This window comes from Ciconia boyciana, chromosome 4 (genome assembly GCF_034638445.1).
Source record: "Ciconia boyciana chromosome 4, ASM3463844v1, whole genome shotgun sequence".
Classification (NCBI taxonomy): Eukaryota; Metazoa; Chordata; class Aves; order Ciconiiformes; family Ciconiidae; genus Ciconia; species Ciconia boyciana.
The window spans coordinates 78754012-78826100 of record NC_132937.1 but is presented as its reverse complement, the minus strand read 5'-3'; the positions used below and the strand labels follow the sequence as shown (position 1 = coordinate 78826100).

Genomic DNA, 72089 nt, shown 5'->3' with positions numbered 1-72089 from the left:
AACATAAAACAGATAATAAGTATTCACATTGTGCTATGATGTCTGCATATTCATACAGGCTAAGGAAATGCTCCAGGTCTGTATATATTTGCAAGTCAGAGATGCTTAAAAACTATCTTGGTTTTAAAAATACCAGTTTTTCAGAATGAAAACCTCTGCAGAAATGTCTCCATTCTGGAAAAAATCCATTTAGAAATTAATGGGTAAGGTGATGGTTTCATAAGGTGAAACTGTCAAATTTCATTTTGGAAAGCAGCATTTAACTTTTTTCTGTTTCAAAAGCATATAGTATAATTTTTAAATTTTGTATAATAAAAACCCTAAAAGCTGGAAATACACATCGGTTTGCAAACCATTCAGAATCTTCACTCACTCGCTTTTTTTAAAGCTGTATAAGGTATTGCTGAAAGGACTTACAGAGAGTTTTTGCAGGCAGAGTAGATCATCAGGGTTTCTTTTAGGACCTTCTGCTCAAGTGAATGATGCTCCAAATTTAAGTGTTGAGATCTGCAAATGTGAGAAACATAATATCATTTTATTCTAACTCTCTTTGTAATAGTGGGCTTTATTTTTTCTATGTTCACTTTGAACAATGAGCTTCTAAAATCTGTAAATTATCTACATATAATAATGTTGCAATATTTTCCATGATTTATTTTAACGTAAGAGGTAAGACTTGGGAAATTCTGCAAGCCAGCCTTCTGTGTGATTTGTTGGTTAGTTTCTCCCTAAAGCCTTTTTCTGAAGGCAGATAGCCAGACTAGTACCACCATATTTATTTTCTATTCTGATTTACGTATGGACAGTAGTATTGGATCTCATTCTTTAGTGTTATCTCTGGGGCACACAGGACTAAATGCTGTCTCTTCAAATCTGTCCTGTGGTGCAGCTTCTTAATCAGAGCTGACTGGTAGCTTTTCCATGCCTATATACATGGTAGGTGGAAAATAACTGAACTTACATGCTTTTAAAGGTAGAATGGTTGTTGGTAGACTTTTCTCCTTTGAAATTAGATGAGATGTTGCTGCAGTGAAAACATTCTTTCACTGTTTATTTTCTGGATGATGCATTAAAATATTGTTATTTCAAATAAAATATTCACATTTTATTTGAAAAAGCACAGAAGCAGTAAAAAAAGATAAAGTTGAGCATAATTTTGCATGTTACAGCAATTGTTTTAAGTGAGATAACTGTGTTTTGTACCCTTATTAACTGGCTTAGTTTGAATAAGCAATCCGACTGGCCAGGGAAGATTATGAACTCAATAAATAAAGAAAATTCAGACTGTGTATATATATTCCACTTTCTTTGCCAGGAAACAAATTAGCTTGAAGCATGCAATAGAATAAACAAAATAAATACACTTGGCTTTCACAGTACGATCTGCGAGTGTTGCAGAAGTTACACAGAGCTTTCAGATTCTGCCAGTGGTCTCCTGACGTTTTACACATAAAAGAAATGAACACAGCGAGCAGTTTCTGTAGGATAGGGAAGTATCTAGCAATCAATAGTATAGTAGATTATCAACAAATATAACAAGATGGCTTGATTGGAAGTAGGTCAATATATATATCCAGTTTAATATTTTCAAGTTGTCCTACACAATGACTGTATAAAAATCAATCACTTTTTTCTCCAGGATTTAGCAAAATTACCATCTGGTTTGCTAGTTACATCAATAAAATCGTACAGGTGCTGTTACTGAAACAGAATGAAGATAAGTAGCAAGATAATTCCTGTAATAATGCCTAGACAAATTCTGGTTGGTGAAAAATCAATCTCTAGCAAATGAATTACGCCATCCTATTTAATTTGGAAAGTTTACATTCTGAATTTTCAGCCCCTCTGTTAATTATGGTGTTTGTATCATTTTTAAATCAGTTGTTCTATGAAGAGAAGAACTGATAGGTCTGGTCTTCTGCGGATGAAAGAACTGATGCTGAACAAACATGGGAGTTATCTCACATGGTGTGGACTGTGCTGCTGTTTTCACAGTGAAGCTTGTCCTACTCACTGCCTTTGAAACATGTAGAAGCTGAAAAAACTCTCAGGCAGACAGATCAGACTAATCAGGAAACCAAACTGCAGATATGACATATTTAACCATCAAATTTGAATATTTTAACTTTCTAATAGGTAGGCAGCATCAATTTTTGGATCAGTTAACTTTTTGACGAAGCTGTATCTGAGAACTGGCAGATTTTACCCTCTTCATAAATTAGTTTTCATTACAACAATATTTGCCTTTTTTAGACTTATTTTAATTAAAGGGATAAAAATTTCTGTTTCCAAAACAAGTGCAGACTTTGTGTGTAACTTCAGACAGAGTATCCAGCACATTTCTGCTATGCAGCATTGAGGGGGGAGGACCTTGTGGTATTTTCCGCGCAGCAATGCTACCAGTGTTAGGCAGTTGTCGTAGTTTCTCCAGGGTGGTACGAGCAGAGGCTACATCATTACAGGATGGGCATCTATAGGGAGACATCTAAATTCCTCCTTAGCCATTCACATGAAGACTTTCTATAGCACTACCTGCATAGAACAACTTGTAAAGATTTAGCCAGTCTTGAGTTTGAGAAAAACTGCATACTAAAAGGTATGAGAGACCAGAATCTATTAAACGTAAGCTACCTGTTTTGGTGGTGAAGGGACTGACACGCCCATCTTAAGCCTGTTCGAAAATCTTAACCACAAGATCTACAGGTAAGATTGCCATCGGTGTAATTATCATCTAAAGTAGGCTTATCCCCCTTTGTTAAGCTAGGACCTATTTTGGTACATATGATTGTGCACATACTTAAAAAGTTCTTTACAGTACCCAGACTCGGTAAGGAAAAAACTGCTGAAGTAGTAGTGAAAAATAGATTCAAAGCCCTACACAGTGGTTTCACTGTACTGGCTAGGGATTCTTTAACTTCAGTAGCTGAAGATGGACAAAAGCCCAGTTCACTCTATCAAGAAAAAGAAAAATCGATCCTCTGTTGACACAAATACATACATCCTTACAAAAAGCAGGCAGTTTTCAAAATAACAGTTTTTTGTAGTAATTTCTGAACAACTATTACATACGTGGGTTTGAAAGACATGCTTGCAGCAGCTATACGAGTCATACAATTTTTTCCCATTTTAGGATCCAGTCTTCACCCACAGCACCTACTAAATGAAAGAGTGCCTTAATGCATTAGATCTGCCTTCTCTCAAGTCAGATTTTTCATTAGTTCAAGAAGGGGAAAGGAGTGTCTTGAGCAGTTGTGTATTCAAGGGTGTCAATAAAAAGGCTGAAAGAATCATTTGGAACTTGGAAAAAAATACAATAGGCCAAACTTTACTGTCAGTTACACAAATACAACTCCCAGGATCATACCATCTTTGCCAGAAATGCAGTCAGAAGTAAAAATGCATCAACATTGTCTATTCTTGAACCTGCATCACTGTGCCTGAAAGCAGAATTTGGTTAAATACATATAAATACATCTGCCAGTCACCAATAGGCTAAGACAAACTCCCCTTCCATCATGGTTTAAGCTAAAATGCCTGGCCGTGGGCCGGAGATCCTGACACACAGGTGCGTTTTGCATTATGACTGCTTGAGAAAGGTAATCTTTATCTTCTCGGAGCTTGGTAATGGTAATCTTTATCTTCTCAGAGCAGCAGAAATCCTTGCACTGTGCAAATTCAGAAGACACTTCTATTGAGCTTTTGAGGAGCTTTCCAAACCGTTGGCTCTTTCTCCTTGACTAGGCCAGGATTTATTTTTTAATTTAATCATTACCACGATACCAAGAATGATAACACAGCAGGCCTTTTAACTTATCTGGCTCCTAACAGATTAAACTCGTTACTTATCTCTAACGCTCAGAGATCCCTCTCTCAAGAAACCAACAATTGCCAGCCTTAAACTCCAAAATTGTTTCTTTTTGCCAAAACAGTGTACCAAAATTGCATCAGGGCACAGTCAGGCCTGGCTGCTCTGCAAAGGAAGGTGAGCCGGGAGCCGAGTGTGACAGCAAGTCAGATGGGAGCAGTGGCCTTGCCAGCAACGATGCAGGGTCAGGATCTGGGCCAGAGATGAGGGCCACACTCAGACACAGTCCAGTGATGCCCCGGCAAGGCCATAGTGCTGGGGCAGCTGTAAGGCTGAGCCAGGACGCCCAGCCGGTGGGTCTGGGTCAGGGCCAGACTGGGGGAGGTCCAGGACTGGGCACAGACCAGCTGTTGCACAGCTGTGGCACCAGCAGTAAAGCCACGGGTGGAAACGGCCCCTGGGGGAAAGGAGGGGCAAGTCCTTGCTTCCAGCGTTCTTCATGGCACCAGTGAAGGAACCCACCTGGACTCAGCCAGCTGAACTCCTTCACTCTGCCAACTAAACACCAGAAGGGGCTCACTCCCACAGCCCTGACAAATCAGACTTTGTGCCAAAATCTGGAGATGTAACACACGTGCATAGACACACACTGTACTTCAATCAGCTCCAGAGAACACTGACAGAATTACTTTAGCTACTCTGGGCTTTGGTATCAGAAATATTTTGTAATTCTATTCTGAAGACCAAAAATTAACCATTTTAGAAAAATTGTTAGGCCTTTCCAATTAAGCTGGTTAGCTTACTATAAATGGCCAAAATTGCAAACTCTTGAAACTAGTGACCAAAACATTTTTCTATATATTTAAAAACTAATCCTAGTATCACTTCATTCTTTTGAGCTGACAAACCTAATCATTCATTGTGACAATATTCGTTTGTCTTGGTGTGCTTACAGGATGTAGGGTCACCATTTTACTGTGTTACAATATCACACTGACATACCTGAGAAATTTGGTAGAGGGGATCCATCTTGCCCAGTTACAAGCTTTTATCTCACCCTTTTTGTTGGATCTTTCATACCAAGTTTTAAAGTGTGTTGCATGCCTAGGATGTAGCAAGTTCAAAGCAACAGCTGTAACTGCTACAGTAGATGAAGAGTAAGTGTAAAAGCAATTAGTTGTCTTTTAACATTTTTTTCTTTTTTTCAGGACAGAAAAAGTTGACTGCTTCCATTTAAACGTGCTGTAATTTAGGAAGGAGGTACAGGGAGAGATTTCCATGACAACAGTAAGAAATACAAGACTCTAGGGAGCTAGAAGCCTTTGACTTGTTTGTGCATAGGCTTCATGCATCTGTTTGAGTGCTTTGCTGACAAAGAATGTTTTCCTGACCAAAGCCCTTCCAATTTTAATCCTACTGTGTGCTGTGTTGATGAATAAAAAGGAATTAGGTTTGTATATTGATTAGGAAAGTCTCAGGTCTGTAGCTATAACTCGTACAGTACCTGTTCATGTAGTAGCTTTGTGTGGAATTTCATGGGGTTTTGGGGGTGTGTTTCTTGGTTTTTTTTACAGAGCCGTTTGCTAGGATCTAAACTTTGATTCAACGTATCACTGCTGAATGAATTGAATTAATCAGAGACCTTGCTAGGAATTTAAGTTTGGTTTTTTTTTATTTAGAGAGTACTTTAGGACATAGAAACATTGCATGCAGTATTTTTTTCACACTTTATAGTCTGTGTACATCTTGATACATTATTATGAGATATAAATACATGTAGAGTGTATTCAGTCTCTTTAATGAACCTTTAATTTGTTTCGGTTGTCCTGAGAATTATTTGGTAGTTAGGATTTCATTTACTACTCTGAGTTATGCTGCAGAGCTCAGTTTTTGCTAATCCATAACAAGAGCTATTTTAGGAGGCCTGGGCAATAGGAACATGGCTGAATCACTAATAGTGATAGTATAGCAGTGATGTAAGATAGATAGTATAGCAGTGATGTAAGTTCCCATCTAGCATAACACTGGAACAGGCTTCCTAGAGAGGTGGTCGATACCCCAAGCTTGTCAGTGTTTTAGAGGCATTTGGACAATGCCCTTCATAACATGCGTTCACTTTTGGTCGGCCCAGAATTGGTTGGGCAGTTGGACTAGATGATCGTTGTAGGTCCCTTCCAACTGAAATAGTCTATTCTATTCTGTTCTATTCTATTCTATGTAAAAGCACTATAAAATGTGTTTATTAATCAGTTAGTAATTGCTATGAATAACAACCACATCTCTACCAAAAAAGACACTATTTTAACAATGTTGTTAATATCTAGTTTAATTATTCAGCCCAATTTCAGACTATAAGAGCAATTTTTTTGTATCTTATAGTTGTGTTTTAGCATTTGAGTAACTATCTAGACAATGTGACCTAGAATAAAATCATATACCATTTGTTACCTTTTTTGTTTTGTTTTGTTTTTGGAGATGTAATAAGGTCTGAAATGGTAGATAGCTTGTTTAGAAGCTCAGCAGGCTGGGTCCTAGGGCCATGCAAAGAACAGTAAGTGATGTTAGCTATAGGAAAGAGAAATTATTTTTATTAAGCTAGTTTAAAATCTTTATTTGCAGTACTACTGCATTGATTTTAATAAAGAAAGAAATGTTTTGTTACATAGAAATTGCCATACTGTATGAAGACAAAACTTAAATCTTTTAAAATCTTCTTTGCAATAGTGGCACAAATCAAAGGACCTTGGGGAAGCACTCCAAAGTACAAGGGTAGGGAATAATCCAGTCATGCTGAAATCATCTTAATCAATTAAAAACACTTTAAAATCTCAAATTCTGAACATGGATTTATAATTCTTCTTTCCATAATTGTTGGTATGCATTTGTTATTTATACTATTATAAACCTAGATGTTGACATTATCTATATAAACTGCAAAGTATATCTTGTATCCTAAACACTGTTTTTTAACAATAGTTTCAAATAATATTACTTATAAGTAACGCTACCTTGCAGAAATATCCCTTGGCTAATTTTACAATGTGTCCACAAAATTATTTTAACTGATTTAAAATTTTCTGCCTTCATTTTATTAAACTGAATGTTTTTTTGTTCTTGAGTGGCAGGTGAATTTTAGCACGATGGGACTATATTAACATTATCTGTGTTTTAAACTGGAACACACCATGCTTTCCTCAATTTATAGCCATCTGAATTTTTGGGAGAGGAGATTTAATTTGCAGTTCTGTGTTGTTATCGGTGTTTTTTACAGCTTGTTGTGCTGTAATTTCAGAGTTTTGGGGATGCATCTGAATAACTGTACTTGAACAAATCACTTTTAGGGTATATATACAATAATTCTCATGCTTCTAAGAAATATTTGCTCTGCTGTGAAGTACACATAATACCTCATTTGCTCAGAAATATCCAGAAATAACCAAACATACAACATTCCCAACTGTGCTGGTTTTGGCTGGGATAGAGTTAATTTTCATTATAGTAGCAAGTATGGGTCTGTGTTTTGGATTTGTGCTGAAAACGGTGTTGATAATACAGAGATATTTTAATTGTTGCTAAGTAGTGCTTATACTAAATCAAGGACTTTTCAGCTTCCCATGCTCTGCCAGGTGCACAAGAAGCTGGGAGGGGACACAGCCAGGACAGCTGACCCAAACTGGCCAAAGGGCTATTCCATACCACATGATGTCATGCTCAGCATATAAAGCTGAGGGAAGAAGAAGGAAGGGGGGGACATTCGGAGTTACTGTGTTTGTCTTCCCAAATAACCATTAGGTGTGATGGAGCCCTGCTTTCCTGGCCTGCCGATGGGAAGTAGGGAATAAATTCCTTGCTTTGCTTTGCTTGCATGCACAGCTTTTGCTTTACCTATTAAACTGTCTTTACCTCAACCCACCAGTTTTCTCACTTTTACTCTTCAGATTGTCTCCCCCATCCCACTGCGGGGGAGTGAGCAAGCAGCTGTGCGGTGCTTAGTTGCTGGCTAGGGCTAAACCACAACACTACCATATAACAGTAACTCCAGCTGAAGCTACCATTCATGCACACTGTAGGAACACCAAACATCTGGAAAAAAAAGAAAATTCTTGAAAACTACTGGACAAAATTTCTGGACAGAAAATGGGATGTGTCCAAGAAAACACACAGGCATGAAAGCTACCATTCATGCACACTGTAGGAACACCAAACATCTGGAAAAAAAGAAAATTCTTGAAAACTACTGGACAAAATTTCTGGACAGAAAATGGGATGTGTCCAAGAAAACACACAGGCATGAAAGCTACCATTCATGCACACTGTAGGAACACCAAACATCTGGAAAAAAAAGAAAATTCTTGAAAACTACTGGACAAAATTTCTGGACAGAAAATGGGATGTGTCCAAGAAAACACACAGGCATGAAAGCTACCATTCATGCACACTGTAGGAACACCAAACATCTGGAAAAAAAGAAAATTCTTGAAAACTACTGGACAAAATTTCTGGACAGAAAATGGGATGTGTCCAAGAAAACACACAGGCATGAAAGCTACCATTCATGCACACTGTAGGAACACCAAACATCTGGAAAACAAAGAAAATTCTTGAAAACTACTGGACAAAATTTCTGGACAGAAAATGGGATGTGTCCAAGAAAACACACAGGCATGAAAGTTTATGGTTTGCAATAGAATTTTCTTACACGAATCACTGTATTGTTTTTCATGTCTGCCTTTCAGTACTCTGTCATAGTTTTCTTTGTATTCCTCTATGAGAGAGGATGAACTTGATAATTGAAAAATTCCTTTCTTGTTATAAAACCTAATAATCTAGAGTTGGAAAAAGAGGTGGTGCTCCTTGATACAGTGGTATTCTGTATGTTCTTACTGGGTGCAGCATCAGTATGTGCAGGTACAGTTTAGCTTCCTGAGAAAAAATCTTGGTCTGAATATGACGAAGATTAAAAATCTTACAAAATTCTAAATGCTCACATGCAGCTCACACAAAAAATCTTTATATTGATGTGTTTATATAGTCTTTTGAATACAACATGAATGATAGCATGGATGTATCAGTGATATGGAGGTGTCTTATGCAACCATTTAAAATTCATTAGAAAGAAACTATTGACTTCATGGACTTTTGGATTATGTCTTTACTGGAGTATAATCATCAATCAGCAAACCAAATCTTCAGGAAGAATTCACTCTTGCTCCCCAGCTGAGGATACAAACTCAAGATGTTTGCACAGTAATAGTAGTCTTCTATTTAGACTGACATTTTTCTGCCAAAACTTTTTTTATTTCCATGGAGTGATGGATTGATGCACCATGGAAAGTATTCACAGAGGCTAATTTTAACCTTTGGTGCCTCATTTCGCCTGTTCCCTTCTATGCCAATCTGTGGGGGTGTGAGCTGGATTCCTTAAGAGGATGATTTTCAATATAAGCCTAACTTGAAGAGCTGTATCCTCTGCTGCTGAGGGATTTAAGCTCTACTGATTGTAGAGGTAGTCTACAAATACTAGCCTATCTTGATCTTCCTGAGTAACTCACATCATTGCCTCAAAGTACCTGAGTTTGGCTTGTCTGTCCACCAGTCTGGCTGCATACATGCCTATCAGCACCCCTTCCTAATGGTTTTAAACCATTAGCTTTTTTTAAGCAAAAAACTTACAGAAGGAAGAACTCTGCAATAGAATAGAATAGAATAGAATAGAATAGAATAGAATAGAATAGAATAGAATAGAATAGAATAGAATAGAATAGATGTCAGTTGGAAGGGACCTACAATGATCATCTAGTCCAACTGCCTGACCAATTCAGGGCTGAACAAAAGTTAAACCATGCTGTTAAGGGCATTCTCAAAATGCCTCTTAAACACTGACAGGCTTGGGGCATCGACCACCTCTCTAGGAAGCCACTTCCAGCGTTTGACCACCCTCTTGGTACAGAAATGCTTCCTAATGTCAAGCCTGAACTTCCAGTGGCGCAGCTTTGAACCATTCCCAGGTGTCTGTCATTGGATACCAGGGAGAAGAGATCAGCACCTCCCTCTCCACTTCCCCTCCTCAGGAAGCTGTAGAGAGCAATGAGGTCGCCCCTCAGCCTCCTTTTCTCCAAAACAGACAAACCCAGAGTCCTCAGCCACTCCTCACAGGACATGCCTTCCAGCCCTTCCACCAGCTTTGCTGCCCTCCTCTGGACGCATTCCAGGACCTTCACATCCTTCTTAAATTGTGGGGCCCAGGGCTGCACACAGTACTCAAGGTGAGGCCGCACCCCTGAATACAGCAGGATAATCCCCCCTTTTGACCGGCTGGCTATGCTGTGTTGGATGCACCCCAGGATGCGGTTTGCCCTCTTGGCTGCCAGGGCACACTGCTGACTCATGTGGAGCCTGCTGTCAGCCAGCACCCCCACATCCCTTTCTGCAGGGCTGCATTTCAGCAACTCTTCTCCCATGTTATACTTGAGTCCAGAGTTACTCTGTCCTAGGTGCAGAATCTGGCATTTGTTCTTGTTAAATTTCATGCCATTGATGATTGCCCAATGCTCCAATCTGTCTAGATCCCTCTGCAAGGCCTCTTGTCCCTCAAGAAAGTCAACAGCACCTCCCAGTTTAGTATCATCAGCAAACTTGCTAATGGTGCATTCAACTCCTGCATCCAGATTGTTGATAAATACATTGAACAGAACTGGCCCCAGAATTGAGCCCTGAGGAACACCACTGGCAACTGGTCACTAGCCAGATGTGGCCCCATTCACTATGACCTGTTGAGCCGTGCCCTTCAGCCAGTTCTTCACCCAGCGCACCGTGAACCTGCTCATCCCACAGTTGGACAACTTGTCCAGAAGGATGCTGTGAGTAAGCATCCTTTTGCATCCAAAAGCATCCTTTTTTGAAGCCTTTGGCATCAAAAAGCTGTACTAAAATCCAGAAAAGCTACATCCACCGCCTTCCTGTCATCCACTAGGTGGGTGACCTAGACGGATATCAAATTAGTTAAACAGGACTTTCCCTTTGTGAACCTGTGTTGACTGTGCCTGATGATTGCATTGTTCTTTAAATGCCTTTCAACAGTACCCAGTAAGATGTTCTCCATAATTTTTCCAGGAACTGAGGTTGGACCAACAGGTCTGTAGTTCCCTGGGTCTTCCCTCATGCCCTTCTTGTAAATTGGAATAACATTGGCTAGCTTCCAGTCAGCGGGGACCTCCCCAGACTCCCAAGACTTTTGGTGGATGATCGAGAGGGGCCCTGCCATAACATCCACTAGCTCCCTCAGTACCCTGGGATGAATCCAGTCAGGCCCCATGGACTTGTGAACATTCAGCTGATACAGCTAGTCCCTTACAATTTCAGTGTCACAAATGGAAAGTCACTGTTCCCACACTCATGGTCCTGTGGCTCAGGGGGCCAGGCAGGCCAAGGTCTGTCAGTCTTATCAAAGACTGAGGCAAAAAACGCATTGAATGCCTCCGCTTTTTCTTCATCCCTATTAGTCAGATGACTGTCTTCAACATTCTTAGATTTCTGTAAGTTCTGCAAAAACTAGCAGCTATGTATGGGAGAGAGCAAACGAAGTCAGCACTTCTGTTGAGCATGAGCTCTACAGTTAGCCATTTATATGGTTTCCTGACTAGCAGTCGGCATGCATGTACTGGCTAAGCTCATAGAAAGCTAGTAACCAGCCACATTATGCCCTGTTGCTTGTCTTGCTTAAAATGGAGGGAGGTGAAAAATAATTACAGGAAGCATGGAAGGGCAGAATGGCCAAAGACCGAGAACTGAACTGATAATGTAAGAGAGGAGGGCAGGAGTTGTAAGAAAATGGATGACCGGGGATTCTTGTTGCTGAGGGGCAGCAGGAATACGGGACACCTTCATAGAAATCACATTTCATTAGGTCCAGTGTTTATTTGTTTTCTTCTTTGGGGGTAAAGTTTATTCTTGGTCGTCTTGGTTGTCCTGTTTCAACAAATAGATATTGGTGTTCATAAACGATCAATTTGTAATACTGGACGACTAAAAAATTTTTGTTGTAGATGGAAGCAGGCTAGGATACCATCATCTAATACTTTCTTTTTTTTTTTTTTTTTTTTCCCCCCCAAGAACTGACTCTGTCTATTATTGGAACAGAGTGTAGTGGTACTTACGCTGACAAGAGCATTGAAAAATGTAAATATATGCTAGTTGAAATATTCTACATGAAGCTGATAATAAGAGATTTTCCTGAGGAATGACTAATCATATTAATAAAAACCCATATTCAAACTTTATGAAAATAATAGTTGAAAACGGGTGAAGCTTCATCACTGTAGACAACGTGCAGCATGTCCTCTCTGGGCTTGTTTTTGTATGGCAGTCTGTGCTGTGTCTTCATCCTACATGCTGTGAGCTTCTCCTCCTGCTTTCTGTATGCACAGAACATAGCACTGTTCTTCTTGCAGGAGGCCATTATTTTTCTTCTTTTCCCTTGCTCTGCCCCTGTCTTTGTTTCCTCTGTAAAGTATATGTCTTTTTGCTTATCTCTCTCTTTAGTACAATATATATTGCCCGATGTTGTGTGTAAATCTTTCTGTCCTACCACGCACCACTCTTTCCCGCTTCTCCACAGTAAAACGTGAAATTGCTTTCTGCCTGCCTCTGAATAGCAAAATCTCCTCCTCAATTCAGACAAGTGACCGGCCCAGAGGTGAACAGACTCTGCATGATTAAACGACTGATTAAAAGGCTAACTAATTTATTCAGTAACAGACAACAAATAAAGGCCAGAAACACAAAATCCGGGCAGGAACACTGCTCCAGGTGAGCAGCTCAGTGGCGGCTGGCGGTGATGAGGCACGCTGGCCGCCATGGCGTTCCTGCCGCGGCTGCCGGAGGCCTGGCAAGGCCTCGTCAACTAGGAGGTGTCCGCCCTTCTCGCACGACTGAGCAGGTCAGCGGCCCTACTGCCGCGGGAGCTCACCTCAGTCCGTACGGCCGCGGTGCGCCGCCAGCCTCCAGAGGTTGTAGCTACACAACCTCCAGCTCCGCCGGGCACCCCCCGGGCGGCAGCGGGGCCGCACGGCCCTCAGGAGGGAGACAGGCCCTGCCGGCCGAGGGCTGAGGAAACGGCAGCAGCACCGCCGGGCCAGGCTGGGCTCCCGCCTCCCGCCTCCCGCCTCCCGCCTCCCGCTCCCCACCGAGGCACCGCCCCCACCCCGCCCCTCCGTGGGCGGCAGGGGCGAGCCCGCTGCCTCGGTTCCCGCCCCCCGGCCGGGATTGGCCGCTGCGTCTTCACCCTGGCCATGTATTGGCCGCCGCTGGCGGCTGTAAAGCCACAGGATTGGCTGTAGTGGCGGTCGCGGGCAGGAAGGCGGTGGCTGCGGGGAGGCGGGCGAGCCGGGCTCGGGAGGGGTGAGTGCGGGCCCCCGCGGGGGCCGGCTTGGCCTGGCCTGGCTCGGCTCGGCCCGGCCCGGCCCGGCTCGGCTGGGCGGCTGCGGCTCCGGCTTAGGCCCGGGTTTCTGCGTGCGGCCTCCAGCAGGGAAGGGCGGGCGGCAGTGGAGCCAGGCCGGGCCGCGCCGAGGCCGTCTTCAGCCCCCGAGGCGGTCGCTTGGGCCGCGGAGCAGAGGCTTCCCCTCAGGGACGGGCTTGCGGGGTACGGCCCGGCCCGGCGCGGGGGCGGCCCCGCTGGTGCTGTGGCCGAGGAGGCGGGCCGCAGCCAGTGGGCCGAGGGAGAGGCTGAGGGGGCACGGCTGCCACCTCCGTCCAGCGCAGCGGGCCATGGTGGCCCGACGTGTGCCTGTGCGTGAGGGGCCGAGGCCGTCGGTGGGCGCGGGGAAGCCGGTGGGGCGCGCCGCTCAAGGCAGGCACGGGCAGGCCTTCAGTTCAAAATTTTTTGTTTGGGTTTTTTTGTGTTTTTTTTCCGTTTGTTTGCTGGGTTTTTTTCCCCCACAACAATGTGACGGTGATTCAGTATCCCGCGGCAGAAGCGGGAGTCTGCTGCGTGGTGCTGAGGCCGGGGAGCTGTCGGTGGTGGCGGGCGTGGGCTCCCCGTCCTGCGCGGCAAGCCTCTGAGAGCAGCCCTGCCAGCTGGGCGGGTTGGGTTCTCGGTGTGCTACCTCAAGACAAAATAGCAATGGGTGTGAGCAGGCTCACTTCTGAAGTAAGCCACTTGACCTTGCTTGAACTCAGTTATGAAGCATTCACACTACCTGTTTGCTGGAGGAGAGGTGGTCTGAGCCGGCTGTGAGCAGAACCACCCCCAAATTCAGGGACAGAAGGAATGTGTCTTGGGCCTGGAATCAGAGGAGACTTCTTAAGGTGCATCAGCTAAAAGCAGGGATTTTCTTACACATGAGCAAAATTGCATTAACCTGTAGTTACACTGCACGGGATGGGTTTTGCATCTGGATGAGAGCCTCCTTGAGGGTGTTCCTGCGTGTGCTTTGATGTTGCACCTTTAGTAGGTTCACTTGAACTGCTTGTCTTCAGCTGAGCTGACTGCAGTGGAACTGAGTTCTCTCACAATATTGTGCACTTGCAGATATGCTTGACTGGATACTGCTGGTGAATTAACACTTGTTATGAAGACTATGTATTGGTTACATAGCATGTGAATCTGCATGGTGCACAAAGGTATAAGAAGTTGGTATTATAACTGGTGCCAAGTATAGGTTGTGTATGAAAGCTTAGAGACTGCTTTTAGGTCCTTTTTCTATACTCTGACATGTTCCAACACCTCATTCTTTCAGTGGGGTTCTTGATTTGCACTTGTCTGTGTACACAGTTAAGTGATTTAGAGGAATGATTTTTGATTAAACTTCTGTTACACTGTGTCTAGAAAAAATAAATTATGTCCTGGAGCAATAAAGAGTGCTGTCAGACTGTTACTGTTCTCTGTTAATGCACAAATCATGAAAAATACGTACTTTATAGATGTAAATTTCATTTAGGAGAAGTATGTGTATTAAATTTGTGTAAGCAAATATATGTAATAAAATAAGTTTATTTGCAGCTGAGTCAGACTTGCACATAATTGATTTCCTGCTCTTTCTCACCCATTAAAGAAAGGAAAATGTCTGGAAAAGTTGTTCAGAAAAATCATTTTGAAGTTGCATTAAAATGCAGGATCAGGAAACTTCTGTGAAATATGCCTATTTTTTAATTTCCTTTGCCAACTCTGAATTGCAATGCCGTATAGGTAGTGTGCAAAAGTTCTTGACTGATCAAAGCCTCATCAAAATAAGACATATTTATGAATTATCGCCTTGTTAAGTTAGCTGCTCCCATTAAGATGTTTACTTTTGCAAAAGGAGTTTAGCATAGCAAATGAAAAATGCTGATATGATGTATTGGGTTAATTCAGGAGATACTGTTATAGGTACTTGTAGCAAAAAGTTAAGCTGGCATTACTACCATTTTTACATAGTAATCTCCCTTGTGGTCCATAGTACTTGTTGAGTTGTGTTTGTTTTGATTCTTGATCTCTTAGGGAGGCTTGAATAAAACAAAAAATGCTACTCTGCTCTACAGCAGTAGAGGCCAGAATCCCATTGTACTCAGGACAACACATTTGTAAGGCAGACAGTCCCTGGCTTATAGTTTGCAGTGTAAGTAGTGTTTGTTTGGCATCTCAGGTACTTGGAGTTGTGGACGTAACTGAAGTTGCAAGCATAAAATTTACAGTTCAATGAAGGTTTATCCTAGTATTTCTGAAAAATATTTTGAACAAACAAAGTATGGGGAGCAAATTTCTTCTAATTCATTTATTCACTGACACGTTAATGATCCCCCTGCATTTTTATGGGTAGGGCTGTCTGACAGAGTCCACTGCAGGTTTTTAGTGAAGTTTCAGCAGTCTTTTATCTATACATTTAGTAGTGTATTTCGACAGGTCCCAAAGGTCTACTTTGCATTCCTTTCAGTTGGCAAATTAATTTAAAAACTTCAGTTAATACCTTGAAACAATGGTTGAGTTACAGAAATGACTCTGAATGTGGGATAAATATAGGTAAACCCAAACCACTGGAGGAGGGGAATGCTAGCTGACCTTGGCATTCTGTTCAGAGCATCTGTGGAGAAATGATATTTTGAATGTCCTTAAAAGACACACTAACCTGAGCTTAGGATGGTACTTTCCACCAGTGTTTGGAACTTCAGCTTCTGTGGTTTTGATAGCCTGAACTTGAACAAAACACGCTTCATGCTGTTTATCACAGGAATATCCTGAAGTGCTTGGAGTAATGCTGTACACATTTAATATAGGGGCACCTATTCGAGTTGTCAAAGTATAATATATAGTAGGTCTTACAAGAACCTTGTTTCTCTTACAGGCCACACCTGGCTGGCTGTTTTTGTGGTATTTGTGGAGCAGGGCTATAATGTATTTATATGGGAAATGGAGGTAATTATTAATGAGCTTTTAGTAATGAGTGGAATACTTTGCAAGGATGACAGAATGGTTGGCCATGTAAATTGCTAAATGCTAAATTGCTAAATGTGTCACAGTGGCAGAAAGTATTTAGAAATTCTGCTGCCAATAGTATTAATCATTCTGAATGGTTTTAAAACAGCTTTCAAATTTGATTAATGTCAAGTGTGATGTTTTGATACTAGGCCCTTATACAGCATTTCGGGTAACTAAGTATGTGACTATGGAAGCAGAGAGAATTCCAGCTGGCACATATATGTGTGTCCTTTCATATGTGCATACAATATTAAAACATGACCTGAAAAGTTTGTGGTTGTTAAGATGCTAAAATCCCCTGTGGTTTTTATGTATTGCTGTAACATGGGCAGTATCTGTCTGCTAGGTGCTAACTGATTTGAGTATGAAATGATGCAACTAGTTGATACTATAGAAAAGTAGAATACAGAGAAAAGGTTCTGATCCTGAGGGTGGATTGTGGATGATTGATCAGGAGATTAGTGATAATCAGTTATACCAAAAGGTCCTACCCCATCATCTTAGTGTTAGAAGTTAAATTTCTGAAGCAATCAAGAGAGAAGTTTCCATAACCCAAATTATTTTAAAACAATAGCAAAACCCACCTTCTATTTTAGTGGCTCTGTAGTTGGCTTTACATCTTAAATAGGTGTGTCTTCAACACATGTTTGGCGAACAAGATATTTGTAGCTTCGTGACAGCTTAAAAAAGAAAAAATTGTAGTGTAAGATTTTGAGCAGTTTTCAGAGTCAGGGATCTGCAACAATATTTTTGAGGCCTAAAAATTGGCTCCTAGGTGATGGATCTGTAATGTGTTTCCAAGATTGTAATAAGGTGTTTTAAGTGGAAGGTGATTGTTTTTAAAAGGAGATGACAAAAATAATCAAGTATTTGTACCACACCCAGTAAAAATGGTCCAATTTCATACAGCATATCAATTGTGTATCCTTTTAGAAATTTTTAAAAAAGAAAAAAATGTGTAATAGAGATGTTGATCAGTAGAGAAACTGTGATTTATTTTCTAAGTTATGTGAAAGCAAGCAAATAGTGATTGGGAGTAACATTGTAGGTTGTATCTTACTCTACACACCAAAGGTTTGGAATAAAACCACACAGATTTTCCCCTCCACCCTAACATAGTTTGTGTGATTGTGATTCCAGCCCTGGGAGCAGAATAAATATCTGAAATTCTGGAGGGCTAGTTTAGGGAAATGATCATGGGGTTGGTAGGGAACTCAAACAGTTATCCTGTCAGACTTTTCTTCTCTCCCAACCCTTCCTCACAGTGATTCTTACACTGGATGTTTGTTGAAGCTCTTTTGCTGGGCCGCATTGCTGATTGATATTCTTCAGCCTCCCCAGGCAATCTGTTTAAGTGATACGGTATTCCTGCCAGTAGCAACATTTACCTTATGTTGTTTCCATGTGTTGTTTCCAAGTGTCAGGGAGATCTTCCTTGCTGCCAGTTGAGTGATCTTTTTTGAAGTATGGTACTTAAAACTATATGCAGAATGCCAGGTCCAATTTTAACATCATTGACCAGGATAGAAGGGTTACTTTTCCTGTCTTGTAGCCTTTACTCTTAATACAGCTCTGTATGTTGCTGTTTGCCAAAACAGAGGGAAGTATTGACTTGTGTGTAACTTGCAGTCCTATAATTCTCCACTGCCCTTCTGCTTAGCTGCACATTGCCAATTATTCCCCCTTTGGTAATTTGTTCAGTTGTTTATTCCTATCTGACAATAATAGCCTGCACTTCTCTTTTTGAGAATGATCTCACTTTCTTCACAGGTACATTAGAATCACTTCACATTCTGTTTCTAAAATTTAAGTCTTGATGGCCCAACTGACTTCAGGTGAGCTCTCCTGTCTGTTGGTTTGATCACAGGCTTTTGTTACCCTTGTATTCAAGATAAAGAATTCTGTTTATGAAAGGAAAAGAAAGTTTAAAGCAGCAAGTTTTTGCTGTTCCTCAGGAAAAAACTTACTTCCAAAAATTATTTTCACTACTTTTGGTAGTGGATAAGGATTCATCACATGTTTTGGGTTAACTTTGCTTTAATAAAGACAGTTATGTAAGATGAAAGACAACAACGCAAAAATACATCTTCGGGCCTGACAGTTTGCTGAACCATATCTCTCCATCATGTCAGAGTTTCAAGTACCTGAACTTCCACCTTGGGATTGTCTTGTTGTGTCCTATTTGCTGTGTTTATCAGGGAGAACATAAGTGACTGCTCTAACTTCTTAAAGTATGTTGAGGTCATCTGCACTGACAAAAAAGTGAACGTTGGCTGCTTGAACTATAGAGAAGTCTTGGCATTTTGTTTAGTACTGGCTTCTGTTTGCTGTCTTTCAGCTCTAGAGAAATGCTTCCTCCTCTGGAAAGTTTGTAATTGGAACTGAAGTAGAAATGCAAAATGTGAAAGTCATAGGCAAAGGAAAAAGAGAGGATGGATATGTGAGGTTTTCGTGCCTTTTTTTTTAGTGGATGAGTCATTTGAATGGGAGGGGGAGAAGGGGACAGACTACCCGTACACCTTTTTATTAAAAATAAGGACTGAATTTCTGGCTATCTTCTGAAAAGCAGTAGGTAAAAATTACTACTTCCATGCCCTTAGTTTAGTACACATCTTTAGAATATGAAAACTTGTGATGTTGGGGAAGGAGAGAAATATGAAGGTTCAGCTGATGATTAGCAACCCATATTAGTGTTCTGTATTAACAGAACATGTTGCTACAGAGGCTACTGGCAAAGTTAGGCTTCTTATTCTTAAAGTTGTAATGCTAACTTTCTAAGGGAGGATGGGACTTGTTCTTAATTGATTAGTACATGACACACACACTGTCCTTATCTTTAAAAGCTTTTAGTACTTCAGTTATTTAGTCTTCCTTCTCTCTTGAGTTGAGATTTAGTGTAGAATTTCTACTGAAGCTATTCGTCAGGATGAAAACTAGAAAAGCAATTATTGTGGTAAGCCAGAGCTGGCAGCTGGTAGGACAGATTTGCATGTCCTACCAAAGTCAGGGTTGAGTCAAAGTCAAGGAAGAAGAAAGTGATGCATGCAAACTATTTACAGTTTTGTGTAAGAAAGTAGAGAGCTGGGCTAAAACTGGAGCAAGTCCATACAAATAAACTGGAAATAATGCAGAAGTTGAGTATAATGTTGGAGCAGCAAGATGATCAGAGGATAGTGAAAAATCGGCACTGGAATGGTTACAGATTAGTGCCCAGAGAAGAGTAGGTCTGTGGCTCAGGGATGCAGGGGCTTTGGCAGCAGAATTTGTGGAGCAATTTCTGCCTCAAGCTGCTTGTGTCTGGCTCGGTTCTACCGCCTCAGCTGTGCTAATGCAACTATCTGCTGAACTTTAAAAAAACAAAGACAGAATTAGACCCTCAAAGAAGGGGATTTAGTAAAGCTGAGTAAGTTCACTCAGTCCAATTTACAGCTTGACAGCCAACTGTTGTAACCACAGCTGAAGCTGCTTCAGAGCAAGCCAGCCTAACCCTGGCTCCTTGGCTGAAGTGAACAGATGGCAGACATCTGTGTAGAGGGATTCTGTGCACATGTGTTGGTTGGAAGAGCCTGAATGAAGGAATAGGAACCACAGAGGTTCTTGATCTCTAGGAGGATGTCTAAGGATAGAAAGGAACTGTATCAAGATGGTGGTTTGTACTAACTCATGCATTCAGACACCTGTACATGGGAGGTGGTGACTGGGCTCCACTTGTAAAAGGAGTTCTGGACTTGAAGCAATTTTGTGTCTCTATTTTTCTTCCTGACTTTAGTAAATACTAATTGCCCTGTGAATATATCTAATGCATTTCATGCAGAGCAACTGCTGAGACTTTCCTGCATATACTTGAATTTACTATTGTTTGTATAGTGCTAGCACCTGTTCTGTTTAAAGTCTATCCAAATTGTGAAAAATTTTGCCAGAGTTGTGAATTGCTGGTTATAGGAGGTCATTATATGCTGGTTATATAACCAGTTATATGCTGGTTATAGGAGGTCATTAACTGAGATTAGGAGTATGCAGACAATGTCCAAAATACTAATTGACTTGCTTTTTTTAGCCTGTTTTAGCATGTTGACTCATGCTTTGATAAATGCAGAAATTGAACTATTTATATTTCTATGCCTAACGGATTGCAATATTTCAGAACCTCAGTTTTGCATTTATGGCACAAAAGGCATACAAAACTGCAAACTTTCGGGGAAATGCAAAACAAACTGTTTAGTATTGAAGTGGAAGGAAGCTGCTATCAGCTTGCTGGTGTTCATCTTCTCTTTTTGTATTTGAGAAGAGACCTAGATCAGTATCAGAATATTTTGTAATTATCTTGCTTTTGAGGGTCTTTCATTTTAAAATGTGTGTGTGGAGGTGGATGCTAATAGTGCTTTGTGTATATATATGTTTTTATTATCTTTTCAGGCAATTCCAAGGCGTGTCTGGAATGTTAACATGGTCTAAAACTTAAGCATTTGTATAGCATTGAGCCAAGACAAATTGTATTCATCAGTAAGGAGAGGAAGAAAAAGACGTAAAGCCTGCTGCAAATTTATCTTCAGAGCTCTTCTGTTGAAATAGAAAGTTTTTTTCTGAAGCAGCATTTTAGACTTTGTCCTCTAAATTGTTGATTACTAACCATTTACATTTTAAGTACAAATAATATGTTTCACAATATCAGCAAGTGTCCTACATTAAAATGCTACTAAATATCAGGGAGATGGAATCTGTTTGGTGGTCTCATCTTCCTTCTCTCTTCCCAAAGAACAATCTCTTACTACTCTTTGATCTGATTTGATATTCCTGGGAGACTGGGACTTCAGCCTGTGATAAAAATTGCAGTGGAAGGGTGCACTGGAACTAAATCCCTCCCCTCCCTTTCAGCCCCGGGAATGCACAGCCTTCCTCTTCTCGCCTGTTACCAGATGAGTGGTTGTGCACTGCCGCTGTGGTTTCCAGCCCTGCTGCTGCAGGGAACGCGGTCTGGTTCTGGTCTCTTCCTGGCGCTGGAGCTGAAAGCCTGTGCGGATGGCCCTGCTCTAGGGATAGGGCTGCCAGGCCTGTGGGGAGGGCTGCACACGGGTGAGGGCAGTACAGAGCAGGGAATGAGTGAACTGTCTTAAAAGTGTCAGTGCCTCATTTTCGTATGGTGTATGCGTAGTGTCCTAAGACGGCCTTGTATCGCTGTTTTACTGTTGCTAGCATTGATTCTGGTTATATCAAAATTGATAGGGTCAGGCTAGTAGTATAAGTACAAACATCATGACACCTTGCATGCACACTTGAGTTTAGTTTGGAGTGACTTAACAAGTAAGTGTGAAAAGCCCAGCAGTGTTTTTGAAGGTCACAAAATATAAATTTGCTGTGATTAATATTTTCATTAGCGCTCTAACTAGTGTTAAATGCAGAATTATTTTTGTCATTAAAGTGGGCAAGGTGACAATAAGCATTTCCTTTATTCACAAAGGCATTCAGATATCTTTAATTGCCTATGCTGTATTTCCAAAGTTAGACCCACAGTGGAAAAAATGCCTGATTCATGTTTGCTGAAAGAATCCTTTGCAGTAGTGAGATTCCAGAGACCTAATTGGTCAATCTGTTTGAAGGTGCAACCAGCTGCTGTTTCAGTCATTAACAAAATAATCAGTTTCTGTAATCTGAGAGGTAAAAAAAAAAGTTGTATTTTCATTTAAAGTGAATTCAGTGGTAGGCCAGCCTGCCAGCTTATTGAACTTGGACCACAGGCTACTTTCAGCCTCAGGCAAAGAGAAGGAACTATACTAAGTAAAAACATTGACTTAGTGGAATCTATAGCTCAAAGGAGAGTGTGAAATGACCTGGAAGGTTAATGAAAAGACTATAATTAATGCCTGAAAAATAAATCCCTGAAGCATATTCCATTTTTCAGCATACATGTAGCTGAGCTGATAATGCTTATGGAAATAATCACTATGATGTTCTTAAATATCCTACTGAGCAGCCTAAAGTCACTGCTAAACCAAAGACTTCGAAGAAGGAACTTCTGGATGAGTAAATCTGATCCTTTAGAAAAGCATTTAATTTTTGCTTATGATACGATGTAGTGGTTTGAGCTGGGATAGAGTTAATTTTCTTCATAGGACCTTGCATAGGGCTGTTTTGGATTTTTTGCTGAAAACAGTGTTGATAACACAGGCATGTTTCGGTTCTTGCTGAGCTGTGCTTACACAGAGTCAAGGCCTTTTCTGCTTCTCACCACCCGCCAGCGAGCAGGCTGGGGGTGCACAAGAAGTTGGGAGGGGACACGGCTGCGACAGCTGACCCCAAGTGACCAAAGGGCTGTTCAATACAGTATTGCATCACGCTCGGCAATAAAACTAGTGGGCGGAAAGGAGGTTGGCCAGGCTGCTGTTACTTTGGAACTGTCTGGGCATCAGTGCGTTGCTGGTGAGCAGTTAGGTTTTTTTTTGCATTGCTCTTTTTCTCGCTTTTGTTTCTTTTCCTCTTTATTCCTTTCTTTTTTCCTTTTAAAAAGTTTATTAAACTGTTTTTATCTCAGCCCACAAGTTTTTCTCGCTTTTACCCTTCTGATTCTCTCCCCTCTCCCACTGGGTGGGGGAAGTGAGTGAGTGGCTATGATGCTTACTTGCCTACTGGCGTTAGACTGTGACATACAGCTTTCTGAGATTTAGATAAATCCCAGACAGTGAAGGTAAGTTCTAACTGAATAGTCATTGTTTTGAGTGAAAATTTGCCAGTGTATGTAGTGTGATGCTTGTAAGCATAATCAAACATTTAAAGAATTTCAGTGTTAATCTGCCCATAGTGGCAAGAGAGGGAAATTGTGACAGTAATACGTTGTTCTAAATTATTGAAATTTCTTTCCCTTTTTGGGATTATTCCATGCCTTTCTTCTGTTAACTGAAATGGCACAATGTTTCCACTGTCCTGAGCCGTGGGGCTTGGAAAACTGAAAATTCTCCATTCTAATTCAAATTTCTTTTTAATTCATCTGCTCTTGGAAGCTTTCAATACCTGCAGGACATGTAAGACAGACATGTAGAATATTGGTTCCAGACAAAGAATATTGGATAATACAATTTAAAAGATAATGTGAATATTTTTACCTGCAACTTTTATCTGAGGTGATCAGAGGTATGCTTTCATTATGATTGAGAATTAGGTAAGGGAGAGGATGTCAAGGATATGAGTTGTTTTTAAGTTTCACCCATTTGACAGCCAAATGCATTCATATACTTTTGGGAGTAAATGTGGAATTTTTTTTTAAAGATGGAAACCTAGAAAATAGGAATTGTGTCAGTATTGCATGCATTCCCTTTTCAAACCTTGAATGTGAGATCCTGTTCTTGTGTTGTGGAAGAAAATGGTTTCTGTAATTTGTAGATGTAAAAGAAAAAAGAGCAGCTCAGTAGGATAAAGGACATCTATTTTTCCTTCTATGACAAGTGTTGGTGAGATTGAGACCAGAATATGCATAGAAGTTTTTTTTTTCCTAGCCAGGGAAAGGCTGGGCCTACCTGTTCATGCACTGAGCATTTTGAGACACTGTCCTCTGCTTTTTTTAATCCAGCTCTGGTAATCTAAAATGCTTTTCTGCTTTATAACAGCTGCTAATGGTCTTTTGAGGAATTCAGGTGACTGTAGTACCCTTTAGAAAGGATGGAGGTGTGTGTATAAACATCTTTAGCCTAAGAAGTGAATAAATAGCCTGTTTCCCCTACCTTGGTTATTTAGTCACTGGTGTGTTGCATCCCTAAGACTGGTCAGTTTTGCAGAACTGTGTCTTGTCAGCAGTTATCAGGTATGTTTTGAACAGGCCTACTAATCTGAGCTTCTGAAAGAAGATAGAGCACTATCCACTTATAAGGTTGGGTTAGCCTGGAAGGAAGGACCTGAGAGGAGGACATTATAATGTCTCAGGAACTTGATTGCCTGAAGGGTTTCTTGTAAATTGGTCTCTGGATTCAGATGCCCAGATGTTGCCCATTTTAGGCATGTAGGCAAATAAATGCATGGCTCTTCCTCTTATTTTGAGGTATTTTGTATCTACGTAGAAGTTAAGGTCTCCTGTAAACCAAATGTGACATCCAAACTTTCAGTAAAAAGTGAAAGCTTTCACTATATGATCCAATAAATCTTTCCCAGGGCAGAAGAATAACTGCATGATGTATCTTTTAAGAACAATTGAGTACAAGATGAGATACTTTGTGTGTGAGAGAACTATTTGGACAAAAAATGCAGTGCGTTGCACCCAGCTTTAAAGATTTTGCATGCTCTGAACATCAATTTTAAAAATTAAAACATTTGCATTCAGACAGTTTGACTCTCTTGAGTGGACATCTGGTTTTGAACAATACTGGTGTTTTAGAGAACAAACTAAAATTAAGAATTAGACAGTTATGTTGTATTTTTACCTTTTTTGTTTCAACCACTTGTATTACCATGTTTGAGGGCAGATTTCTCTGTTGCTGTGCTGATTTAGTAATCCAACTGTTGGATTCTGCTCTGCAAGTTCGGATGTGGCTGCTTATTGTCAGCTTCGTCTGGCAGTCTGCTAACCAGCCATGTAATAATCAGTGGAAACTTAAGAATTGTCAGAGCTTGCTTGAATAAACATGACTTGCTGGTTGACTTAATTAGTCAGCCAGTTAATATCCTTACTAAGAAAATTAATTCAGTCCCCTTTTTCTTGCATTAGTTGCAGAGACTTTTTTGGCAAAGATGGTAGAGAGTTTTCAGCTTTCTAAGGATTCCAGGAGTAGTATAGTTAATAATGAATTTACTGTTTTAGCTTCTGTTGTTTAATGTGGGATGGACAGGTTTGGGCAAATACCTGAAAATATTTTCAAGGGATATTGTATGTCATCAAACTATGTAAAGCTTCAGATAAATGAGAAAAGAGCCTCTGATACCTGCTGATTTTTTTTTTTCTGCAAAGGTTTGACTGAGTTTTATCCCAGGCCTGTAGAAATGAGCTGTATGATTATATTGCAGCTAGTGATGGACATATTTGGAATTCTGCAGTGTTCATGGAACTGAGCTATGGTTGGAGTGTTTCATGTGTAGAAAGAAGGATGTAAAGACAACATGACTAGGATTACATGTTTTAAGGGAGATTTAGAGCCATAGATATCAAGTGGTGAGTTATAGCACAACATTTTTGTAGCTAATGGTTTCTTAGAATTGGCTAAAGACAACGAAAAGTGAAGCTGACAATATTAGATAAAAGACTCCTCATGTTATAATTTGCTTAAATGCTGCAATTTTAAGCAATTGAATTGTAAATATTTGCCTTTTAATTTTAAGCACTGCAAGTATCTTCACTGTTGCTGTCAATTCACCTGGGAATGAAACAGTAATATTTTAGACTCTTGTGGCAGATGTTCTATTGTTAGTGTAATTTTGTTTGGTTTACTCCAATCTTAATTTTTTTCCATGTCAAGCTGAAAGAGAAAGTGATTATTTTTCTTCTGGAGTTTGCATTTTTTCTGAGGCCTTGAATTTTCTACTATCATTACACTACTCATGTTTCTGTCTTTTTTTTTTTCTTCTCCTGTGAGGAAGATCAGGCAGAAAGTATTTCAATTTTTTTCCACAGAAATTTGAAGTGCAGATTGCTAGGAAATGTTTTCAGAATTGCCGTACTGGCAATTGTAGACCAAATTCTTGTAGGACGTGCTATGTGTCTGAACCTCTTAAGACTAGCTTCTACTGGAAGCTGTAGTTTACAATAGGTAGCTTTCTTCTATTTGCTTCTTCATTAAAGCTTTTAAAGGATCTTGTGATTTCTGAGAGTGCAGCCCCAAGAAAAATATTTAGGTTTTTTCCTCATGTTTTACTTTTCATTATTTGTTAGGTAGGCAGCAACAGAGTTAGTTTCCTGTATGTCTGTCTTAGCAGAATGACAGCTTCAACAGTGATGCTAGTTTAAAAAAACAAAGAAAAAAACCTGCTTGCACTCTTTGACAGTTGGTACATGTGTGCAGTTGTATCTTTTAGGCAGTCCACAAACTGCAACTACCAGTCTTACTAGTGGCTATACCACTCGAAGCTGCATAAAACAACTGCTAATAAATGGTGTCTTTGCCTATAGATATTATCTTTTTAAGGGTAGTGAAGAGATCGGTTTAACAGCCAGGAAAGAAAAAAGCTTTCTTATTTTTCTGAAGTTCATAAAACTCTGTGTTAATGGTTGCAAACTTTATCTTCCTGGACTTAAAGATTAAAAGTGACTTAGAGGGACATGAAAAAGCCACTGAACATCTGAAATACTGAACTTCTATTGCGTTTATACAAGCAACAGCCTTTGGACATGAACACTTGTGTTAGATTATTAATAGCTGATACTACTGCTGTATTAAAATCTCTCTTCATTGCAATATCAGCAGCTTTCCCCCACTGTTTTTCAAATTTCCTTCTACTTCTTATCCCATGTTTTCTTGGTAAAAGCATTAAGATCCATTAATATGGAATACTACTATAATAATAGGAGCCATACGTGGGCAATTACCTTGTATGGCCATGCCTGAACATACTACCTAGTGTAAAGAATAAAGCCTTCTCCCTGGAACTTAGGACTTTTGTTTTAGAAGGTGTGATTTGATTAATTGTACTTTTCCTGTCACAGAGATAAGCCAGCTAGGGCTGGCTGAATTGTGCTGCGTTACCAGAAGGCTTTTCTATTATAGTGCTTGCAAATGTGTTTTTGCAAGCTGACATACGTGTTGTGTCAGAGTTATGTGTAGAATTTTTTCACATTAAAAAAAGTCATATGACATCTGAACTTGATTTTAAAATTTTTTTAATAAAGTCTCTGTTATTTACTACAAATATGTTTAAGATGGGGGCAAGATAGGTGTTTCTCAATATTATTTAATGTAGATGGAAATTCTGTTATGTGCTTTCATAACATGTGCCCAGAGCACTTCAGGTTCTTAATAATAGTATTGTTAGTGAATCTCAAGACTTCAGAGAAATGGGAAATTCCTTGCTAAAAAAATTATATCAAAGTGTTAGGGAAGAGGGAAATTATAAAGACTTATTGTTGTCTAATGTACTCTCTCTGTCTTTTTCTTTGCTCCATAATGTCATGTAGCAATGGGTCAAGAAGCTGGCAAACCTGCCTGGCCCAAACCGGCAGGAGGATATCAAACTATCACAGGTAGAAGATATGGAAGAAGACATGCCTATGTTGGTTTTAGACCATCTTTGAATAGCCAAGACAGAGATGAACATCAACACAATGAAGACTGTGAACGATTAGAATTGGAAAATGTTCCGAAAGAGAATGCTCTATGTATGTGCATATCTTTGTGTATGTGCCCTTTAATTGCAATCTGGGATGCATGGGGGTGGAGGGTGAAGGCACATAGAGAAATGTGAAGGGAAGAGAGTAGCCACTTAAATAACACATGTAAAGTACATTTCATATGGCTTCATAGAATGAAAATTAGCATGAAGGCAAGTTAGTCTATGTCAGGCTGTTTAATTTTGCCTGAAGAAGTGCATTCCTGAATGAGGTAATGCATTCTAACCAACTAGATGGCCATAACATTGTATAATTCAAATTATTTTGTCTTCAAACCAAACTACAAATCACATTTGGAAGAGAATACCTATTCTAACCCTCTGTTTGGAACTAGGCTGTGAAATACTTAACGTATCATGGACCAGGTTGTTCTGTCTTTGTCAGCCTTAGTGTAGTTACAGTGGAAATTAGTTTAAGCCTATAAAACATCTTTAAAGGTTCTCTTTGTTTATACCAGTCAGACCACTTCCCATTGTGGTTTAATGAATATTGAACATTATTTCCCAAAATGTCTTTTGTGACTTTAGTATCTGAATAATAATTTAAGAGAAATACAAAATGGCTTGTTGGATTAGAAACTTAGTCCCATCTCCTTGACCATATGAGGTTTTCTGCTAAAAAAGTTTGATGTAGCCTCAGATTTTCCAAGATAGCTTTTTTCTCCTTCCTTTATAGACTATTTTGTAACTGCTTTCTCCTTCTAATGTTCTTTTTTTTTGTAATAGCATGGTGCTAATTTAACTTGGTCGTATGCCATTGTTCCTGGAGATTGTTATGTGATTTAGATCATCTTGGGGTAGTTTTATTTTTTTGTAACTTGAATGTTTTTGCAGTTGTCTGTGCTTCATACACTTTCTACCCTTTCTACACTTTCATCTAGTTAAAGGTTTATTTCCTTTAAGGCAATGTTGACACTTGTGGAGATCTCCCTGTCTCTCTATAATGCTACCACTTTTCTTGTTTCAGTTGCTCAGAAATGAGCATGCTCTTATTTTAGGGGTCATAAGAAATATGCAGTTTAGAGTGTATTATCTCCTTGTTCTTAATACAATTGCTTCGTATATAAATTCTGAGTGACTAATTTTCTATGTTAAGTCTAATAACAAAATGCTTTTCCTTTTATGTTTGGTCCTTTTTTTGTATTATGGCTTTTCAAATTTCTCTGAGATGTTTTGGATTGATTTATTTCCTTTACCTCAACTAGGTTACATCTTTCCCCAGTCAATACTTATGTTTTGATGGGTAGGTACAACCTAAAATATCCTGCATATTTCCTTGCTAATTGGCTTGACATCTTATATACATCTAAGCAACTGTGGAAGATGGGTAGGAGGAAATACCCTTGGAAATATTAAAATCTGACTGGACTTGGTCCTTGGTAACCCACTATAGGTGACTCTGCTTGAGCAGGAGGGGTGGACTGGATGATATCCAGAGGGGCCTGCTGGCCAACCTCAGCTGTTAGCAATTTTGTGAAGGAGCTTCAATACTTTAATTAGATAAAATGTAATGTTACAGTATTGCTTCCTGCAAGCCAGACAGCTAGTGCTGAGGCACAGCTTTCATAAGAGTTCAGTGCCATGAATTCACCAACCTAGGCATGGATTAGCTATTTAGATGAGATTCTTTTTCTTTTTTAATTTTTTTAACCCCAGAACACTGATTTTACATGGCTTCCTGCCTCTGCCTGTTTTTAAAATAACATGCTAGGAAATCCCTTCAATTAACCATGCATATATCTTTTTTTTTTGTCTTGTAGTTAAGTTTCATAATCTCTTAATATTTACTTAAAAACTTTAAGTACTCTCAAGTTATGCAAGCCATTGTATGTTCAAAAATAGTTTGGACTATTGCCTTGGTTAGGAGTTTACAAATGACTTGAACTAAGCATTAATTTTGTAGTAGGAGCAGCATACATGTTTTTACATTCTTGCTGCTGGGTTTGATATTTATTGTCTCTTTATGCAAGAGGTGTTCAAGTGTAATATAACGAGACTGAAGTTGTGATGATGGTAACTACTAACTGTAATTCCACATTCATCCCTGCTATTATTTTCTTCTTATGAAGAGTTGCACTCACAGCTGCATGTAGAAAATATAGTGCTATTGGTATGTAATTTATAGTAGCAATAAATGGCTTTATCTGAGTATGGCAGGAGGCACAATTTAGCCAGTTAATGAATGGATAGTCCAATTTTTAACTCATGGAAAGAAATGTTGCCGTTTTTAAATCTTCTAGTGTTTTTTCAGGTTTCCTGTTCTCATCTTAAAATGCCCTTTTATGAAAACACTGTAAAAACGCTGCTTATGAACATGTTCCTTCAATACTTGTGTTTTTGCTGTCACAGGCTGAGCTGAAATTGTGTCATTTAAAGTCTATTTCTATATGCTTCATTTATATAAATGAGAACTTAAATATATTAGTGAAGAATGACTGCATCTCTGGTAAATGTTTCTCTTTATTAAATTGCACTGCAGTCCTAGTGAACTATCCTTTTTTTTTTCATGAGCAGTTGTTGTAGATGAGAATATTTCTATTGTTTTTGATTATTCCAATGCATTCTTTCTTACAACTTTCTGTGAAGGTTCCAGTCCATTGGTTCAAGTTTCTTCTGGGTTATCGGATGAGCCTTTGTTAGAAAATACTGGAACTGGAGAACCTGTTTGCCACAGTGTGTTGAGCCAAACTTTTGAAGCTAATGCATTACCATTTTCTCTATTCTCTTATGGTCTGGAAGGCAACAGAATCTCAGAGGACTTTATGAATCCTTTTGAAAATTCTGAGGACCTTGCAGAATATGCGTCTGGAGGGTGTAATGATTTGAATGGTCGGAATGGAATTGCTTTTGTTAACATTGACTCTTATGAGCCAGATAGCAGTGATGGAGAGGAAAGTGATGCTCAAGACAAATTTTCTTTGGCAAGAGAAGAAGCAGGTGTATTTCAGGAAACACTGGATAGCATGCTTTCTGAGTTAGAAAAAGGCGTAGAGTCTTTTACTGACTTACAGTCTCAATTGTCTGTGCTCAGACACAGTGTTTCTAGAGAATGTTGTGAAGAAGCAGGACCAATGCCTTTAATGAGGTATTTTAGCATAGATTCAGACTTGGCGTGTCCAAACAATAGGACATTTAAATCTTCTGCTGAAGATCAAGCTATACTGAAAAGTAACCCAAGTGATGCCAATTGTGAAACACAGCAGATTAAAAATATAGTGGATGTTGGAATCGGAACCCCTATAGCAATCGCTAATGAATTAAATGTCAATGATGGCAAGACTGCCCAAGGAAATTCACCTGAGCTAGTAGTGAGACCTAAAATAAGACAACAAAATACTACAAACGACTTGGAGAGAGAGAAGCTTCTCCCTAATGATGATGAAGAGGAAAGCGGTTCCTGGAGGAGAAATGAAATTGCTGAAATCCAGCAAGGCCGTGCTGAGTGTGCCTTGAGAAATGGCAAACGGGAGATGAGTTCTAGTATGTTGTTTGACTCAAGAGAGTATGAAGGTCATCAAAAGAACACAGAAATAGACCTAAGGAAAAATGCATCAGCTCAAGAACAAAAAAAAATGCTAGATGATAGCACTTTTTGGGATGAGTTTGAAGACTGCAACTTCTCAGTGTCCCACAAAGATGAAGACAGGTAAAATTTCATTTTTATATCTGTATTAGTATTGAATCTTTTGTGTAAATAATGTGCAAATCTGAATAATTTGTTAGCAAATGGGACAAACTCAAGCATTTCAGAATACGATCAGATAACAAGATGCCAACTTTTCCTTTCAGTTCTCGTTCACCCCTCCTCAAGTCCATCTAAACAAATGGTAATTTTTGTTCTTTTGGTAATGTAAAAAGCCTTTCCTTATGTTTAGAGTCAAAGCACCGTACCACTAAGGAAGACTGCTTGTTTATTTTTCTTTTTTTTACTGAGTGGATGGAGGGTAGAGAGGGAGAACCTTGTTCAGCATGGTTTTTGGCAAATTATGGGTCTTTGAAAGTTCCCTTCAAGAATTATTTTCAGTTCTTTTTGCCATCAGATCTCAATATTCTGCATGACAGCCTATGTATGTTCTTGTCTCCAGCCTTTTGAAATAAATTATTCTTCCTTGTCATATCTGAAGAATAACTTGATAGGATTGCTTATAATCCCTTTTTTTAATGAAAGTTCTTTAGACTAGTAGGTGTTTCCAAATTAACTATTAATGAATACAGTTTCAGATCTACAAATGTCTCCAATCTGGACACCAGGAGCAGTATTTAGGCTCCTCCTGTTTTGGGCTCTCTACCCAGAAGATGGACTAACTTGGATAAACCTTATGTTGATTAACTTTTACTCATAAAATGCTGGTTAAGAACTTTTCACTGTGAATTGGAGTTATGTAACTAAGCTATTTGAGGGTAAAAGAAATTTCTAAACTTCCGTTCATTTATGGTAAATGCAGTAGTGTTTGATGCCTTTTATTTGATTTTTTTTCCTGTTTTTCTTCTGGTTTGCTTTCATCTTGTTGATTCTGTTCCCACTGCATTCTTTACAAGACATGTCTTCTGGATGTTAATGTGGCTTTTTTGTGTGTGTGCTTGCCATTAGGCTTCATAAGCTAACCTGCTTAGTAGATTGTGTTTCCACTGCTTTTGTGGAGAGAACAGCATGAAAATTAATCTGCATAAACTCTTGTCCTTAAAATATTGCAGAGTCCCAATTATGAGAGAACAAAATCCTTAAGGCATTGTAAAATGGGTTAGTAGACTTAATACGTTTTTTTCTTATTAAAGATATAGGTGGACTTGCAAATGAATCCTTTCCTTCCTTGTAAGGTTTACTTTTTGAAAATTTTTGTTACTGCATTATCTTTTATTTTCAACTTCTGAAATGCTACTACTAGAAGATTAAAATGCAAGTGGAGGAAATGAACTGTATTTTACAACTATAGCATTGGCTTTCATGATGCAAAGTGATGGTTTGTTGTAGCCTGGCAAAAAGAAATACGGATTGCCTATCTGACAGTGACTATGTTCATCATGATGGCAATAACCGAACCACTAAACAGGAAGCGTATGTGTTCTTTAACTTAAAAAATATAATTTTTCTTCTAAACCCTCAAGACTTATCCTTGTGAAGTAAATTGTCAATGATTACTCTGTACAAAGGAGTAATATGTTTTTCTACTCTCAAAAGGTAAAGTTTTATGTTGAAAGAGTTAATCCATATTACATGTTTAAATATATATATAGCTGCATAAAAAGCAGAATTGACATATGTGTCAAACTACATCCTGCAAGTCAACTTTCACTTCTTTCCAACCCAGAGAGAAATTTACCTTGCTGATTGCTGCAGCCTGGGCCTTCACCTCACATTTTTGCTTCAAGGAAGTGCCCAGTTATTATGGTGTTAGCATGTAGAAGCTGTGTGAGAAGGAGAGTGTCTTGCATATTTGTTAGAACCACATATGCTCTAAGTTGGAAGGGTCATGGTAGGTCCCTGGAGGGCAGGGGTGGTGGGATGAGGATCATATCCTTTAGCTCCTTCTGTTTAGTTTTGGATCATATGGCAAGTACAGGCCAGTTCAGCCAGGGGAGAGTCCATTCTCAGAAAATCCATGTGCAGATGCTGTTAATGTGTTATGCTTTTGGCAAGTGACAAGTTTATAACTCTAACCATTAAGTGATGTTCTGCTTCTCCACAGAATTGGGCACAGTTAAATCCCAAGTTTTGAAATAAACACATCCGATGTTATTTCTTTGTTCAGTGTTAATGACTTTAGGCATATCCTCTTTTCTGGTTTGAATTAGTGTTTGTGTATAAACTTTAAAGAGAACAAATTTGACTAACAACATAGGAATATTATTATAAACTGTGTTGGAAATCATTCCTGAGCTGTAAAATAGAGAAAACTAAAATAAGAGACTCGAATATTTGGGCTAGCTTTACAGTATGCTTAATTAACCTTTTTAAAACAAAAACAAACAAACAAAACAAAAGGTTCTAAAATGTTAGCATTCAGCTTTAGTTGGGGTAATAAAGATGCATTAGACTGCATATCAGAATTTCTTAACAGATATGATTTCTATGTAAATTAGTCCTTTAAAATAGCCCACAATTAAAGAATATTCTCATTTTCATCACTTTCCCTAGTCCTCAAAATTGTGATAGAAAAATATATTCCTACTTCAAATTAAAATGCTTCCACGTAATATGTCTTGATCTTCTTTATTCTTGTAAAACTTGCAGTGTATAATGTGCAGTTTTTCAAAAGTACTTGTAATTCATTAAATAGCAATTTTTATTGGGATATGCTTGTAATATTATATAGAAGGAGGGATTCTTTTAAGTGAGTTTGTAGGTGGGAAGATAACATTGGTACATTGATAGACATACTGGGTTTAGCAGATTGAAAACTCTGAGCTGCAGGTGTTGTAGATTGCTGTGTAAGATGTGCTCTATTAAGCACGTTTGCTGTTCACGTACTTATTAGTTTTCTGTAACTTTTTGAAGTGACAAAGCTAGTTGACTATACTTTGAATTTTGGTAGGTGTCAACTGTCACTCTTAGTATTGAGTAAACCTTCTAAGTGGCATTACCAAAGATAGCAGCAGTTAAGTTCCTCCTGGAGATCCTGCTAACATCATTATTTTGTTTAACTTGCCCACAACTTGTTGTTTACTGCCCTCTATGTGGTGGCTGAGCAAATTATTTTTGGAAAAACTCCCTGCCATTCATCTGTTCGAGCTAGTGAATTATATAATTTGCAGCGAGTCATCCATTGTATCTTTGTAAAAAAAAAAAAAAAAAAAAGGACCATTGTAGATAGCTTAGAGGTTATGAGAACTTTAAGTTTTGTTTGGCTGAGAGGTAAGGCTGACATTGCTTATCGTTTGTTAAGCAAGCATTGGTGTCTTTGGTGTCACTGCTGCTGTTTTCCCTTTGTGTGCTTGGAGAAAGATGTGTATAGTGGTTCTGGGCTTATATTCCTGAGTTATGTACTCTGCAAATGTGGAGGGGGAAGAACAAAACCTTTTTGCAAAGTGGGATGGACAACTCTTTTTCCCACAAAAAAGTGTAAATTCTTTCTTAGGAACCAATTATTTTTTTAATCATCTCTTTATGTATACTTGCCTTACAGTATGTCTATAAATAGTACAAAATTAATTTCTCCTAGAAAAAATAGTCTCAATAGAGACCGATGTTCACAGAGAAGTAGGAAATCACAGAATGTTTGTGTTTGTTTTCCTTCCCCTAAAGCAGTGTTTGAATTTCCACCTTGTTACCTTGTTTAAATTACAGCTCAGAATGCAGTGATGGAGAATGGTCTACAGCTTTGCCTACCTATTTTACTGCGACAGAAAAAGACCAGTCCTCAAGTGATGAGAGCTGGGAGACTGTCCCAGGCAGGGAGGACTGTGAGCCTGAAGTGCAGAGCAGCAGCAATGGTGTAGAAGAGAACACAGACTTCTGTTTCCAGGGAAGGTATGTCTTTATTTTATTAGCTAACATTCTGTAAGTTCCAACATTAGCAGTAACACGGTATCGACATGATACTACACAGAATAACGTCAATTCTAAAAGTAGTTACTGTACTAGAAATAATCATTTTCCTACATCAAAATAATGAGTAGTTGTATTTCAAATCAGGGAAAAAATGGCATGTCTTGCAAACAGTTCTATTTTATGAAAGATACATGTCAATGCCCTCTCATTATTTCTGTCGTGTCAATAAGAATAGTAAGCTGGATATACTGACTTCAGAAAGCCAGATTAGGCAAGTTGATTGTCAAGACATACATGTTACATGTCTTCTGATACTGCTTAGTACTCCTTGCAAAGCAGTTGTTTATCTCTTTGCTTTATTGCTTTTCATATTCTACTGCTGCTCTTTATTTCTGCAGCCCTATCAGTGATTAAGGTAGACTCGAACTGCTTGCTTGCTGAGAACTTACTTATTTTTCCAGTCATTCAGTACTTTACTTTATAAAATATATCTGCCTTTGTTGCAAGGCAAAATTTATAGCTATAAATAGCCAAGGAAAGTTGTTTTGTCTTTTTTTTTTTTTTCCTAAGCATCTCATATGGACCTTAAATTCTTAGTTTGGGTCTCTATAAAGCAACAAGCCATGCCTAAGTGTTCTTTCAGCTTCTTCCACTCTTAGGTAGACAGTACCTATTACCAAGCAGTCCAAATCTGTTACTGCTTTTTTAGTATCGCTGTCTCTTGAGGTTTGCAGAATTAGCGTGGCTTTATGAAAACATTATGAGAACTCATCTGTTTCAGAACAACAATGGAGCTGTGTGCTCTTTAGCTTTCTTTGATGTGAACAGCCTGCAAATGTACCCATTTCTAACCTGATTCCTGTTTATTTGCCCTTTAATAAGGCAAGTGGGACTTGCAGCCCTGTAGCTCTAAACATCCAGGTGATTTGTGCTCCTCTAGAAAATCCAGGAATGAGAGAAGTCTTTCTCCTTATGCAAATAGCTTCTCTTGCAAATAATACCTCTTTGCATTCGGGGCAAGTTTCCCCATGAAGGCTGTTCCAGGGTGTCAAGAGAGCCTTTCTTTTTAGCGGCTTTAGGACCTTGTAGATGAATAAGAAAATCTTTAGTACCAAATTTACTAGCCCTGCCAGGGATACTGCCTGTACTAGGGAAAATACAAAGCAAGCTACTTAGTGTACTGCTGGCCTTGAGCATTAGGCAAATAATTTTGCCACAGAATCATGGGTGTTACTGGATTCTGAGTCTGGAGCTGATACCACTGGGGTTTCTTGTTTTTTACAGCAAATACTAAATTTGTAATCTGGGACTCTGCAGTCTGGGAGACATGCAGCTGCAGCCCTTGTAATATGTGTAGCTTTTGTTGCTTGCATGTGTTTGTAAATTCTCCTAGATTTTTAGTTTTAGCTTTTCATTTATTTATCTGAAGGGAACAGACATTATTGGAGGAAGGAGAGATTCCTTGGTTACAGTACCAGGAGGAAGTAGAAAGTAGCAGTGATGAGGAAAATGATCCAGTTAGTGATTTTCTGCATCCTGGATTCTTCCTGTTGGATGGAAATAACAACCTTGAGGATGACTCCAGTGTGAGTGAAGACCTGGATGTGGAGTGGAGGTATAGTTTTCTGCATTCATTTCAGAGGTTTTGTAGTTACTGTTTTGATTTTCATGTAAGATGTCAAAAATACTCATGGCTATCAGTATGCACTTGCTTCAAAGGCTGATAATCTGAGTTTTAAGGCTTAAGGTACTTCAAGTGCTATGTTTCTTCTAACGAGAGAAAAAGTATGTAGATTTGCTAAATCAGGCTGTGATCTGAGAAAGTTCTGGTGCAGTAAATATTCAAGGGATGGGTGTACTTTTTCAATTAATTTTCAAGATGGTAAGTATAGTGGAAGTATAACAAGTAAAGCAATATGAATGTAATCAGCATTCAAGTCAGTGCAATTTCATAATTGGTCTTTTCCTCTTTTGCAACTGGTGTAAGTTGGATGTTATAAGCCTATTTTATTTCTCTTCGAAATGCCATGTGCTTAGCTAATATTGTCATAATTTTGAATGCTTCACTCAATTTTCTGTCATTAGATTACTGAAGAATATTGCAATATATTTGTTACAAAAATTCTGCAAATACCAGGAAGAATGTGATTGGAGCCACTTGCACAGTCTAATCCTAGAATAGTGTAGTGTGTTTGTTTTAAAGTAGGAGTGAGCTAGGCAGAATGCTTTCCAGTGAGACGTAATGCTTGCTCTCTTCTGCTTACTAAAAATATTATAAACTACAGCATAGACATAACAAAACCACTGTTATTTTCTCGTTGTGAAAGGTATGTTCTGAAAAAGCACAAGAGGGACTAATGCATGAGGGTCCAAGCTAGAAGTAAGGCACATGTTCTTATAGTGCCAGTCTGCAAGGTAGCAAAAGAATTGTAAGATATGGACAAAACCTGTTTTATAAGTGTTGAAAGTTAGCCTTGGTAAGCTTCCTAATTACTCAAAATAGGAAGGAAGATGCTTCTCTGGTAGTCTGTTAAGTTTTGTCTGAGTATACACAGATCTGTACATGATTTTGCTTGTGCCCGCTTTAAGATTTGATCTCTGAATGTTGAAAACAGAACTCGAAGCAGCTGCCAAGTTATGAACTGTGACACATGATGTAATCAAAATCTGAATGCTAGTTGTAAAACGAGCTTAATAGCATACATATGAAATTCAGTAGGTGAGCTGTATGCCCTTTTACTCTGGAGTAGTCAACAGCAAAAGCTCCCATCATGTTCTTCTGAAGTCTATATTGTCTTGAGTGTACCTCTGTACTGGGAGCAGGGTGCTCTCGGGGGGCGGGGGCTGCAGCGTGGCCTCTGTGAGGAGAGATTGGGCCTTCCTTGCATGGGACACAGCTGGCTCCAGCGGACCCACTGCAGGGTAGTGCCTCTGGGAAAGTGTATTTAAGAAAGGGTAAAAAATGCTGCACAGCAGAGTGCGAAAGAGAGGAGTGAGGATGATGTGAGAGAAACAACCCTGCAGACACCAAAGTCAGAGAAGAAGGGGTGGAGGTGGTCCAGGTGCTGGAGGAGAGATTCCCCTGCAGTCCCTGGAGAAGACCACAGTGGAGCAGGTATGTAAGTGCTGAAGGAACTGTGCCTGTGGAGGGCCCATGCTGGAGCAGTTAGTGAAGGACTGCAGTTTGTGGGAAAGACCCACGCAGGAGCAGGTTTATCCTGAAGGACTGCAGCCTGTGGGAGGGACCCCACACTGGAGGAGGGGAACAGCAGTGAACTGACCACGACCCCCATTCCCTGTCCCTCTACACTGCTTGGGGTATGGGGACATAGAGGAGTCAGGAATGAAGGAGTGAAGTTGAGCCTGAGAGGAGAGGAAGGGCTAAGGGGAAGGTGGTTTAGTTTTTGTCTTTGTTTCTCACCATCCAAATTAATTTTTATTGGCAATAAATTCATAGAATCATAGAACAGCCTAGATTGGAAGGGACCTCAAAAGATGATCTCGTTCAACCTTTCAGTTAAATTAAGGTTCCCCCTTAAGTTGAGACTGTTTTGCCTGTGATGGTGATTGGTGAGTGATGTCCCTGTCTTTACTGTGACCCATGAGCTTTTAGTCTTATTTATGCCCCTGTCCAGTTGAGGTGGGCGAGTAAGAGAGCAGCTGGGTGGGTATCTGGCAGCCAGCCAAGGTCAACCCAACACAACTGTCTCATGAGAGTATACGCACAGTTGTTAACAGGTGATGTGCAGTAATTTGATGTACTCAGCCCTCATGTTATTACTATTTACTTTGAAATGAAGACCATGTTTCCTAACTCATGTTTTTCAGACTACTTGATGAGTTTGGTGATGGCCTAGGACTTGCTCAAACCATTCCATATGTGGATCCTCAGTTTCTCACATTTATTGCACTAGAGGGACGCTTACAAGCAGCTATGGAGGTATTAAAATATTCTTGGTGGTATTATATCAGTGATGATGTGACATAAGTTTTTATTTTTGAATCCTGTTTCAGCATAATCTGAAAATCAGGAGAACTAGGGAAAAAATTACCTTCCTGTTTTAGCTTGAACTTTCAGGTCTGCAAGCTTGAAAATAAATGTGTGAAGTTCTTTTAAATGATGTAGTGCAAGAAGTCATTGATCAGTGCTACGCCTTTTAGAATACATATTTCTCTTAAAGATACTGATTTCTACCAGTATAAACATATGCTATTTAAATTATTCTAAAGAATGTTGCCAAATTCCCTTCATAACAAAGGAAAGTTCATACCTGGATCTGTGCCTGTGGCTTGTCACAGTTGTGGTTTTTTTTTTTTGCAAGAGTACAATTGGATGTCTCATCTTTTTATTCCTTAGTAGAAGACTTCTCTGTTTGACTGTCTTGAGTCCATGTATTTTAAATTAAAAAACCCAACCAAACAAAACAAAAACAAAAAACAAACCACCCAGAAGCAAAAAAAGCCTTTTATCTTTACCTTGTTCTAATCTAATTTCATCTGTCTAACTTTGTATAAACCAGAGCATTTGTTATCAAGAACAAGCATGGTTATGATCGATCTTTTCTGTTATATGACATTGGTCACTGTCAGAGTGAATATGGAGCTAGCTGAAATTCACTTTGATGCAATGCAACAATTCTTGCACTGCCAGAAATCTCCCCTGCAGGGTATTTGTCAAAATAAGAGTTAAATGATGTGTAGACATATAATATGGTGTTACAACAATTAAATTTAGTGTTTTGTGTGTGACACAAGTTTAGGGGCATCAAGGGGCAGTTTGACTACTAGCTGTTAGTTAAAAGAGGTGAACAGGGCAGACTGTATGTCATAGTGTGCTTGCAGACAAAATACCAAGGATGCTTTAAAATGCTTTCTAAAGCCAATAGTCAGTGGAACAATCACAGATAACTTTTTTCCATGGATATGTGCAAAATCAATGATTTTGTGAATAAACTTCATGGGGATTTTCCAAGGGGGTGGAAGGGTTGTTCCCTGAAGTTGGCAGTCACTCAGTTTCCAGGTATTGTGCATCCCCCAAGGTATATGGGAGGTCAGCATTACTCATGATCAAGTACCATAGGGTCTTCTCCAGCTGTGTAGGATCTTGTTAGCATTACTCATCTGGAGACATTCAGAACTGCTTATTAATGTGTAGGAGGTCTGTTGATATCCATATTATAAAAGCAGTATTTTGAAGTTGTATAGAGAAAATTCTGTGTCTCTTTCATAGCTGCCAGTTCTCACTACATCAAAAAGGACAGAACTACAGAAGCAGTTGACCTCCTCCTTTGCACCAAAGCAAGAGGATCCATGTAGAGAGGGAAAACTAATCCCATCTTTTCTTTTTTTTTAATCTATATGTTAACACTTGGAAGAGGAGGCTGAGGTTATTATGGCTCTGAGTTTTTCTTTCTCTTTACTGTGTAACATTTCCCCAGTTACTCTGTCAGAAGAAACGTGTGCACTTCTGTCAAGCTTGAGCTGTAAAAGCAATCCTAGGGGGCTATGTGTGTGGCTGAGAAAATGCTGTAATTATGTTAGTGTCACCAGGAAAGGAGTGTCGTTGAACACATTTGGCAAGCAGGCAGATGACTACAAAGGTAGTTATTCTCTGGTACCTGTGGTACATGTCACTGTGGATGTTGGACAAGAGGGAAAGCCAATTCTCTTAAATAGTATTTGTGCTTGAAATTAGCACTTAGGTGTCTGAAACTTTACAGTGGGCATAGAAGTCTGGCATAATTGGAATTAGTCAGCAGAAAATGGTAAATGAGTAATAAAAGGAATAGCTGTATTGACTGTGACTAAATGAGCAACACAGGTTTTGAGTAAGAATTCAGAATATTTCCTCAAACTCAAGCAGAATATATAGAGCACCTCTCTTTCCAGTGCAAAAATTGTTACTAAAATTGTTCAGAAAATAAGAACAAGGATTACCCAAAACTGTTAAACATTTCTCTTGGTCAATATTGTGAGTATTTCTGGAAGCTGAGAGAAAGTGAGCAAAAAAGGCTCTGTAATGTCTATCTATCCAGAATTAATTTTAATTGTTTGCCGAGATCCTCTTAATGACCACAGCAAGATGTAGACAGGATCAGGATATAATGTTTTCTGCTTTCTAGAATATAGGACTTACAAATGGCTAGTCCTGTGTAGTCTCTTAAAATATGTGACCCCGTCCCTGACTGGATTAACATAGTCTAGAAACTTGTGTTCCTGGGAGGACGTTCAGAACAGCCTTTAAACATGACTTTCCTGGTTGTCAGGCAATTGTAGATGAAGATGTAGATGAGTGTTCCACAAATTTTTAAAAATGTAAAATCTTTCATCGAAATAGTACATATCTCAGTGTTACAAAGCCTTTTCCTTATCTTTGGTACTGTGGTCATAGTGCTTGCTCAGATACCCAAAATGTGCAGCGTACAGCATTTTCAGGTGAAAAAACCTATTCTTTTTTAAAAAAAAACCCTGTTTCTTCTGTGATGCAATGACCAAACTGAAGTAACTCTTCAAGTTTGGGTAAGAGATTGCTGAAAATGTCTTTGCTTTCTGCTAGAAAATGCAACTTCTGATTTCCCATATATAGGGTGTATAGAAAATGTTTAACTTTTGTTCTGTAGTTTGCAGCTGTATATATGTATCAAGTAGGGAGAGATCACTGTGAGGGGTATCTTAGTATCGAAGGTCAAGGTGATAAGGCTTGAGAGCTCTGAGGGAAGCGAGAATTGAAGGTAGCTGTCTTTCTTCCTCACGATTGGTATTTTATGCTCCTCATCCCTCTCCCCAAGAGTAAAGGGAGTGATTTCATCTGTTCTTGACGTAGTTCATCTTATTTTGGGGATCAGGACTTGTTCTGGTTTTACTAGGCATTTTTCTGCAGGATGATCAGATTTCAGTTTCACCAGATAACTTTCCTGCTTGTTCTACAACTTTTATTCTCATGTTCTAGATCTTACTGCTTGCATGTGTGTTTTCTTTCTCTGTTTGAACAACTAATACCCCAGGCTGGTTTGCCACTCTGCATTTAGATATTATCTATATATTTATACTCAGCTTTCTAACAGGCTATTTGTTGCCAGTTATGTTATCTTAGTATTATTTAGATTTGGCTTTAGGGCAAACAGCTATTACTTAAATCTTGCTTAGTGTGATTCTACCTTATGGGTGCAACATACCTCTGCTTTTGCTTCAAGTTTAAAAAGTAACCCACCTGCTTCCTGGTAATAAGTATTTTTGCACCAGAGGTTTTGTAATGGAGAAGCCTGATCTTTGCCTAGCTTTAAGTATTATTCTGATTTGATGAACAGATTGGGTTGAGTTTTAATTATAACATCATTAATAATCTGTCTAATGACTGTCACTTTATTCAACCTGTTACTGTTTTACTTAATCCACCTCAAGTTTCCCAAAATTGTCTAAAATAGTAGATTCATTAATCAGATCTTTTTTGCCTATAACAACATAATTTATTATGAGAGTCTATTACAGCTCAGAAAATTTTTAGAGAATTTCTCTATCCAGCAAACTAATTTACAAACACTTGAAAGGGATGTGACATGGTAATGCATCCAAAATTCAAGTGTGTCTTAATTGGAGCAGGGGGATATCTGTCCCAGTTAATTGTGACATTTGGAGGGGAGTAGTGGTGAATCTATTAAATATTATTTTAAAAAGCTATGTCCTATAAGACTCTGGGATCCTAAAATGTAATAATCTGTGTGATTTTTTTTAACTTCCATTTGTTTTAAATAAATTACTTAGCTGGAGTGTTTGGTTTACTTCATTAGCAGTATAGAACAAGTTGTGTGTCCTTGCACTGTCAGTGACTTCATTTATGAATGTTTCCCGTGCCGATTCACAGATGTGAGGAGCTCAAACCCCTGTAGGCTATAGCACTCCTGCATAGTGTCCAGCATTTGTTTATGGTACATGGAGCAGTAAGCAGTTGCACAAGTAATAAGAGGAAGGAAATAAAGGTATCTTATAAAAGTTGTAAAACAGACACTTCTTTGCCCTGCTTTGGTTTTGAAGATGTAGTTTTAAGCATCAGGGTCACTGTGAGGCTTTCTATCTGATGTTTCTTTTGTGTAGCTTTCAAAAGCAAACAATAGAATGCTTTTGTAAATTGTTTTCTGTTTGCAAGTATTAATACTGGATATAGGCACAGAGGTTTGATACACAGGTAATACTGCATCCTTCTGTCTGCCTGGGATCTTATCTAATTTTTCCAGCCATAGTAATTACCTAATTAAGCATTGTATTTTTACCTACAAATTAGTCTCAGACCACTGCAGCTGTAGCAAAATACCATTACAAATACTAAAATCACCTTAATGTTAGTAAGGCAGTATTGTCTGCTGTAGCAGAATTGAATGTTTTTAAGCTGTTACATTGGAAGAGTGTACCTGTTCTGCAGGTGGACTTGCATACTACACTAGGGATAACTGTCCCAGGATTTCTTTTAAATTAGGAGATTTCTAGATGAGAATACCTGTGGCAGCAGGAGCTGTAAATATTTGTCTCTTAGCTCATGGTGATCTCTCTGCTGCCACAAACATTTGGCTGTAGGTGTAAACCTGCTAGTTTAGATCTATGGTGGGATGGTTGCCTGAGCTACCTTGCCACTGTGATAAAAGTGCAGGCATATTTTCAGGCTGTAGCTCTAGTAACTTTGTCTAAAGTTTAAGAGGAAAGACTACTGAAGGTGTTTGTGTATAATCCAATGTTTCTTTAGTATATTTTTGGTTTTTTACTTAATTGTACCCCCAACATTACAAAAATGTCAGGTTATCTTAAACTTCTCACCAAGGGAGTTTTGTGGCCATTAGAATAAATAATTTTCATGCTGATTAGAGCAGTAAGTAGTTATACTTGAGGGGTGTGAGTAGTTAATTCAGGATATGAACTTGGTGCTTCTGTGTTCATGGGTCTTCAGTTTCAGTTTGTTCTGCTGTTCAAACAGGTATATCTAGTACATTTCTTAGCAATTATAACCAATCTGAGTTCTGTGTTGCATTTTTTTTTCTAGTGGAGATCCTTTCAGTGTCTTATGGCGTTGAATGTATGATGTAAACATCAAATCTGCCTGCTGTAGCATCAAAGTCTTACAGATTTTTGTATGGTGAAAAATTTAAGTTTCAAACAAAACTACTTCAGATTACTATGTCTGTGTAAAGTCATACACATGAGAAACACCTATGTGGATCCTGTTTTGTTTTGTTTTTTTCTGAAAGCTTACACTGGTAGTGTAGCCAAGGTACTTAATATTTTTGGTTTGTACCTGAGTAATTCAATAGCTGAAACCAGGAAACACATTAATGAGGCTTTTATTTTCAGAAAGTGAAATGTAATGACAGTTTTGTAATAGCAAGCTTTATTACATTTTTTGACTTGCTGCCTTTTCTGAAACTTTTAAAAATGAACAAATGTTCATTAGAGAATAAGTTGTGACTCTGTCCAGATACTTTAAGAAGGCTTAAACAAGCTGTTACTGTTTTGACCTTTAGTTTCATCTCATTCATTACAAAAATAAAAATGATGTAATGGTTAGTCTGACAGACATAACTTCCATTTAAGAAAGTAATAGTATTAGAATTGGATTCCTTTTCTTGCTTGCTTGTTTTTATATGGAATGTTACATTTGTGAGTAAGAGAACTTGGTCTCTGCTCACCCTTTTCAGACTGCTCTGGTGCATTTGGAGTCTCTTGGATTTGATGTTGAACAGGCTCATCCACCAGCTACTAAAGAAGCCATAGATTGTCTGCCACAGATTATCATCACAGATGACCATGATGGTATGGAAAAATAATTAAGAATTAATTTCCACAAAGTTTATAAGAACAAATTTAGCTTTCTGTAATACCATAGGTGCAATTATTAAACTATTGCATATTATTAAACTAATTATTAAACAATGATTAAACTAATGCATATTATACTGCAATTATATGGCATTATAATATGTTGCATATTATATTATGTTGCATATTATAATATGCATTAGTATGCAATAATTGTATATTAATAATGCAATTATTAAACTAATGCATAACTATTTAAACATACTTATGGTGCAGCTGGTAATGCTGCTCTAAGAGCTTTTGGATCTTGAATCAGACTGAATATAACTTTGGTCAGTTTGGAAAACTAACCTTTACTGGAGAAGTGTGATGGTATTTTGTAATCATTAGTGATACTGTTTGTTGATAATATATGCATTCTAATTTCAGCTCATCTTGGATGTAAAACAAGATAATAATGCTTTTTCTTCATCATGGGTGTAGGTCAAGAGCAGTGTTGTACTATCTGTTGCAGTGAATATCTGAAAGATGAAATCATAACAGAGCTACCCTGTCATCATTTGTTTCACAAAACTTGTGTAACCCTTTGGTTACAGAAAGTAAGTACTACAGGCTTGCTGGGGGTTTTGTGGGTTATTTTGAGTATTTGCATTCTTCTGGGAAGAACAGTTTGTAACTTTTTGGTATCTCATCCCACATTTTCAAGAAATAACTGGTTATTAATTTTATCCATTGTAGAACTGAATTCTAGTGCAAGTAAGGAAAGTAATTTATATCTGTACTCACCTGAAGGGCAATTTCTTGAATAGAGGAGGTGTTTTTGTGAAGAAAAACATTGTCTGCTTTTAGTAAGAATGAAACAGATGGATGAGTTATAACTTGTTTTGATATGAGAAAAGCTTTCTTTACTGTACTCATACCCTGAAGTAAAGAAGATGGCTTGGTTTTCTCTGAGAAGAGCAAAAGATCTGATCTATCTCCCCAGAATGTCAGGCCCATTTATGGTGACAGCGAAGGTTGGAAGGAGAAATACTGGAATGCTGATAGATTAATTTTAAAAATTTACCTTTTGTTAAATCTATATTGTATTAGATTTAATTTTTATAATCTGTAATCAGTTTCCTTCCAAATGTCTTAAAAAGGTTTACATCACATTGAGGCTAGACTGAAAGAACTGTAATTAATGAATTGGGTTTTTTTTCTTTCCACTTGCACTGTGCTTTGTGGACAGTATGAGCCTGGATTTGCTAGTTCTCAGTGAGCCTACAGTGTAACACATAATCTCCTCAAGAAGTACAAGAGGAATATTAATTGATTCAGACTAGGGAGATCAGAACACCTCTAGCACGGGTTGTTGGTGGGTGTATAAGTTTTTATACCTTGATAGTGTTGATTACCACATTGATATTGCCTGTATTATATGTCTTGCCTTTTTCTGCTGTCATAGTAAACTGCTCTTGCTGAAAACTGGACAAAATACTTCCAGTTAGATTTGGGCTGTACCTAGTTTATATTTAATCCTTGCTTCAAAAAAAATTCCCACCTGTAAAATCAATTCTTTGAAGAAGACCTTGCCGAGAGCCTGATGTATCTGCTGTGTAACTGGTGTAAAAGCAAAACAAAGCTTTCTTCTGAGCTTGTTAGCTCTCTCTTAGCTGCAGGTAGCCATCCAGTCAAATTTGACTTTGAGACAGTGCTGTTGTGAAGACATTAAATACTTCATAAATAATAATAACCTTTAGCTTTTCAATAGAATTGAATGCAAACTGTGCAAATGACCTGTTTTTTTTTTTATAGTCAGGAACGTGCCCAGTTTGTCGTCATGTGCTTTCACCCGTGCTTCCTGAAGCAGCTGCTGCCACTGTTTCCTTTCTATCTGATCATGATTCTGCATCTTCTGTTCACAGTGCTACAGAAGCTTCAAACTAGGGTCTGAAATTAAGTCTTTGCCACCAAAATAAAAATGTAAATTTTGCCTGTTTAATTACCATGTGAAAACAATTATGTATAAAATATATGTAAAATACTATCTATATTATATATTTTAGTTTAGAAAGAGGGTGCAAGACTTTCTAAACTCTTTAGGTTTACAATAATAGCTTAAGTTTTCAAATGGTAAGTTGGAAGAATGTGCAGCTTTTCTTTCTTAGCAGAATGTCGCTGGTAACTGTAATGTCTAAAGCTTATATTATGATATATTTTTCCAAAAAGATAACTAATGTGGCACTTTGTTCAAGTTCTTGCAGCTGCAGTGCAGTTGCAGCTTATTGAAGTAATGCTTATAATCTGTTTTACGTACTATAACTGAACTATTTGTTTTTGTCAAAGTTAGTGCCACTGAGTGACTTTGTAATTGATCTCTCATATATATGTTAAATGCAAAGATGTTCAGTCATGCCAGCAGTGGCAGAATTTGATTTCACTGGAAAGAAATTGCATAATGTAACAGTATTTCTTACCAGTTTATTCCATAATAAACTTTCTTCCTAATCTCAGAAGTGCTATTAAATTGCTGCTGTCTTTTTTTTTAATAAATGCTAGCACCATTTTTAAGCCTGTGTCCTGAATAAGTATATGAACTATGGAACTTCAGCATTTGAAGTTCTAAGTTTCTAAGAAGTGTCATCTATAAGAGCTGGGCAGCTGGTTTCTTCAATTTGTGTTTAAATTCCATTCTGCTAATTATGTCTCCTGCGCTCTCTCCTGCATGCATGCACGTTCTCTCTTTTTAAGATATATTTATTGTTATATATATCAGGGCTGGGGTTGCTTTCTAATGCAGATATAGTTAAAATATTTTTGGCTCTTAGAGTTTTAAGTCTGAAAAGGGTAGTAGAAACTTCACGCACTTAATTGAAAAATACATTTGAATACTTGGCTACTAGGATAATTGTTGTTATTTCAGGAATTTAAAAATTAGTAATGTTTCTGGTATTTGCACTGGTTATAATGGGTTATGCTACACTTAATATTTTAAAGGAGAAAAGGCTGATCTCTAAAACGTATTTCTAGAAATAACACTCCAGTATATGCAAAAACATTAATGGGCATGGAGTTAATCATTACAGGACAAAGTTAATATTTGGATGTATATATGTGCACTAATGGGTGCACAAAAACATTTATGTGGCCATTGGATAGACACACAATTCCTAAAATGTTGGTGCATGGAAATAATATAAGAGGTCTAATCAAACCCTTTTAAAACAGTTACAGATTTTTCCAGTAACTTTGAAATTAAGCTGAATTAAGCTCTTGGAAAAGTGATTGATTAAAAACTAATAATCTTAGAGCAGTTCTCTGGCTACTCAGTTATGATTATGGCTGCCATCATAGTATCTCATTTCTTTACAAACATTAATATATTTTTATTAGCAGTGGAAGATACTAATATACGTGTTTGAGGGACATACTGAGTTGTGATGTACTTTGCAGTGTAACTTGTGGACTGAAGCAGACCAAAGAATTGGTGGCAGTTGCCATGATTCTGCTCCTGAGGTCTTCAATTATGTAATTCCAAAACTTAAAGTAGAAGGAAGCCAAAACAATAGGATACTGGTGAAAAGTGGCAGATGTGTAGTTCCTTCACGGCTTATTTTCCTATATTAAAACTTTATATTCACTGAAGTAGGCATCAGTAGGATTTGGGGAAACACGACAAGGAACATATACTTCTAGGCATACTCACCACCAGAATTCATACTAATCCAAGAAGTGCTATAATCTTCTGCATCTCTATTACAAAGTAGTGCTATGGAGAGTGGTTGATCCATGGTTACTAACTACCCCAGATGACAAAATAGTAATGCGACCTTTAAAGCTTGTGTATGGGATATATAGAGATTTAAGAGAAAGTAGAAATGAAGACATTTGTGTTGCTTGCAGGGGACATAGTAGTATCAAACTTGTTCTTTGTTAGGGCCTTTTGTTCTTCAGTAGTTCCCCCTGCAGTAAATGTTACAGGTATTTTAACCAGCCTGTACTTCGTTTCTCTCTGGATCGGCACAATATGTTGGCCTTCATTTAATCTCCTAAACACAATGTTTTATAAAGAGAATTACTTTAAATTCTGTGGCAAGCTTTGGAAATCCTCTTGCTAGAAGCTTTTGATTCCAGACTTAACTAGCAGTGTCAAGAGCTAAGCTAGAAGCTTTTTCCTTCCTTCATTATATGTTGCTGGCCTCAGCTCTGACTTCCTATTTCTAAACAGCTGTCAAAAAAGAGTGTTCATGTTGTCTTTTTTTCTTTAACTTGAATGTAGAGGTCTTGTTTGCAGATCTTTCCTGGCTCCTCATCTGAGAAGACAGCAGATGAAAGGTCTTTCTAATGAGGTGTCTGAAAAAGCATATGCTAGGTCATACTCAAATGATTACCAGTAGAAGTGTTTAACACAAAATAAAGTAGAAAAATCCCACCTTTGGATGATGTCTAAATGTTTGTGATTATTTAATTTTTTTGGTAAATGAAGTCAGTCATAACAGATTCTTTGCAGATCCTGTTGTTCCTGCTTCAAATATAAAATTGTTTGGTTAAAATGGGCCTACTTGAAAAGGCCCTGCAAAGTGTAATGTTTTCCTAGGATAATAAAAATTAATTTTCTTTTTGCTCAAAGAGAATTTTCAAGTAAAAGAACTTTTACCTGCAAGGGAGAAAATCTTTTTTTTTCCCAGTGTTAGGTAAAACCAAGCATGCCACAAGAATGAGAAAGCAAATGTGAAAATAAGCTTGTTTCTGGTAGAGGTTCATGTTATCTATACACTGTACTAGTACACTGGAAGCATCTATGTGAGGTAAACCGAATTCATTTTAATATTACCATATAAAACATTTTCATTCCAAAGTTAAAAGTGTTTTTTTTCTTTGGCTTTAAAAAACCCAACAACAGAGCTCTTTTAATGTTTTGTTTCTTCCTTTCAAATTCTGGCAGATTTTGGAAGGATAAATTATGTGTTTTGGCTATTATCTGGCAGCTCTATCTGTTACAAGTCAAAAGGATGCCTATATCTGTTTCAAGTCAAAGGGGCAGTTCCCTTAGTTCTTTTGCCTGTCTATGTCTTAGGATTTTGCTTAAGATTACTTCGGAGAGCTGCCTGATAAGTCACAGCTCTGCAGACACCTTCCTTGTTATGCAATGCAGAAAGCTCCTGTTTCCTGCTGTGTTTCTTTATTCTGTGCTTGATTGAACACCTGAGGAAAAGCAACCTTTTTATTTGCTTTTTTTATTGATACAGAAAAGTTGCAAAATGCAATTATTTATCTCTACAAAAACAACTCCTTACAAGCCATATAAGCTGTTCATATTTCCTCTGAAAAGAGTTAGAATCATAGAAGGGTTTGGGCTGGAAGGGACCTTAACGATCATCTCGCTCCAAACCCCCCTGCCATGGACACAGACACCTTCCACTAGACCAGGTTCCTCTAAGTCCCATACAACCTGGCCTTGAAAACTTCCATCCACAACTTCTCTGGGCAACCTGTTCCAGCGTCTCACCAACCTCACAGTAAATAATTTATCTGTAATGTCTAAAGTAAATCTACCATCTTCCAGTTGAAACTGTTACCCCTTGTTGTATCACTACACTCCCTGATAAGAGTCCCTTCCTATCTTTCCCATAGGCCCCCTTCAAGTATGGGGAGGCTGCTATAAGGTCTCCCTGGAGCCTTCTCTTCTGCAGGCTGAACAAGCCCAGCTGTCTCAGCCTGTCCTTGTATGGGAGGAGCTCCAGTCCCCTGATGATCTTTGTGGCCCTCCTTTGGACCTGCTTGAGCAGGTCTATGTCTGTCTTATGTTGGGGGCCCCAGAGCTGAACACAGTACTCTAGGTGGGGTCTCATGAGAGTGATGTAGAGAGGGAGAATCACATCCTGCGACCTGCTGGCCACACTTTTGAGGCAGCCCACGATGCGGTTGGCTTTCTGGCATGCGAGCGCACATTGCCAGCTCATACTCAGTTTTTCACCCACCAATACCCCAAGTCCTTCTCCACTGGGCTGCTTTCAATCCATTCATTGCCCTGCCTGTATCCATGTTTGGGATTGCCCCAACCCAGGTGTAGGACCTTACACTTGTCCTTGCTGAACTTCATGAGGTTTGCATGGGCCCACTCCTCAAGCCTGTCAAGGTCCCTCTGGATAGCATCCTTTCTCTCTAGAGTATCAATGACACCACTCAGCTTGGTGTCACCTGCAAACTTGCTAAGGGTGTTAACAATCCCACTGTCCGTGTCCCTGACAAAGGTGTTAAATAAGTGCCAGTACAGACCCCTGAGGAATAACACTCATCACTGGTCTCCACCTGGACATCAAGCTGTTGACAGCAAGTCTTTGAGTGCAACCATCCAGCCAATTCCTTATCCACCAAGTGGTCCATCCATCAAATCCATGTCTCTCCAATTTAAGAGACAAGGATATTGTGTGGGACAGTATCAAATGCTTTGCATGAGTCCAGGCAGATGATGTCAGTTGCTCTTCCCTTATCCACCAATGCTATATTTAATTTAATAGAAGAAGAAGTAGAAGTGGCCATTGTAGAAGGCCACCATGTTTGTCAGGCACGATTTGCCCTCAGTGAAGCCATGTTGGCTGTCACCAATCACCTCCTTATTTTCCTTGTGCCTTAGCATAGTTTCCAGGAGGATCTGCTCCATGATCTTGCCGGGCACAGAGGTGAGACTGACCAGCCCATAGTTCCCAGGGTCTTCCTTTTTTCCCTTTTTAAAAATGGGGTTATGTTTCCCCTTTTCCAGTCAGTGGGAACTTCACCAGACTGCCATGAGTTTTCAAATATGATGGATAGTGGCTTAGCAACTTCATCCACCAGTTCCCTCAGGACCTGCGGATTAATCTCATCAGGTCCCACGGACTTGTGCATGTTCATGTTCCTTAGATGGTCTCGAACCTGATCTTCTACAGTGGGCGGTACTTCATTCTCATTTGGATTGTGTGAATTGGGCAGTGTGGCTGGAGCACTTGCTGGTGAAGACAGAGGCAAAAAAGTTGTTGAGAACCTCAGCCTCCTCCATATCAGTTGTAGCCAGGTCTCCTGTTTCACTCATCGGAGAGGGACAGTTTCTTTCATCTTCCTTTTTGTCCTATGTACCTGAAGAAACCTTCTTGTTATTTTTCATGTCCCTAGCCAAGTTCAGCTCCAGCTGTGCCTTGGCTTTCCTGATCCCCTCCCTGCACTCTCAGGCTATATCCCTATAATCTCCCCAGGATGTGTATCGCTGCATCCACTGCCTATGCATTTTGGTTTTGTGTTTTAGTTTGGCTAAGAGGTCTTGACTTAGCCAAGCTGGCCTCCTGCCTCCCCTGCCTGACTTCTTGCACATCTGGATTGAGAGCTCTTGTGCCCTAAGAAAAAGGTCTTTAAATATCTCCCAGCTCTCATTCGTTCCTTTGCCTCTGAGGGCAGTTTCCCAAGGGATCCTACACACTAGCGCCTAAAACGGCCGAAAGTTTGCCCTTCTGAGGTTTAGGGTTCTGACTCTAGTTTTTACCTGTCCTGTGCCCCTCAAGATTGAGAATTCCACCAGGGCATGATCACTGCAGCCCAGGCTACCTCCAGTCTTGACCTCTCCGATAAGTTCTTCCACACTAGAAAACAACAGGTCCAGCAGTGCCTCTCCTCTGGTCACGCTCTCCATCACCTGGACTAGGAAGTTGTCCTCAATGCACTCCAATAGTTTTTGTGCTGCTTTTCCAGCAGATGTGTAGGTGGTTGAAGTCCCTATCAGGATCAGAGCTTGTAAGTGCTTTCTGCAGTTGAAGAAAGAACTCTTCATCAACCTCTTCCCTTGATTGGGTGACCTGTAGTAGACACCAACCACAAAGTTTCCTTTGTCAGCTTGGTCTCTAATTTTCACCCATAAGCTCTCAACATGCGCATTGCTGTTCTTCAAAGATAGCTCTGTGCAATCAATTTCATTTTTGGCATAGAGGGCAACTCCCCCACCTCTCCTTCATTGCCTGTCCCTTCTGAATAGTTTATAGCCATCGATCACAGCACTCCAATCATGTGATTCAACCTACCAAGTTTCTGTGATAGCAATCAAGTCATAGTTATGTCTCATCTTCTGGAAAGAGATTGGTACTAGCTGGATTCTCTTCTGCATTTTTAATCTTTTGCATGAGGTCAAGGCAAGATCACAAATCTGGGAGCCTTTTGAGGCTTATTAAGCCAACAACAGTCAGGAACAGCTGTGCCCTCCATGTTTGCTTTAAACATTTAATGCATTTCTCTGTTGGCTCTGTGAAGACACGGAACAGCCTGTTGGGTCTGAAGTAGCTTAAGTTAATTCCTCAGCTTATTTCTTCACATCCTTCATCACTTGTCTTTGGTCTTGGTTTGGAGTGGAACTGTTGAGTTGAAACTCTTGCTGCAGGCAGTTTTTCATCTGCCTGAGCTCACCAGTTATGACTATTTCAGAACTCTGCACCACTGATTCCACTTACTGCTCAGCACTTAGTGCACTATTAGCTCTGGTGCTTGTTTGACAGCCTCAGAGCCTCAGCATGTGGTGCTGCTTTGGCCCTAGCACTTCCCTTGAATTTTCATACTCTACATGTAAAGCAAATCTGTCACTGGCTTTGTGTGTGATGTCATTTCCACTCAAAATACAATTCTACTGTACCAGTGTGCTGACTTAGCTTTCCAGGCTTGAATTCACTGATCATCAGATTGACTTTTTACACTCTGGGAGACAATGTGCTCAATATCTGATGAGACTCAACCATCAAAAAAAAAAAAAAAAGAAGGAAAAAACCCCAAACCCAAAACAAAACACAACCCCCCCCCCACCCCAAACAACCCCCCCCTCAACCTAGTAGCTGCAAAAAGCTAACAATCTTCTTCCATTTTGAATGAATAGTCCATTTCTGCTCTGAGCACACTGAAAATATTTTCTTCGTGTTGCTTTTAATCTGTTCACTTGAATTTAATTGAGAAGTAGATGAAGAAGCTTGTAGGGACAGCCCTTAGGATGAATTGTTAAATCTCTAATTATTTCCAAGATACTACCTTTTTTATGCATTTTTAAAGGTAGATCAGTAAACTCCCGTATTCTTCAGTTTGCATAAAGAATTACAAAGTTGTATTGTGCAAAAATTGGCTGTTGGAGCAACAGAATTCTTCTGAACATAAAGATACAGTATGTTGTAGTAGTTTTTGAAGTATTTTTCCTACAGGAATGGTTTACCAGTTTTAAACCGAAATAATGATAATGAAATACTGTCTCATGGGAGCAGGGAACTGGTTATAACTTGTTGATGATACTATTTGATATTTGTGCTCTGTTTGTTTTGCAAAGCACAGAATTTTCTTAATTTTTTTTTTTTTTGGTGGCACTAGCAAGGCCTACTGAGTGATCCTTGTAACTGCTTTTTTCTGTTTTTTTGTTTTGTTTTTTTTTTGACAGACCTCTCTTGGTTGGGAGTTACTGCTTTAAATTTGAATCCTGAAAACTGTGTTAATACTTTAATGATACTGCTTGTTTTTCTGCGTAAATACTTTGATGTATGCTTCACAAATTCAATTTGTTGTTAATTGAACAGAATATGAATACAAAATGGGGCTTTCTGGGGCTGACAGCATTTGTCCAATACATGGATTCCTCGAGTCATCATAAGTTCACAAGCATTTTTGTTGTGGTGGCAAAATGGGTCAAGGGAGGAAGAAGATAGTACTCTGAGGAATGGGCAGATGTGAGATGAGAAGCAGAGCAAGGAATTTGAGGGTGCTGCCAGCTGGAGGCGGGGAGGGGGTGTCTCTTATGTCTCCTCCTACCCCCTTCTGCAAACCTATTCCACCAGCTTCCAGTCTTGCTCCAGGTCCAGCAGGTGCCCTTTCCTTCCCCGGTACAACAGCATCACACGAGTACAGCTTTTTCTGTTCATTTCCCTCGGCAGTGACCCTGCTTTCCTTCTTTTGGCCAGTCAGCTGCTGGAAATAGGAAGAAGAGAGGCAAAGGCTGTGGGCTGTAGTTACAGACCTGGGATGCTGGTGGAGGTGAGTCACCTGGATGCTGGCCAGGGAAAAGCTCCAGAGTTTGTCCTGTGTTGCTGGAGGCGGGAGCACTGAAGGCTTTCAGAGGGGTGGATCACCTTCGTACCTTCTCCAGCCATGCTTTTCTGTAGGGAGACACTGGAGAGGTTGCTCCAGCTGCACTCTGCCTGGCCTCAACATAAGCAGGGTGGGTGAGCTGCCTCTTTTTGCTGAAGTTTGAGCTACCTGTAGCAGCTGGGTAATCATGAAACCAATTCTGGCAAAGACTTCATTCCAGACTTTCAATGACATATAACAGTAATGGCTTGCTTGCTTAATACAAAACTCATTAGATTTTGTGGAAATGTGTATGTCACCATTTAAGTAAAAAGATAATTCAAATATTACCTTTAATTCATATTAATCACTGGAAACAGTGCGGCATCTTACGAATGGAATTATAATTTGTAGGTTTTTAGTTATTAAAGATCAATACTGTAACCTCCCAATAAGACACAACTATTGCCGCTGAATGAAGTATACTACTATTGTTGGTAGAGTTGTTCTTGCTCAGAAAGCCAAGATGACAACTAAACCAAACAAAAATAAATTTCCTCTTTGATTGCCCGGCTGCTCTTTTACCTTGACAATTTTTTTTTTCCTCTTCCTTTCTTGTTGAGGCAGATGTAATGAGGAACACTGGGGGTATACAAAGAGAGCCTTCTTTAAACTGAGACTTGGTTGATTATGGAGGGGGGTTGTCAGTTACTGAACTGTAGATCAGCTGGCAAATACTAGTGGATAAGGCTCCTTGTCCTGTGTGATACAGGAGGCAAATGGGCTGACTGTCGTCTCTGTGTAGCCTTTGGATGTATGAACCTGATATCAAAGGTTAAACCAGTGTTCAGGAGTCCTGAAGTGCCCCTGACTGTTGCTACCTTGCTATTGAAATCCTGTCCAAGCTAACCAAAACAAAATTTAGTACTTGTCAGAACCAAGGGAAGGCAAGGCTTCAACATGAGCTCATTACATGCCCCACATACAGTGTAAAAAATAATTTTAAAAAAAGTTATTGTCCCTGGGTTTGAAAGCAAAATCTGTCAGATGATTTTAGGTGAAGAGAGAGGAAGATATTTTGCTGAGAAAATGATATCTTTGGTATGGATGTAATTTCAATATACACTCCCAAAGTATATTTCCAGATGCATTATCTTTTGCTTTGAACTTGCAATGACATAAATCCCGAAAAGCCCATTGTGTTTTTGTGAATTTAAGACTATTGCTGTTAAGTGACACATTTGAAAGCAGCAATGTCAGGGTTACACTTGTTCTTTCATAAAACAAATGTATGCAGCTGTAGGAATCCTGTTCCACATTGTCCTTTTAATAGGGCAGTCTTTCCGTGGTGACAGAGTAACTTTGTGAGCACATCTGAATTGATACTGTGAATTTAGCACTTGTTGCTATAGGTATCCTGTTCTGAAAAATGTCAAAGATGGGAAAAGAAAAACAACCGCAGCTCAGTAATTTGAGTTTTATTTTATCTGCATGTTTTTGGAATCCATGCTGTTTCCCCTGTATTTTGTGTTGCTGAGTGCTTTAGGATATTCACAATGGAAAACAGATAGGAAAATATGTTGGTCATGTGCAGTCCTTTATTCAGTGTGGTGCACACAGACAACTAAGATGCATAATTATTTAGGCAAGAGAAGGAATATCACTATGTGGAGAATAAGACTTTATTCTTTATAGGCTAATAAGCAAAATCTATATTTACAGATCTTTGTTGTCCTAAAATTCCACGTAACTGTGATTTTTTTCAGTGTTAAGTCTCTCTGTAGATAGACAATTACCTTGCTCTGAGCCATATATCATAAATAATGATAGACAAAACAACTAATTATGGTTATTAATGAATAAGTATGAAGGTTTAATGATGTCTTGGGGCCAAAATGTAAAGGGCATGATTTTCATTTATACCAGAGTCGCTTTGCCCTCGTGAGGCATAGGAAAAGGCTTTCAAGAAGAAGTAAAGGAGAACTAGGTAACACAAAGGAAAGATAGTGTAAACAGGATTATAGTCCAATGTTTCTTCAACAACCTTTAAACCACAATAAAAACAAGCCCTTTTTTCAGTTGTGAAGCAGAATTGTCTTCAGCTTGCCAGACAGGAGCCTTTGAGAAGACCTCAAGGAAGTCAATTAAAATTAATATGGTGGGGAGGATTATATTTTCCAAGTCAGGTTAGGTATTTTATGTCAGATTTTCTAATTGAAAAGAAGCGAGGGCTACAATTTTAGTGTTGTAACAGTGGCAGTACTGATTAATAGTAGCTAGGACCTTGATAGCTTTGCGATAGAAAAACCTGCTGAAATAAAAACTATGAGTCAAAGTATTTCTTTATTGTATATTGCGTACCATGACCTACTAATGTGGAAGATCATCTCTGTCAATGGGTAGAAGAGCTTCCCTGTGTATGAGTGGAATTCCTTCCTCTTACTAAAAAGAGAAATACACAAAAGGCTTTTCTAATGCTGCTTTAATGCTGTGTTAAGAAGGTGTCAGCTGCAGAAACACTGACACAGATTTGAAAATGCTGTTTCCATATTCCAGCCAGTTTGGTAGTAGCTGAATCCTATTTTAAGATGGTAACTTTCAATTTGCTAGTCAAGGAAGATGTTCTTGTTAGCAATACCGTAAATAGGCTCCTCTTAAGCTATTGCAGTGAAATGTATTGTGGCCTGTACAGAACCAGTTCTGTGTGTATATATGCCTTTATCTTCTTTATTGTTTTACATGCCTGAATCACAAACCATGTGAGAAAGGAGAAATTTTTGCTGTAAAGATAGAGAAGGGGGTTTAGTGCTCATTATTTACATTAAAGCTATGTTGGTTTGTGAGACTGTCAGACATTTTTTCTGACAGAATGAAAGATAACTAAATGGACCAACCCAAAGCAACTATAAAATCACACACAAAAATAGGATAGCCTAAGTAAAGAAGTTGCTACTGAATGGTGAGCATTTGGGACATGAATGAATTTAGCATGATTTAAACAGAAAGGCAATGCAAAAGAACAGGTGATCTTCAGTGGTGTTTGTCGGCGGTGTGATAGTCACAGTCCACCTTCAGTTCTCTTTCTCCCTGTGAGACAGCAAGTATCTTGCTTGGAGCTTTTTTAACACGTTTCCAATTCACTGGGGGGTTTTTGGAACTTGCAGTGAAGAAATGCCCTTTGGGTCCGTTCACTTCATGGAGTTTTCTTCTGAAAGTGGACAGTGGGAAGAGGAGAAATGGGAGCAGAGAAAGTGTGGTCTTTTCAGTGAATCTGAGCGACCTACTTTACCAACCAAGACCAAATCTGGTTGTGAATGAGGGGGGAGGAAGTCAAAAGAGGGTGTGCAGCACAGTCGTGCTTTTGGCAGCCCTGTCCCACAGCACAAAGGATGCCAGCTCCCCAGGCACTGCTGTCTGGCCCACAGCACTCTCCTACCTCTTCAGGAAAGGTGGAGCCTGATCACTACAACACATTCAAAACTCTCTGGGTCTAAATCTTACATGACTCGTGAGACAGTTTTCTTTCTGATTGAGAGGAATAACTTGCATGTATTTCGTGTCAGGGACACAGAAAGGATGCATATGTGCCCTGTGGGATATTAAAGGTAATCTAGTACTGTGTTCATGAGGTACACATCACCTGCAGAAGGGTCTCTACCTTGAAATATTACAGTTCCTTCAGGCTGTTTTACTGTATACTCTCCTACTCTGAATTGGTTAGCATATCTAATCAAAAGAAAGAAGCATAATTTCATTTGTTGAAAAATTATTTTCTGTTCTGTTACTGAAAATGGTTTGATGAATGACAGTAAACCCAAGCATATTATTACTTGTATAGTCAGTGTGTGTTAGTGGGAAAATGTCTGAAGATAGTATTTTCTCCTTCCATGTGTTACAGAGGGAAGATATCTCTCTGTGTGTGTAATTCAAGCACAAAGCATCAAGAGCAACTTCTGGATATTTCATTTTCAGAATTAACAGATATTCAAATAGTAACTTATATTTCTGAACAACTATAAATTATTCTGTCTACCTTTTAGGGTTTGTACTTGGGATGCCAATATCTTTAGCAAGTGTTCATCTTCTATCCTTTGTTGTGCATGACATCACACATCTGAGGCAGATGACTATATTCTTTCCCATCCACCTGCATTTTGAAGTTATCATCAAGGTAGTATAATCAGTTAACTTACATTAACATTCTGGTTGCCTTGTTATGCTGCGGTTTGGAGCACACTGGAGAGTGCTAGCTAGTCCCAACTCCTCTAGTGCCAGAAGAACAGATGCATTCAGGGAACATACTGCAATGCAGGGTAGCAGCTCGTCAGAAACATTTTAGACATTGTTTCCTAAAGGAAAAAAAGGGAAGCATGTCAGTGCTGATGATTTCCAGGTTTCCATAGTTTTTGCTGCATAATTTCAACACTCACTGGATAATCATCTGAATACTAAGAGATAATACCACAGGTCTAGATTTAAGTACAATATCTGAATAAAGTTTTTTTCACATAATAACCTGCTGTCAAAACTGAGATCACACTTATGTACAATATACAGTGGAATTCCTAGTTCATGTGAAAGCTCAGGAGATGAGCTAGAAATCCTTTCAGGATTTGCATTATCCAAGTGAAAATCAAATCAATCAAATATTGAAGAACTTCTCGAAACACTGTGATCTGTTGTTACATCATGGTAACAAAAAAAGCTACTTTAAAAATAATTGTATATATTTATATTGGCTACAGTTAGAACTGACCTCATGCAGCTTTTAGCTGTCACTCTTGTCAACAAATACTATTGATGACTTCCTGTATCACACAAATTGAGCTTTGATGAAGATCTAAACCTTCAAAATTCTTACCACTCTTTCCATGCATAAAATTCAAATATCTTTGCAATCCTCACATGCAAAGGGCCATTGCTGTTATATGACACACATGCTCATTCAGAGGAAAATTACTTTTTTTTTTCTGAGATGGAATAGTGAGAGAGTAAAAAAGTTGCTGAGCCTTTCTCTGTTTCCTTAAATCAGTGAGTCTCTTACCCTCTGTATGTATGACAAATTGAAGTATGAGGTGATGACTAATTTTGCAAAAGATCAGAGTATGACTTAGAATGGCAAAACGTGGTGAAAGATGTTGTGAAAGTTCAGTTTGAAATCCTAAAATACATATTGATTGCAAAGACACTTATATGCTTCCAAACATTTGCATTCTTTTCTCTGCTACTTAAAAAACTAATGAAGGGAGGATAGTGTTAGATGCTCAAGTGTTAGCCCTCCAGCCTTTAAAGGTCTTCATCATAGGCTTATTATGTTTTCTTAACCATGACCACTATCATTATTGGCTTTATCATTATTGGCTTTTTCTGAGAATCTATCTAATATCACTGGGTAGTGATTTACAGTTCAAAGGGGGGAAGCAGGAGGAGATTGAAGGCTGTAACTCAGTAACAAAATACAGTGGAAGGGAAAAAGAAAAGATTGGCAGTTTTCCAGAAATTAAAATAACAATGTCACTACCAGTTTTGTGGCTCCTTTTCAGGCAATATTCCCATTTAAGTCAGTGAACTAAAGTCATATTAAATATATTTAAATTTTTCTTCACAGCGGTATTATTCAATGCAGAAGCATATCAGTTCTTCTAAAAGCATTTATTTGCCACTAACTCAAGGCATATGGCATTTGTTTTCTTTAGCTACTCTTAAAATTTTAGATTGTGACTTTTATAATTTTGACCTGGTAAATTCTAGAACACTTGATAAAGCATTAGGGATCGTCGTAAGCAGTACTTTCAAGAAAGAAATACATTTCATCTCCTAAATGCTTGTATAAACTAGCGTATGATTACACAAAACATTAGGCAAGAACTGTGCAGCAACAGTGGATGGACTATGAGAGACTGAAATGCCTGCAAATGTAAAAATGGACAGTCTTTGCTTGCCAGCTGTCTCTGTGTTATAAGATCACAGAGTAGTAGAGTCATCTTGGAAGTTTTCAGGAAGGATGTGAAGGAGGACAAGGCAGAGACTTTATGGAGTTTGAAAGGCACTATTATGCAAGAAGGCATCTTGATGCTGGAGACAGAAGTCTCTGGCACTTCACACTAGTGTACTTTACATATATTTGCTGCTTCATTTTGTCTTGCAAAATACTTGATTTCAAAAGTTATACTGTTTTAATTCTTAAGTCTGTTCTGTTTTAAGCTTGGTTTAAGTCATACTGTTTTAAGGAGAGCTGCCTGAGTTGGGACTTCTGGCTTAGTCCCCATAGCATACCTCTTTTCTTTGATATCTGGAAGCAGATGGTTTGTGTACAAAGATCCTCAAAGATGGCTTTTATTGCTGCATGTAGCCACCAGGAACTTAGTGTGCATCATTATGGGATAATATGCTCTAACAGGTAATCACAATGCACTGCTTTTATACTGTTCAAACCATGCCCCAAGCATGTTTGAGAATCACTGAACTAGCATTTATTTGAGGAGACAAGGAAGGATTTATGGAGCACAGTGTGCAAGACCATATGACCATGGGTGCAGCCATATGATCACGATCCACAAAGAGGATATTCATCAAGGTCTTTGCAGCCCCTCTGCCCATGCTGCCCCTCTCCCAAGTGCTGCCTGTGCAACAGCACTCTGCAGGTTCGGTTGCAGATGGCTTGTGTGGAGCAACAGGGCTTTGCTCTCTATCCTTCTATCCCGAATGGATAGAAGGAAGGAGAAGATTTTGCTCCCTGATGCTCAAAAAAGGATTTGAGCCAACAGCCAGTTTTGTGACTTTCAGTCAAGAACATTTGTGCCCTTCCAAGAGTATTAAACGCCAAAATAGTTGGTTTTGTCTCAGTGCTATCTTGTAATATCTGGAAGGATGCATAAACTGTATTGGTTTGGAAGTTATTAAATAGATGGATTAGTGTTTAGATTCGTGTATTTAAAAACTGGCGCAATTCTGTGATGCCTGTGTGGACAATGTAGTTTCAGAATAACTAAATGGAATCTATTACGTTTTTCCAAGTGCAAGTAAGTCACACCATCTGCTTGCACTACTACTAATGTACAGTGTGCATCTGTGCATGTATGTACACAGGAGAGAAAAGTAAAATGTTGACATTAATATGAGAGACCAGTGGAAACAGATGGCTCATTCACTTAAACATATACTCTTGTCAACTTCAGTAGAGTAAATATCCCTAATAAACTTTCATTGTTAATTATATATGTGTGTGTATGTGTATGATAGCTCTTAGAATATCTGCAATTTTTTATTGACTGTAGTCTCAAATTTTTCTCACCAGTGCATATATTAAATTTTATATTTTAAATGAAAAATGAGTACAGTACCATTTCAGATATAGCAACTATTTTATTTGTACTAAAATCTCAAGGTATAGTAGACTTATGTGTTCTTGTTTAAACTTTTATGGCTAGAATGTATACCTAAGTGTCAGTCTACATGAATGCACTTGTAACTTGTATATGTAAATATTTGATTGACAATTAGAACATATGTGGGATAACTTCATCTTGCTGTATTTTTGAAATGTGTTTTACATATGTCTTTATTCCACAATGCCATTACTTCCATGTTTATCACAAGGGGTTCTATTAATTTGAGTAGCAGCAAGATCCTGAAACTGAAATTTATGGCAGACAGAGGGCAAAATCAGGTATTGTCTTGACTTCTCTACTTATTGGATAGTTTTTTCTATGTATTTTCCTTAATACCAAGACTAATAATAGGCAGTAATTGCATTGGGTGTCAGACAAACCTGCTTTTGCCTGGTCACTCTGCCTCTGAAGTAAGGATAACGGCTGCCAGCTGTATGTGTCTCAAAGACTGGATTAGTCATAAAGAATTTGGGTTTTTCCTCTAAAGGAGGTGACTTGGCCAATAATCTTTAATATATTTTAATTTATACTATTTACCAAGTCATCTAAATTAAGTAGCAAAATCAAATTCCAATTCTCATGAATCTCTGAAAGAATTACCTTCTGTGATTTGCAGTTTTGTCAGCAAACGGTAACCATGGAACAGCAAACATGCAACCATGGATAACACATGTGAAACTTGGTCTTCAAGAGATTTCAAAACCTCAGGCATATGCACAACATATCCTTTGACAAGCTGCTTTTACAGTCTGCTGGAAACTTGGTGTAATAGTTCCATAGTTTGCCTGCAAAGCCAGCGAACAAAGCCCACTGGTGCACCAAATTAAACAACAGGCACCAGGATTAGTGCTGAATCCCCTTCGGAAAACATGCAATGGCCACAGGTCACATCATCACAATTCATAAACATTTATGAAAGTACAGCATCATTACTAATAGAAAGAAACTGAGAAAACTCTTTCAAAATTGTTTTGCATATGAAAATTAGCATTTTAAACACAATGATGTAACATGAAATCATTTGGGGGCAGTTACATTTTCCTGCATGGTAAACTTTGAAAGGCAGTTTCTATTATCTGTTTTACTGTCAGGGTAACAGAATAAGTTACTACAGAAAAACCAAAAAGGTCCTTACTAATGCTTCGGCACTGGTAAATCCTAACTTTTTTGCATACTTTGACTGAGAAAAATGTAGTTCATAATAAATGTGTGATAAAGCATGAATTTAGTATTTACTTGAAACAAGAATGTAATTGCATTTGAATGTAGGAAACTACAAGCTTGAATTTGTTCTGTGCAGTTCTGGCATGTTTATTACAGTATTAAGGATGGAAATATAAGAGACCTACTTGGTAATGAGGTTTGTTACACGGTACTGAGCAATATTGTTTGGTTTTGGTTTTAAATCTTGTTGTCAAACAGTGTACTCACAGAAACAGTCCATGGGGTAGGTATGTGGTTAGATTCCCCTGGTCCCCAGTGCTCACACCGCAGTTATGCCTCAGTGTGCATTCCTGTCTGACCTGGTGAATCTCCTTTCCACCCACAGGATCATTGTTGCTTGGAGGAACTAGCAGCCCATACCTGCCTTTTAGCCCTCCCTTACACTAGGATTGCTCACAACGATGGGATTTTTCCATCTCCACTCTAATGCATTTCAGCTCTTTCATAACTCAGTTTGGACTAAATTAATCTCCTGTTAACTTTGAATTTATGGGGTTTACAGCAGGGTTTACCCTGGGCTAGTGTTTGTAAATTGTACCTGCATAGACACTGGTTCTTTTTTTTCATTTTTCCAGCTAAACAGCTTGATCCAATTTCATACTGCTCTAGCTGATGTACTCCAGGCTGAGAGTTCGTTGCAGCGGCCAGTTGCTGTCTGACAGTTTGATCCTATTCCAGGCTACAATGTAGGGAGATTTAAATTGATGGTGTACTTTTGTTTCCTTTTTTCTCCTTTGCATCATTGGCAATGTCATGTACATTAACACGGTGTACAAGAGTGATGTGTTGCCAGTAAAAGAGGCTTTCTAAATGACACAGTTTCAGTTGTCGATAGATGAACTATTTTACAGTTTTTGTAGTCATGTTAGACATAACAGAATGGAAATGTTTTAAGGAATTTTGACATTAGAAAATCTGAAAACTATGTAGCAATTACTTTACAAATTCACATACACTTAAATATTCACTGCTTTGTTAAGTCAGGCATATAAAACAAGTTATTTGAGATAAACTCCTTTCTACTTTCCCTAGGTCTGGGAGAGCACATAACCCTTTCCTGCTCTCCCTATTGTCTGGGACCAAATGTTTCATCCTCTGTTTCGTTCTCATTTGTATCACTCAAGAATTGACTGGTTAATTGGGCCTGCATTTACAGAAATACTATACTGCAAGTATCACCTCATAAGAATGCCAAAAGGGAAGAAACTACAGTTCCTTCTTCCTTCCTGTTGAAAATCACATTCATCACTGCTTCAACGTAGTCTGAAGAGCAAGGATGCTGCAGTGCTGTATAGCAACACAAACTGAAATTATTTTCAGCTATGTTTTCCTGGGCAAATCTCATAATCTTTACCTTCACAGCCATAAAATGAGACTAATGAGGCTTACTTTAACATGTAAAGTACAGTGTTGGTCCTACAGGAGTTACAGTAGACTATACCAGCATTTCTACAAGACATGACAGGTCATGTTCATCTAGAGTTTCACACAAACAATCAAAAAAGGCTTCTTTTTACAGTTAATGACTTTTGAGACATATCAAGGTGTTTTGATATGTAAAGGTGTTTTAATGTGCCTAACATTATGACAAATCATAATTTGTTTCACTTGTTCCTGAAAGCCATTTTGAACTCAATATCATTCCAATTTGTTTTTTTTAATTTCTGAATACTTTCTTTTCTAGCAGATGCCTCATATCTGTTTTCCTCCTAATTACTTTAGAACAAGATCATTTCAGAGGCATATATTTACAGATACGTACACTAATTCTCCAGAGCATTAACTTGTACAACATTATCTTTAAGCCTCACCTAAAAGTGAACCACCACTCTGGAAAGGGGGTGGGAAGAGAAACCAGGGTTTTCTCTCAACATTTTCTGGTTCTTTAACATTTTTATTCTTTAGTGATTAAAAAACCTTCAAGCTCACCTTTGTGGTACTTATTTATGTACTAGCAAGAGGAATTCCTTCCACAAATGGACTTATGTATGGGTGGTTTTTGTAACGATGAGCAGAAAAATTCATAAAGGACCAGGTCTCTTACTGTTTGCTGGTTTAAAACTGACTGTGGAGGTTCCTAAGTCGGACAGGTGGCCTCTCCATAGGCTCCCTGTGTGTTCAGTGGAGAGAGAGAAGCTGTTCCCAAAGCCCTCTTGGGTGGCTGCTCTCACTCTCCAGTGTTTCCCTAGGTTAGCCTAGACTAGAGTAGCTTCATTGAGATATTGAAATGAGGTGCCTATCTATCTACACTGTCGGACCGGGGTGAGATGGGGAAAGTGCTGTCCTCCAGCTGTGCATCTCTCAGGGCTGCCAGGAATGTGCACATTTTGGGTGGTCTCTGCTTCGTTTGTTTTTGTAAAGGTGTTTTGATATGTAGTACTGCTGGTGCCTAACAGGCACTATATTATGTAGGCATTATATATGAAGGTAATGTAACATCAGCCAGAACAAAAACTGAAGACTGAAGAATGTGTCACTGTAAGGTGTGCACTTAAAATAGCTTTAAAACCGAAATATTCTTCTGTTTGGGCCTTCTTTTGCCGTAAGCCTGTTTTCCCACATTTTTTTGTCAGAAAAGGAAACTTGAGATTAAAAGTGGTGATAGAATCTTGCCCAGAGCTGAACATAGTTACAGGATGCTTAAGCCCAGGTTCATGAAGATGTCCTTCTTTTATCTATTGCTCAATACAAAAATTCAATATCTCATTTAAAAGTTGGTTGTCCTTTCTGCATCCATGGATTTTTACTTCCACTTTACCATTCACTTTCTCTTAACATCCCAGAGAAAAGGGAAAGGCTGTGGCAGTGATTCCTAGGAGGAAATACCAAGAAGGTTAGGGGGAAAAAAATCTCATAATAAACTGCAGTACAATTTCTCCTTGGTATGAGGCAATTTAGAAATAGTTCATGGAATCTGAAAAATATGATTGGATACAAATTCATCCCATGCACTAGTATGTGTTTCCAAATGTTACATCCAGTGAGAGATGTGTGTGTATATATAATGATTCATGGTGATATGTATCAAATATAACTGTAATCTTTAACAAATACATACTCTTTTCTCATGTTATTATTATTTTGCATGTGACTGTAACATTCCGTTCATTGCACCTATGCCCATTTTTTTGCTACTTTTATGTGCAAGTGCTTTCCCACATAAAATGCAATAATAATTCTTTTTAAAATGGAGTGCACAATAAAATACTAAATTTTTATTATTTGGTTACTGCAACCTTGTTGTTGCCATTGGTCTGGTTAATCTTAAAAAAGAATTTAGATAAATTGTTCTTTGTAATTAAATGAAAAAAAAATTGAACCAAATTCAGCCATGCATTAACTGTATTGATTTCAGTCTGCTTATCCTTAGCTTGTTTTGGCATGTTATGTCCAGGCAATGCACTGTGTATTTATGTACTAGAAAAATAAGCCTTTGCAGGTGTAGAAGGGAGATCATACTGTCCTTATCAGAAACAGTCCTGTAGTGAGCACCATCAAGAAAAAGAAGAAATCATTATGCTGAAATATATAAAATGTTTTTGCTGCAGGCAATGAAAATGAAAGATAGACAGCACATACCTATTACATCTCTCGTAAAAGTGGCAGAAAGTTAAATGCTTTCTATTAACCCTTTGGTTATTATCATGTTTTTGAGCACTCAGACATGTATGAGGTGAAAGTATTTTTTGAGAGCAGAAGTGGTCTCTCAGGAAAAATGGAAGACATAAGATAGTGGGAACATGGGTATATTATTTGTCTTTCACTGTCCTCTAACCTTCTCATCTTTCCACTATAGTGTACAGAGCAGCAATTGTCAATATTTGATTTCCTTATAAGGACTCTGAAAATGCATTATGGAATTGAAAAGTAGGTTGTCTTAGTTTTGGGTGGATATAGTGTCATTTTTTCAGAAATAGTAAAGAGGAGCAAAATAAAATCCTCATATTAATCCTCATATAAAATATATTATCCTCAGCTGTGGATATGTGGACAGACATTGGACTAGTGCTGCCATAAAGGCAGAGAGGAAAGCATTGCTTTAATCTGTTGTTTTGACAACCACTGCACTGTCTATTTATTATTTTGGATTTTTCTCCAATTAAGTACTGATTTCTTCCTATGTTGTGTCTAGTCACGAGATTTTTTTGGGGCCTCCTGTTTTCTCAGCTTGGACTCTGCTGGTCCACTATCTCTTTTTCTTTCCCAAACAGCTCCTTTTCCCACACCGAAACATTTCTCTCCAACCAGCTCACAGAAGAGCTGCCCCTTTAGCATGTCCCCGGTGGAGGCAAAGAGCAGAGGGTTGGGTGCAGCTGCCCAGGGCGTGGTGCAGCCCCCCATGCCCATCTGTCCCCCTCACTTCTGCTCCCAGCTGCTCACGGACAGATGTGAAGCAGAAGGGAGAGGCACAGGCAATGCTGCTGGTGCCAGCAGCAGCTCCCGGGTTTTTACACAAACGGAGGTGTCTGCAGGCCTTGTTAAGTTTCTGGGAATGTTTTGGTTGGACAGGCAACTCTTTAAATTTTCCTTACTCTGAACATAATGAAAATAATGTCATAACAGTGGTATTTCAGTGGAGTGCTAAATCACTTTGCAGTAAGAAATTTCTACATTTAAATGTCAAATCAAATGGCTCAGTCCACTGAGTGGTAGCCGTATTTCAGTCAGTAGAGTTTTTATGAAAAAAATGCAGTTAAGATTGCTCTTCCCATGAAAACTCCCAGCCAGGATGTAGGTGAGGAAGCCAGACTGCTTTGGCTTAGAAAAGAGCTGCTGTGGGGCTGCAGGAGCAAGGGTGGCCCAGGGTGATAAGCCGCTCACCACCTCCCCCAGCCCAAGAGCCACTGAGCAGCAAGTGACACCAACAAAACACCTCCTCCAAAGGTAATAAAAGGAGGCTATTCCTCGTGCCACAAGCAGCAGCTTAATCCTTGCCAGGGGACCTTGTGGCTGCGTGCAGCTGCAGCATGTGGCCCAGCTTATGCCTGCTATTAATCAGCTTGGTGGTGGTTCCTCGCCTCATCAGATGCTTTTCACAGTTCCCCTCTGGGATGCTGGGTTCCCCCCGGGTGAAGAGCAGTGGCCCCACTGCCAGCTGCTGTGTCCCAGAGAGCAGTGTCCAGATGTTGGGCGCATGGGTGCCTGCTCATTAGGCAGTTCTTTTGACTCTGAAATGAAGAAAATCAAGGGGAAAAAAGCAAAGAAAAAAATTTTGGGAAAAAAATGCAGAGAGATGTCTTAGATAAAAATCCAGGCAGCTTTAATTATTGCTGTATTTGTTTATTAATAACTTACTTATTAATGGTCTTGCTCATTAGAGCACTGATCCACCAAGTGCAGCTCCCGTCTCAGTGCCAGGCATCTGGCAGGGGGCTGCCGGGGGTGCTGCAGGTTGGGAGGTTAGAGCTGGTCTGCACCAACCGCCCCCGCCCCGACAAAACTGGAGAGAGGACCTCCTCAGGTGCCTCAGAGTTGCATTTGGTAATTCCTTTCGAAATGTACTCATGGGTTTTCAGTGTTGAGAAGTGTAGCAAGGCACTTTTTTCCCTTTGGAGGAAAAAAAGGATTTTCCTCCAGTTTTCTATGCTTTTGTGCTTCTTTGCTATTAGGTGCTCCTGGAAAAATGAACATAACTTAGTGTGTAGTAAAACTATTGTTTGCTTGTTTGTAAGTTGTACATAAAGTACTGGCTGGTAATAAGGAATGCCTTTTAAGCAATAACATTTTGAAGGGGGAGGAGAGAGTCTTTGGAGGGATGTGTGTTTCTTGAAAGATGGAGTGCATGTATCAATGGTAGTGAAGGAGGTGTAAAGTGATAAGCATAAAAACAAATGTTGCTTGGCCTTCAGAAATCAAAAGCCTCATGTACAAAGTGCTATGTTGCTGGCTTTTGCTTATTATTTGTCTTGCACGAGCAGACCAGGGAAGGGAAGTGTCCTGCAGGTGAAGAAAGTGGAAATAAAACGTTAAAAATATCTGGAATATTTTTTTTGTCTCTCTCTGAGGACAGTGAGGCGGTTACCCTGTAAGACTGGAGTGACTCTTGCAGGGCTGGGGAGGTGCCCCCAGGCCCCGGGAGCTGCCAGCGGTGTTAGTCTCATAAAAGTGAATCATTCAACCTAAGTTAGGGGAAAGGCAATATCACAATTGTCTTACGATGGGTTAAATGAAGGCAACTGCCTGATTTCAGAGCAGCAAGAGTAAACTTCAATGTTGCTCACTGCAGCTCCCACAAGCTCCCAGGCTTCCCACACGAATAAAAGTGTTTACTGAGCAGCCTCTTATACCAAGGCCCCCAAAACCAGCAAACCCCAGGAAACTTCTGCGAAATGATTTCATAGAATCATAAAATAATTTTGGTTGGAAGGGACCTTTAAAGGTCATCTAGTCCAAGCCCCCCTGCAATGAGCAGGGACATCTTCAACTAGATCAGGTTGCTCACAGCTCTGTCCAACCTGACTTTGAATGTTTCCAGGGATGGGGCATCTACCACCTCTCTGGGCAACCTGTTCCAGTGTTTCACCACCCTCATCGTAAAAAATTTCTTCCTTATACCTAGTCTGAATCTACCCTCTTTTAGTTTAAAACCATTACCCCTTGTCCTATTGCTATAGGCCCTCTTAAACAGTCTGTCCCCATCTTTCTTATAAGCCCCCTATAAGTATTGAAAGGCCACAAGAAGGTCCCTGGAGCCTTCTCTTCTCCAAGTTGAACAGCCTCACCTCTCTCAGCCTTTCTTCATAGCAGAGGTGTTCCATCCCTCTGATCATTTTTGTGGCCCTCCTCTGGACCTGCTCCAACGAGGACTCTAGAGCTAGATGAAGTACTCCAGGTGGGGTCTCACCAGAGTGGAGTAGAGGAGGAGAATCACTTCCCTTGACCTGCTGGCCATGCTTTTTTTCATGCAGCCCAGTATACAGTTGGTTTTCTGGGCTGTGAGCACATGTTGCTGGTTCATGTCCAGTTTTTCATCCACCAATACCCCAAAGTCCTTCTCCGCAGCGCTGCTCTCAATCCCTTCATCCCCCAGCCTGTATTGATACTGGGGGTTGCCCTAACTCAGGTACAGGACCTTGCACTTGGCCTTGTTGAACCTCCTGAGTCCAGCTTGTCCAGGTCCCTCTGGATGGCATCCCATCCCTCAGGCGTGTCAACCGCAACACTCAGCTTGGTGTCATCTGCAAATTTGCTGAGGGTGCACTTGATCCCACTGTCTATGTTGTTGATGAAAATATTAAACCATACTGGTCCCAATATGGACCCCTGAGGGACAGCTCTTGTCACTGATCTCCATCTGGACATTGAGCCATTGACCACTACTCTCTGGATGCAACCATCCACCCAATTCCTTATCCACCAAACAGACTATCCACCAAATCTGTATCTCTCCAATTTAGAGAGAAAGGATATTGTGGGCGATGATGTCAAAGGCCTTACAGAAGTCCAGATAGATGACATCAGTAGCTCTTCCCTTGTCCACTGATGTAGTCACTCCATCATAGAAGGCCACTATGTTGGTCAGGCAAGACTTGCCTTTGGTGAAGCCATGCTGGCTGTCTCGAATAACCTCGCTGTCCTCCATGTGCCTTAACACAGCTTCTAGGAGGATCTGTTCCATGATCTTCCCAGGCACAGAGGTGCGGCTGACAGGTCGGTAGTTTCCAGGGTTCTCCTTTCTACCCTTTTTAAAAATGGGTGCAATGTTTCCCTTTTTCCAGTCACCGGGGACTTCACCTGACTGCCATGACTTTTCAAATATCATGGAGAGTGGTTTGGCAACTTCATCAGTCAATTCCCTCAGGACTCTGAGATGCATCTTCTCAGGTCCCATAGACTTATGTATGTTCAGGTTCCTCAGGTGGTCTCAAACCTGATCTTCTCTTACAGTGGCAGGGACTTTTCTCCCCCAGTCCCCATCTTGCAGTCCATCCACTCGAGAGGTGTGGGAAGAGAGATTGCCAGTGAAGACTGAGACAAAAAAGTTGTTGAGTACCTCAGCCTTCTCCTTGTCTGTTGTTACCAGTTTGCCAGTCGTGTTCATCAGGAGGGGGGTATGCTTTCTTTGACCTTCCCTTTCTGGCTAACATACCTGTAGAAGCCCTTCTTATTCTTTGCATCCCTTGCCAAGTACTGCTCCTTGGCCTTCCTGACCCCATCCCTACACAACCAGGCACCATCCCTATACTCCTCCCAGGATACCTGCCCCTGCTTCTGCTGCCTGTGCATTTCCTTCTTGTCCTTTAGTTTGACCAGCAGGTCTTGAGTCATCCATGCCGGTCTCTTGCCTTCCCTTCCTCACTTCTGACACATGGGGATAGAGAGCTCTTGCGCTCTATGGAAAGTGTCCTTAAAGATCTGCCAGCTCTGTTCTGCTCCCTTGTCCCTGAGGGCAGTTTCCCAGGGGGTCCCATTGACTAATTCCTTGAACAGCTCGAAGTTTGCTTTCCTAAAAGTCAGGGTCCTGACATTACTCTTCACTTATTCCATATCCCTCAGGACTGCAAACTCCACCAGTGCATGATCACTGCAGCACAGGCTGCCTCCAATCTTGGCATCTGATTAGCTCACTTGCGTTGGTGACCAGCAGGTCCA

The 72089-nt window shown here is 39.3% G+C and overlaps 1 protein-coding gene across 9 annotated transcripts; it reads left to right on the top strand.

Moving 5' to 3' along the window:
* The first annotated feature begins 13188 nt into the window (after positions 1–13188).
* Positions 13189–47289, top strand: PJA2 (praja ring finger ubiquitin ligase 2). 9 transcript variants are annotated; one of them, XM_072860512.1, is made up of 9 exons: positions 13189–13204; positions 27343–27543; positions 30141–31200; positions 34840–35022; positions 36473–36658; positions 38872–38983; positions 44724–44838; positions 45328–45443; positions 46642–47288. In XM_072860512.1, the coding sequence occupies exons 2-9, from the start codon at positions 27345–27347 to the stop codon at positions 46771–46773; spliced, it is 2103 nt and encodes a 700-aa protein (XP_072716613.1). In that variant the 5' UTR covers positions 13189–13204; positions 27343–27344; the 3' UTR covers positions 46774–47288. The 9 variants fall into 9 exon arrangements, with proteins under 9 accessions (XP_072716613.1, XP_072716617.1, XP_072716615.1 ...); XM_072860516.1 differs by lacking the exon at positions 13189–13204 and adding an exon at positions 13271–14110 and having other exon boundaries at positions 27343–27408; positions 46642–47289; XM_072860514.1 differs by lacking the exon at positions 13189–13204 and adding an exon at positions 13271–14110 and having other exon boundaries at positions 44769–44838; positions 46642–47289.
* The last annotated feature ends 24800 nt before the right edge of the window (positions 47290–72089 follow it).

Excerpts from the sequence above, each read along its gene's own strand:
- PJA2 (XM_072860512.1), top strand. The coding sequence starts at position 27,345 with ATGGGTCAAGAAGCTGGCAAACCTGCCTGGCCCAAACCGGCAGGAGGA. Across the intron at positions 36,659-38,871 it reads GACCTGGATGTGGAGTGGAG|ACTACTTGATGAGTTTGGTG; the intron begins GTATAGTTTTCT and ends CATGTTTTTCAG. Across the intron at positions 44,839-45,327 it reads CATCACAGATGACCATGATG|GTCAAGAGCAGTGTTGTACT; the intron begins GTATGGAAAAAT and ends TCATGGGTGTAG.